This window comes from Periplaneta americana, chromosome 16, assembly GCF_040183065.1.
Source record: "Periplaneta americana isolate PAMFEO1 chromosome 16, P.americana_PAMFEO1_priV1, whole genome shotgun sequence".
Lineage (NCBI taxonomy): Eukaryota > Metazoa > Arthropoda > Insecta > Blattodea > Blattidae > Periplaneta > Periplaneta americana.
In genome coordinates, this window is record NC_091132.1 from 39,699,065 (window position 1) to 39,771,153 (window position 72,089).

At 35.1% G+C, this 72,089-nt stretch overlaps 2 protein-coding genes across 2 annotated transcripts in view; one reads left to right on the forward strand and one right to left on the reverse strand.

Annotated features, from left to right (window-relative positions):
• The first annotated feature begins 4,584 nt into the window (after positions 1 to 4,584).
• LOC138692099 (endothelin-converting enzyme homolog) lies at positions 4,585 to 51,560 on the forward strand. The gene is made up of 18 exons (XM_069815043.1): positions 4,585 to 4,729; positions 8,683 to 8,777; positions 12,298 to 12,459; positions 18,575 to 18,658; positions 20,214 to 20,410; positions 24,700 to 24,930; positions 27,974 to 28,072; positions 29,796 to 29,940; positions 30,603 to 30,720; positions 33,354 to 33,456; positions 34,333 to 34,509; positions 36,884 to 36,987; positions 38,724 to 38,782; positions 41,368 to 41,422; positions 42,934 to 43,001; positions 44,219 to 44,349; positions 46,156 to 46,332; positions 49,338 to 51,560. The coding sequence occupies exons 1-18, from the start codon at positions 4,707 to 4,709 to the stop codon at positions 49,512 to 49,514; spliced, it is 2,205 nt and encodes a 734-aa protein (XP_069671144.1). The 5' UTR covers positions 4,585 to 4,706; the 3' UTR covers positions 49,515 to 51,560.
• Positions 51,561 to 64,402: 12,842 nt separating this feature from the next.
• Positions 64,403 to 72,089, reverse strand: part of LOC138692100 (uncharacterized) — a 10,675-nt gene continuing 2,988 nt past the window's right edge. The window contains exons 3-5 of the mRNA XM_069815044.1: positions 71,850 to 72,073; positions 69,407 to 69,447; positions 64,403 to 65,973 (exon numbers count right to left, since the gene is read on the reverse strand). Of these exons, the coding sequence (XP_069671145.1) occupies positions 64,993 to 65,973; positions 69,407 to 69,447; positions 71,850 to 72,073 (1,246 nt within the window). The 3' untranslated portion in view covers positions 64,403 to 64,992. The remainder of the gene's footprint in view (positions 65,974 to 69,406; positions 69,448 to 71,849; positions 72,074 to 72,089) is intronic.

Consider the following 72,089-nt stretch of genomic DNA (forward strand, 5'->3'; position numbering starts at 1 on the left):
GTAAATGTGCAAAAATGCGACAACCACATTGGACTTCAGAAACGAAGATGACAATGGAGAAAATGAAATCAGAGATGTGTTTGAACTAATCTGAATTTAAATGAAATGCTAATGGCATGGCCAATGTTCAAAAAGGTATTGAACAATAGATGTTCAGAAATTGATTTCAAAGAGTTGGTGCAATTCATGTAAGTTAAGTGAACAATTCCTTCTAATTGATTTATATAATTCCATCCCATACAGTCTTCTCTCTTTCCAGTCCACAACTATTTTCTTCAGGATCCCAACAGTTTGTTTCAGTCCACTCTGTAAAACGCCTTTTCTAAATCCATAAATACTATATACACTTCTTTATTCTTCTCTAGGCATCTTTCGGCGATTGTTCGTAATAGTCCAATTGCATCCTTCGTTCCTTTTCCCATCCTAAAACGCTACTAAGATTCTCTAAATATACTTTTACTTGTAGGGTTAACTATAGCCAATAATAATAATAATAATAATAATAATAATAATAATAACAGTAATATGAAAACTACTGTGCAAAAGAGTTGTAATCGTCCCTGAAAACGAACTACAATGCGAAATATCAGCATGTTTTCAAAACTACTTTTACGCCTACTTTCTTAGACTGAAGTTGTGCACATTGAGCTGGGTGGAGATGCTGACAGATTTATCACACTTCGATAAAACTTTAAATAAAAGTATGTCATTATTCCATCGAGCAAAGCAGATAAATGTAAAATATGTATCGTCACAAGTGTTCGAAGTAATTGACCGATATTAATTTGATCGGAATTTTTCAAATACACTCCATAATCATCAAGACCAACGCTCACTCATTCTTTAACAACATTATGCCACACAATATATCTTATTACACTTTTAAACTGTGAAATTTCTATTCTTCTAGCTTCATAACTTAATTTTTAATGTAGCTGACAGTAGGTTGTCTTAAGAAAGTTATTAGCATACTATTTATTCTGGTAGCACAGGTAGTGCAGCGACAAATGTCCTTCTCTACAGTACCTAAACAACTTTCTTTAGGTGCAAGTCCTAACACTTATTTAGTAGATACCGGTACTGCATAAAATGCAATGTTAGATGTGCGCATTTAAATAACGCTATTTCTTCCTTGAATTGATCATATTTCATTTGTTATGTCCGACTAATTCACTCGTAAAGAAAGAATCAATATATTTATTTAGAAATACGATCAGAGCCGTCTAGTGTTAACTATTCTAACTACACATGAAAGACAGAAACAACTCAACAATGTAAATATTCATTTTTATTATAAACACTAGAACATTTTAAAAGACAGAAATTTATTTGAATGTACAGTACAATTAAGGAAATGACACTCCGTAAAATTAAATTTATTGGATGTACTGATGCCGAAGAAATTGACATTGATTATTTCTGACTTCATTGATAATAATTAGGTTACAGTGTTACAGTGAGGCCAAATTGCGAATTGCAAATGAGGCAGTAAACAAGTGGACAGCTTCAAATACTTGGGGTGTACTATGAAGCAACTTGAGCGGCTGCCAGGAAGTCAAAAGAAGGATGGCAATGGTCAAGAAAGCTTTTAATAGAAAAAGGAGTATCTTCTTCGGACCTCTGGAAAAAGAACTAAGGAAAAGAATAGTGAAATGCTCTGTGTGACGTGTGATATTTTATGGGGCAGAAATATGGACATTACGACGAAGTGTAGAGAAACGACTAGAAGCATTTGAAATGTGGATATGGAGAAGAGAAGAATGGAACGTGTGAAGTGGATGGACAATAAAAGAAATGAAGTTGTGTTGGAAAGAGTGGGTGAAGAAAGATTGATGCTGAAATTGATCAGGAAGAGAAAAAAGAATTGGCTGGGTCACTGGCTGAGAAGAAAGTAAGTACTGAAGGATGCATTGGAAGGAATGGTGAACGGAAGAATACTTCAGGGCAGAAGAAGATATAAGATGATAGACGACATTACGATAAATGGATCATATGCGGAGACAAAGAGGAAGTCAGAAAATAGAAAGCTGGGTTTCCAGTGAAAGACTTGCCCTTGGGCAAAACATTATGAATGAAAGAACCTTACCGATAGTGAAGATAAAATGGGAAGAAAATATTAAGATCTAATGATTTATTGATCTGATTTCGTTTTGTGTGTTTGTCCTTCTTTTCCTTGTTAGATAATATTGTGCGGTGTATGAGTATTGATATATAGAAGAGTGGTTTGTTTAGATATTATGTGGATGAATGTGTTATGTTTGGAAAGTTTGCTTAGTCGATTATTTTAAGTGGTCCTATTAAAGTGAGTCTTCTATAGTAGCTCGTAGGTGTATGTTCTAGAGAAACAGATATTTAGGTCTGATCATGATCAGGCGCAAAGGGAGTAACCGGGAGACGTACGACATGGCATAGGAAACTAAAATTGTAAAGTAGGGCAGACCTAGAGTAGTATAATTAAGATCTGTCTTACAGGAATAATATGGATGAATTAAATATTCTAGTCTAATATTAAAAATACATACATTTATAGACTACCACGTAGGAAACAACTTTGTGAACTATCAGCAACAAGGCAAAAGTGATAATATAAAATCGGCAATATTGCAGTTGTAGATGGCTCTGATTGGTTGAAATTCAACGAATTCTTAATTTATTCATTTACAAAAACTTACCACAGAGTGACCAGCCTAAAATGACTATGTATATCTAACAAAATATAATAATTTTAAATAATAAAAGAAGAACACAAACGTGAATTTAGAGTACACATAACAAAAATATGGACCACCTCTGTGGTGTAGGGGTTAGCATGCTGGTCTCTTACGCAGAGGGCCCGGGTTCGATTCCCGGTGAGGTTGAATTTCCTGGTTGAGGTTTTTCCTCAACCGTAAGGCAAATGCCAAGACATTCGGGCCACAACATCCCTGAATATCACCGGCCTCATTCATCACCGAAATCATATTCATAACAAATCAGTAACACATAAATACAGTCGCCATCTAGTTCGCAATAATAGAACCAGTCTCAACAATAGTACACAAGCCTTCGGATTTCAACCAAAGATTAACTCGCGATATGACCAAAGATGTTAAAGCGAGTATAAATAACAGCGAGAAAAAAAAAAACAAAAACAAAATTTGAATAATTTAAATTATGTGCTGTTGTTCTGTACATGATATTTCAAAATCTGAATAGATGATTTAAGGGCCATAAAGGCAATTTCTTCACAGATTGTGATCTGTAAATTAAATATTTCACAAAAATTAAAATATATATTATATATATATTTTGTTATTGTTCCTCTACTTCCAATGAATAGGCCCATAATTTCAATTGTCTTCAGATTATAACAATTTTTAAAGAAGCCAGATGTGGGTTTATAAATTTGCTTCTTCTCGTTGTCTACTTCCAAAGACTGGTCACTACAGGTCTTAAATCGTATGGTGGGATCCAAAATGTAGCGTGCGTTTTTATTGCAACCAATAGCAATAATGTCTGCTCCCCTATGACTCTCATTGGAAGTGACATAGTGGAATTTTCATAAACACTAAATTGCTGTTGTTGATCTTGATGGCAGGTGCTATTTTGTTCCTTATCAAATGATGCCTGTTGTTTCGGAGGAGCTCTCTACAGTGACAATAGCCAAGGACATGAGGTAGGGTTTATAAACCCTACTTCATGTCCTTGGCATGTTGTTGTTGTTGTTGTTGTTGTTGTTGTTGTTGTTGTTGTTGTTCAGTCAACTGTCCGAAGACAGGTCTGGACCTCACATGTTACACCAAGAAGGCACCACTTATGAGGCAATAGGCCAGGATATAATGGGGTAGGGTGGCCAGTTCCTTTCCCCCTCCTTTGCATACATCGCTGACTAGCTACATATTACACTAGTCAATCTTCAGACGCATACAAACAATTGTTCTTCCTCTGACACATATCGTCATGTGAGACATACTGCCTGGTAATAGATGTTATATCAGCCAGAACTTCAATCAGAGGCATATATGAAGGGTTCAGAGCCATAGTGGGCCAAGAGCCATTTATTAAAAACTGAGAAAGCAAGGGTTAAAGTTAAGTGAATACCATAGTTTAATGGAGATTGACATATCATTTAGTTTTAATGTGTATACTTTATATTACTTGCTATATGTTTCCATTGAATTATAGTAATAACTTCATTTTAGCACTTCTTTTATACGGTTTAGTAAATGGCACTTGGCCCACTATGGTTTTGAACCCTTCATATACAGTATATATATATATATATATATATATATATATATATATATATATATATGTTCACGATGTCCATTTGTATGTAATGGCTCATCTCTTGCTGTTCCCTTTCAATACAGGCTTTGTAGTAACAGAATTTACTTCCTCTTCCCTGTTTGATTATTATTTGTTAATTACTGTACATGAAATCATCGCGAACTTATCTCAGCACACTTTCATCATACACTGCAATCTCATTAATATTCGTTACCTATTTATTCATTTATTTTGGTCGATAATACTGACAACATCTACTTTTGAAAAATATGCGACGGAAGGGTGGGGATGTAGGTCTCAATAAAAAATACTGAGACTCTCCGACCAGTTGTCACAAGTTATGGCGCAGTGACTATAATCTCCCACTTGATATCTTCAGATTAGCAGTTAGATAATTGCCACAGTGGCCAGTCCAGTGTGAATATTGTGAATGCACGATGAAGCTGCACGTGGTAATCAGGTATGTGCGAGACGCTTTCTATCAAATATCCCGCATCCTACTTGTTTGACTAAACTACTGGGTATTGCATAATAAATTACAGTCAAACGCTTAATAATTAAAATGTCATCTCGATTCTGAGTCTAGCACAATAATGTATGCAAATTTTATAGCTGGTCATACTCAGTGAAAATCATTCTCAGCATTATCAAATACAAGCCGTTAGCTTGCCTTCTTCATAAATTCTTCTTTCGTTTAAATCTGTCGTTTTCAGAGTTTTCTCACACAAAATCAACATTCCGTTTTCGTCTCGGTTTATTATTACTATTATTATTATTATTATTATTATTATTATTATTATTATTATTATTATTATTATTATTATTATTATTATCGTCATCATTATAAACATTGTGTACTTTCAACTTACACTTTCTTCTTTCTCTTATTATTCATTCATTGTTTGGACATTGTCCAGCAAAAGCAATAGAAATATTAGATATATGGCTTTTGTTTATTTTTTCGAAAACAAAAATCCATCCAAACAAAAATCCAAAATGTATAATAAACAACTTTAAATCTGTACATGATCAAAATCCTATTTATTTGATAGATACTTATTTTTACTCGCTCTGTCCTCACCATTATTTCTTCCACCCCCTCCTTCTTCTTGAAAAATTGAATTCGTAAATCTGTTGCGGCTTAAAATGCTTCGGTCGTCCTACCTTTCTTTTTCTCTTTTGTCTATAATAAATTTGTTTCAGATATCAATTTGCATATTACTTGCAGATGGTCTGACCTTTCTTTCCTGCAATTGAATATTACATTCTGAATGAATGAGAAGAAAAAACAACCAATTTAATTTATAACAAGCTTTTACTTTATGTATTTAAGAACTATGCTTTTGGAATGATTTTTATGCCGATGTCAAATTACAATCATTTATTTATTTATTTATTTTTACATACTTAATTATTTATTTATTAGTCTATTTATTTGCTTATGTATTTACTTTTTGTTTTTTTATTCATTTCTTATATTTTTATATATTTATTCACTCAATCACTTATTTATTTACTTATTCATTTATTTATTTATGTATTTACTTATTTATTGATTCATTTATTTTTTCTTTATTTATTTATTCACTTATTTATTTATTTATTCATTCATTCATTCATTCATTCATTCATTCAATCACTTATTTATTTACTTATTCATGTATTTATTTATGTATTTATTTATTTAATTATTCACTTATTCACTTACTCACTTACTTATTTATTTATTTATTTATTTATTTATTTATTTATTTATTTATTTATTTATTTATTTATTTATTTATTTATTTATTTATTTATTTATTTATTTATTTATTTATTTTTTTTTTATTTATTCATTTATTTATTTATTCATTCATTCATTCATTCTGGTGTAGTTAAGACCATCAGGCCTTCTATTCCACACCACCAGAAATACAACTGCGAATACAATAATAAAAAAACAAACTATAAACAAAGTAAAACCACATGACAATATATACCGACTACAGTCACATAAACTTTATATCACTGAAATTAAAATGTTACATTTCTTCGTACTGACATATCTTCACTATTATCGGGCTATTCTTTTTAAGTTACATTACAGATCCTAGAAACATAATTACAACTGTCCATAATCTTCTTAAGTCCCGCGCCGTGGCGTCGTGGTCTAAGGCTTCCTGCCTAGGACTCGCGTTACGGAATGCGCGCTGGTTCGAGTCCTAATGGGGGAAGAAATTTTCTCATGAAATTTCGGCCAGTGTATGGGACCGGTGCCCACCCATCATCGTGATGCAGTTGGGGAGCTGCGATAGGTAGCTAAATCCGGTTGCGAATGCCAGCTATAACGGATGGGGGGGATCATCGTGCTAACCACACGATACCTTCATTCTGGTTGGATGATCGTCCACCTCTGCTTCGACATGTGGGCGTGAGGCCAGCAGCCGGCTGGTCGGTCTAGGCCCTGCACGGGCTGTAGCGCCACGGATTATTATTATTATTATTATTATTATTATTATTATTATTATTATTATTATTATTATTATTATCTTCTTAAAGTAACAAGGCAATGCAAATCTACTATAAAATACAGCAGCCCACATTTTTCTCTGTGTCCCATCAACTTTTAAAGTTATCACTTTCAAATTTTTAAAACAGATTAAGGAAACTCTGCTGAACACAACTTGTAAATTATATTACCATATTGTATTTATAATTTTAATCGATTATTTTTAAATCTTATGAAAAAAAGAACTGAAAGCACTGAGAAGTCCCAATTTTTCTCATAAACTAGGGAAAGGAATTGAATGATTTTTCACACAGCCTACAGACACCATTTAATTTTGGTATCGTAATTAGAATTATTTTCTTATGTTAGTCCGGGATTGAGATATGATTTTTAATTGAAAAATTACATTCATCGTGTTATTTTTTCAGATAAATAATAATAATAATAATAATAATAATAATAATAATAATAATAATAATAATAATAATAATAGTAATAGTAGTAATAATAATAATAATAATAATAATAATAATAATAATGGTTTTATTTAACCTGGCAGAGTTAAGGCCGTTTGGCCTTCTCTTACACTCAACCAGGATTAAAACTTGCTTACATAGTTGAACATCAATCGGATTTAAGAAATTACATACAGATGCGGTTTACATAATGAGATCAAAAGAAAAAGTTACCTCATAAAATGAAAATAAACACAGGAATACATATTGTTGTTAGAATCAAATACGAATCAGAAGTCGATAATTAAATAAAAAATGTACACAATAAAAATAAAAGTAAACAAATTGAAATACATATTACATCTGTAGGCTTTGTAAAAAAAATATGCAAATCCTTTCACTAGTTTATAATAAAAATTGGAACTTGCGTTTCAGTGTTTTTAGTTTATTTTCCGCAAGATAGTTTTTAAATACGTATTTTATTAAAATTATATGTTCACTAAAATATTAAAATTTAAAGGTTATGTTCATCCGAGTTTTCTTAACCTGTCTTAAAAATTTCAAATTGATATCTTTAAGAGTTCATAAGCTACAGAGAAAAATGTGGGCAGCTATATTTTAGAGTAAATTTACACTAACTCGTTACCTTAATTTCTCTATCATTGTTGAAGTTTCTTTTTGAAATAGTGTAAAGGATATCAAGTTTGTTTATAAATCTTGTTACTTTTATTTATTTAAAAATATTTGGGTTATTTTCTAGTATTAAATAGTTTACTATTTAATTTTACCATTTTCAAACAACAACTATTTTTAACAAAAATAATTGCCCTCAATGAGGGTGACCATAAAGATCCAGAATAAAAGCACTACAGAATAATTTAGAAAGACAAAAAGATCAAATACAGGAATTGTTCAGTAAAACATCCAGAGAAATGCAAACCCTATAGAATCGTCAATGGCCATAATATAAATGGTAGTGTAATATTTGGATTGAATCCTTAAGAATATCCAATAAAATTTTTTGAATTTCAAAAAATCGGAGACCGAGTGCTTTTAAAATATTCCATGTGAATTTAGGAAGTGTGCCAAGCGCACTAAACAAAAGACCAGAAACACTCCACTGCCTAGTGGGAAGGTTATATTTCTCACTTAGGTACGGGATGCAGGACTCTTAAATGGATTTCTTCTCCTCATCAACGTCTTGTTGATATCATATCATATCAAATTCTTCATTGTGTGTCAAACAAAATTCTTCCTTGTGTGTCAAACAGTAGCCTGACAATTTAAAATAACTAGCCTAATTGTTTAGTAAGTTTCTAATATTGTAATTTACAATAAATTAATTCACGTTACTGAAATAATTTCAATGTTCAATATTTCGATTATTTTTATATGCTTAAACCTATTAGGAATGAGGTAATGACTCCACGTTTATTTCTCTTCTCTCTCTCTCTTTTTTTTTCCTAGACTTGGTATATTGGTAATTTTGACTAAGGAGACGCTTCCCGCCGCCATTTCCAAAATTGATGCAAAATGCGTCACACCACAGTGCCAAGATGCAGGTAAGAACAGAACTTCTGCCTTCAACCCAGATATTCAAAGAACAATTCACTGTACAATTTCTCTTACTTGATCTCTCTGTGGGGGAACACGACTGAAGACTGCGCTACGACTGTTAACTAGAGAATTTCCGTAAATTTTTCCGAATTCATTTTTCGAAAAGGTTTTTAATCTTAGTTTCAAGTTTCCGGAAACCAAATTCCGGAAGTCATTCTTCCGAAACTAATTAATTGCGAATGGTGAATTAAAAAACAGGTATGGCATAGTTGCGCCCCGCGGTCAATTGAGAGGCCTAGGCATGGCATAATTGCGCCCCGAAGAAATCAGGTAGCAGAAGGGACATGGCATAGTTGCGCCCCGAAGAAATCATGTAGCAGAAGGGACATGGCATAGTTGCGCTCCGAAGAAATCAGGTAGCAGAATGGACATGGCATAGTTGCGCCCCGATGAGCATAGTACATACGAAAGTGATTGTCATAACATAAAGAAATTACTTAAAAATATTACAGTGATGGCTGCATTGAAATCAGGTAGAAGAAGGGACATGGCATAGTTGCGCCCCGAAGAAATCAGGTAGCAGAATGAACATGGCATAGTTGCGCCCCGATGGGTATAGTACACACGAAAATGATTGTCATAATATAAACAAATTACTTAAAAATATTACAGTGTTAACTGCATTGAAATCAGGTAGACCTAGCATGTGATCAATTTTGCTATTTAAAAATAACACTTGTTTATCGATCACACAATAAATGAACTGCATTTTTTGTTTGTACATCGATATCTTAACTTGCGGTACAGGGTTTCGAATATTGAAACTTAGAACCATTGTGAATTAGTAACTCTTTACCCTTTTCACTAAACTTAACATTCATTTTAAATTATTCTCACTATACGCCACACAAGGTTTGAAAATCACTAGTAAAATGCCAACGGCTCACTCATTTGAATGTGTCAGTTAATAAAATACTGCCAACTTTATGGTGTTCATTTTAACGGTAGGCTATTGATAATCACTGCATAAACAGTAGAAAAACAGTTAATAAAGTACTGCCAACTTCATGGTGTTCATTTTTACGGTATCGATAATAAATATTAAATCGAATAAGAAATCAATAAGGTTGGTTGATTACGAGGCTCGAGTTTCCGTAATGTCTTTTTCTCTACCTATTTCATCGGGGCGCAACTATGCCACGTCCCTTCTGCTACCTGATTTCTTCGGGGCGCAACTATGCCATGCACTTTTCTCTACCTGATGGGAACGGGGCGCAACTATGCCCACAAAACAGGAACCCTTTTTTATCTGCTGCATTTTATCTGACCGTGGGGCGCAAATATGCCCTGCCCTAAAAAAACATACCTACATATTATAGGCTACATTAGGGACAGTAATTTTTGGTGAAATTAAATAGATGATTTCGGTGATAAACCTGCCACTATTTCAGTGGGTATTTCGTGAAATAAGTTGTCAATTCGTTGGGTATTTCGTGAAATAATTTTTCAATTACTAGAGGAAGTATTACAAATATGAAATAGGGGTACAAATATGAAATAGTGTGATATGCGACCTGAGACGTGTTGTATTAACACCGTTTCACATTTTTATTCAATTTCATACAACATTACCCTAGAAATCCCCATCGTCCTGGACATATTTAAATTTCAAAATAAAATGCCCAATTTTTCTTAGAGATAACTAGGGCTTATGGGAAATAAAATCGGAACACGTGTTTTAGTATCTATTAGCAGCAAGTGGCTGAAATTTTAATTCAATGTGTGCCATAATAAATTAATATAGTGTATCTAATCACAGGCATGTAGTGAATTTATAAAAAAAAAAATATGTTTCAATTCAAAAACTATTTTAAGGGGAAAGATTTACTCTAGAGTAATCATTCTTTTTTTTTTTAAGCTTAATGTGTATACACACATCACTAAAAAACGAAAGAGTTCTGATAAATATCATTACATTTATGACTGCTTAAAGGTAGGCTATTTCATCATTATTTTGCATGCGATAACTATCACCTTCCCTTAAGCAGATTATCAGGGACTGACAAGCACACATTCTGATGGAGGCAGATAAAAAAAAGTTAATTTTTTTTTCTTCCACCATGTTAATAAAGTCAAAAGAAGTCCTTATACCAATTTTGGCCACTCGACCGCAATTACGAGGCCGTCCAGAAAGTGATTTTCCCTGGGGCTGTCTACAGAAAAGTTTTATTGAAACAGATCAGATACAGAAATTGTTGCGCTATTTGTCAACATATCCCTCACTGGAATCTGAGACATTTGTCATACCATAGGATCAATTTTTGTATCCTTGTGTCGTATAAGTCAGCCGCCTGGGATCGGAACCAGCGTTTAACTGCCGTCTGCACCTCTCTGTCGATCCCATTACCTCAACCAATTGGGGCAGAATTGTTGGGTAACTTTCCGCGTTGGATGTCGAATTCAATTCGTCTTCATTAAATTCGACTTCATCTATCATCTTTCAATAGTTTCAAGTCTACCGGAGATGCAGCAGCTTTAGTACCGCGATTTACTTTAATAGGCAATTGTTTGAAGAAGCTGCATAAGTCCCAGGGGGACGGAGAGGCTTTCATAGCGGACTGCTTCGGACCTGGGTGCTGTATATCTGAATCGACAGATGGCACCATAATGAATCACGATATGTACAGTAATGCGATCTTTGGGTCAATAATTATAAAGGCCCATTCACAATGAAAATTAAACATAACCGTAACATAAACACAGAAGTTTGCGCCCAGGCTACCAAATGGGATCATTCACAATGATTCACATAAGCATTGACATAAACATTACCGTAAGACGTTAACATGAAAGTCTGCAAACTCCAAACTTTCATGCTTATGCTTACGTGATTTGCAAACAGAACACAATCGTGGAGCGCTGAAGTATACGACAGAATATGAGGAAATGGCGTCGTTGTTATGTTCCCATAGTTACCAAGTATATTTGCTGCTAAGTTTATGTTCCCATCGTGAATGATGGTATGACTTCTTGATTTTACTGTAACGTTAAGTTAACGCTTACGTTATGTTTAATTTTTATTGTGAATGAGCCTTAATCCAGCAAGATGTAATAACGCGATGTGCTAACAGATGAAATCGATCTGAGGAGACTGCAGAATTTCCAAGGGTACAGAGGGGCGTTCTTGGTTGACCACGCAAATTCCATTGTTGTAGCTGAATCGATAGATGACACTAAACAGTGAATCACGATACTTACAGGAATGAAATCCTGAGAACCTCAACAATCATCCAATAATAAGGAGATCGGTACAATAACCGTCAGGCTGCGGTGCAAGTCTTCGGGTCTTCCTCAGTAGGAAAAAATGAAAAGACTTCCGAGTTTTTGCGAAAATGTATTTGTCTCCATGTTAGAACTGTGTGCTTATATTTAAAGGAATTAGTGAGACAGCTTATAAATCTAATAGCCCTATCTTCTAACGCCAACCAAATAATAACCTGTATTTACTGTTGGTTTTTGTTACAGCCAATGAAGTGCTGTCTATCATGGACAACACAACGGATCCCTGTGATGATTTCTATGCGTTCGCATGTGGTCACTTCGATGAAAGTCACAGAATACCAGAAAATAAGCAGCTGTGGGATTACTTCCAGATATTGCAAGAAACCTTTGACAACCTATCTAAAGGTAACAGATCACTAAACTGTTAAGTTTTACTTTAAACTAGCCGTACCCGTGCGCTCCGCTGCACCCGTTAGAAATAAATATAAAGTAATTACATAATTAAAATAGAACATTTGATCCAGGGAACATTCGTGTTTGATATAAGGATAAATCGTTTATTATGTTACTTAATTTAAATTGTATTTGCATAATTAAAATGCGATCATTTTGATCCAGTGACCACTCATTTGGTCATAAAAATTATTTTAGGAAATACAGGAAACGAATGCCTATCAAGTTTTCTGTGCATAAGAAGCTATTTTAATCTTACCTATCCTCGATTCACTCAGAAGTTACTGTAATAACATTATAGGCCTAGCATTATGTCCATCTAGAGAAACTACACTTTCCAATGGTGAAATAATAATTAATTATACAAATCGGTTAATTTAGCTTCCGATATTACTTCATACAAACACAGAAAAATTGTCTGTAGGCTATGTTTCATAGCTTTCGATTATTGTTGTCCAAGGCCCCTTATAGACGAAGCCATTTGTTTTTTATTTCATTACACCGCCTTAGATGGCGTTGTTATTGTAATTTTGAAACTCATTTATCTCATTAAATATCAGTCCTATCAACATTTTGCATGGAATAAAACTCATCGGAAATTATTTTTAAAGAAACTTTTGTTATGTAATATTTCTCACGAAAATTAATAATAAGGGAGATATTTCGATTTATTTAATTCAAGCCCCCTTATAACCAACCATTCAAATACAATTTTTGAATGCCATATAGCCTAAATTCTAAATTACAACGAACGTAATTTACTGTATATTCCAATTTTCATATAAATCGCTTCAGCCATTATCACGTGAAAAGGTAAAAAACATCCAGACAGACAGACATACAAACAAAAATTTCAAAAAAGCTATTTTCGGTTTCAGGGCGGTTAATTATATATGTTAGGACCAATTATTTTTGGAAAATCGAAAATTACCAGAAAAATTTTGGCTACAGATTTATTATTAGTATAGATTCAGTCAAAAGAGAAGATTGTTATAGTGTATAAAAAATGATAAAAACTTGCCTGAAAGCAGCCCGGCATAGATTTGGTTCTAATGAACATAGCTTTTTCAATTGTATGTGCAGAATGTTGGAGTTCTTGGCTATTGAATTAACCTAGAACAGTTTCCATACAGTTCTTTGTAAGACAGAAATAATTTTGTTTCCTTTCTCCCCTAAAGGTACATTTTTCGTGATGTCGGTACACTTTTCTCAGGAACTAATTAATTTAGGATTATAACATTTTCATGGTATAGTAATAGATACATGTTAGTCATATTCATGCAATTATTTTAAGGTAAATAAAAAATTGTCTCATTTATGCCAATTTTTCTAGTTGGAAAAAATTAATTTTTTCAACAACTAATTTCATTTAAGCCCTAATACCAAAATAATGGCCATATTAAAAAGATACACTTACTGCATTGTTTTACTTTAGTTTCCTCTGACAATAAGTGGTTAAAATTTCTTTACCATCAGAACTACAGAAAATTAATAAAGTGCACCAATGTTATGTTGTGTAATGACACTCAAAAAAACATTTAATATTAAAAATATATATCTCCGTCTTATAAAGAACTACACATAAACTATTCTAGATTAATTCAATAGCCAAAAGCTCCACCATTCAGCACATAAGATTTCAAGAAGCTACATTCGTTAGAACCAAATCTATGCCGGGCTGATTTCAGGCAATTTTTTCCCATTTTTCATACACCATATCAACCGTCTCTCCCAAGCTTTACTTTAAATTCAGTCAAGTTGCATCATCATAATAAAATTTCATGGATTAAGTTATTGAAACTCTTCTTACTTTAACACTACGTCTGTCTATGACTGCGTATAACCAGTCCATCTTTTGAAGCAATTTCCTACCAGCCTTTCCATTCACGTTTGGTAAATATTTTAGGTTTACTTTTCAATCCTACTTCGTTTTGTACAACTATTACTCGAACAAATTAATTCCTTTCCTTCTTCTTCTTCTTATTCTCCTCCCTCTTCTTCTTCCTCTGACTTCCCGGGTTAGACTCTAGTTGCCTGTTCCGTTTTCCACTGGTTCGTCCATTTTTTGAGTGGCCTTCCTAGGTCTCTTCTGCCTTCTTTTGACTTTTATGACATTTTCAATAATGATAATACACTGTTATTTCCGTATATATGACGTATCTATGTTGACCAGACGTCCTCTTTTGTCCGGATATGTCCTACTTTTTAGGCCTTTGTCCTTTTCGTAACTTGTATGTCTGATATTTTGAAATTACCTGATTTGACGCCTTTTTCAAGTAATTTGCCTGTAGATGGCAGCACCATCGACGGAATATACTCTTTGCCAACGATCATAACTCTCTTTGCTCCCACTTGTTTCATAGATAAGTGTAAAATAATTTTAAGTTTTATCATAAGTACGCTATAATAAAATAGATATTGACATCATTTTAAGTATAATATAGGCTTAAATCAACAAATTCTAAGAAGGATAACGAATCGGGATCACTTCACACATTCGAGAAATTTGCGAATTTTCTTTCGTAGAGCAAGAACCGCATCTCAGCCACCTTCTGCCCGGATTTCACGATCGAGACATCTGAAACATTCGTGTTCAAGAAGTAAAACTAAAAAAATCGCTAATAATTTAATGCACAATTTTCGGTTTAGGGCGGGCCACATAAAAAGGCATAGCGGGTAGGATGTAATCCGCGGGCCATAGATAAGGCGGCCCTGCTATAAATGCATGAAGTCTCCTTACACCTCCACGTGTTTTTCGAAGAAAATGCTTAACTGCTGTATTAATTTTGTTACCTGAAACAATTTAGACTCCAGGATTTATAAACAATTGTTACAATTTTATCAAGTATTACTCGACCTAGGCCAGCGGAGTCCTGCAACCCGGAGCGCCACTTGTACTGCTCCTGCTTTCGTATAGCGTCATCGCGATAGTTCACATTACGCCCGCGGCTCCACTCGCCTCGGTCGAGTAATACTAAAGAAATTCCATTTCTCGCACGTGTTTTGAGAAAGTCTGTCGTATGAATTGAGACACTCGAGTTTCCTTATCATGTCATATAGCGCTACAAGTTTCAATGAAAAAGGTTCTCTGAGTGATAGCGTAATCGTATGCATTGATAAGATTACATTACAACAGGTTCTTCAGACCTACGGTATGAACTGTAAAGAGTTCAAGGGCATCTTTTATTATATCTCTACATTCTTGCAAAAATTTACAACATAACTTAGGTATACTTTGTTTTTCATTCCATTTCCGTTTCTTGTTCTACCTCCAACTTATTCTAGTATATTCGCTTATACAGAGCGTTTAGTTAGGATATAATCTGAAGATGTTTCGAGTAACAGAAGTACAGTAGTGGCAAAAAAAACCGCACCGACCCTTGCAGCTGATTTCAGAGCCTTGTTCAGAGCGTCGGTGCATATTCCTTGGACATATAAATATAGATAGCTATGCTAATAACGATTTTTGATGTGCAACAGTATTGTTATTAAAACATCAGGGAGTTTTGATTATGCCAGAATCCTCACTAGTGAGATGACAAATGATTTTAATACAGTGTATTGGAAAGAGATAACATGCAGCCTTTAGTATAACAAACCAGCTGCATGGCTATTGTTCAACTGCACAGGTGGTTTCGGGTCCAAGGAATTTGCACCGACGCTCTGGAGTGAACAAGGCTCTGAAATCAGCTACAAGGGTCGGTTCGGTTTTTTTGCTACTACTGTACATACATAGTAAGGTCCGAGTCCAAACGGTGAAGGAACTATGTCCCTTTATTTGCTACAAATACAATGATTCTTGGAATATCATAGGTAGTGTTACAAAATGTTTTCATTTTGTCGATAAATTCAAGGATGCATTATATGTTACAAAGCAATTTGGATAATAGCATAATAACTAAATAATAAAATACACACAGTGCGTTTCAGAAGTCACGCATATTTTCTGCTACAGCTAAATGAAAATGTGTTTTTCGAAAAACGCTCGGACACGTCAAACAGTATGTCAAAAATAAGCCATTCTTGATATCATTGTTGTGCGAGTTGTGACATCATCGGAAACATTTTTAAACGACACCCTGTATTTTTCTGTATACCATTGAAAGATTTTATTATTCTCCATGGTTACACAAACTATCAACTGTTTTATACAACAAACGTTGCTATGTTTCAGACGGTAATTCGGAACAAGATTTGTTTATTAATGTTTCTTCGTTTATATTACTGAATTGTAATTTTCTGTCTACTATTTCAGCAATAACTTTCGATAAACAAATCACGCTACAAAAAATGGGTACGGTTCATTTGTTTTTTCACGAAGGCTGCACGAGAACAAACGATCACATCCGAAACAAGAGATTCTGTTCCAGCAGTGGAATAAATATTCTACCTCATGAATTCTATTCGACTCGATTCGGTTCGATTCGACGCGTCGCTTTCTGCTATCTTCCATTTAAATACATTGTAAAGGGAAATTCTGTTCGATTCAATTCCGCTAAGTGAGAACGGGCCTTTACACTGTATTGGTAAATACTGTAGGTGTATGAGAGAAAAAAAGTCGTCATTAAATTGTTAAACAAAATTGCAACTGTTATTGAAGCAAGTAATTGAATCATTCAAACCACTGTTATAACAACAATTTCGTTCCAGAAATAAAACCGATCCTTAATTAAACATCTTTCTTTCAGAGTATTACTTGATTTAATTTTAAGTTACAACTTTCATAATAATAATATAATTCCTTATTACCATAATATTGAATAAGTTTAATCAAAGGTGGTTAAATTCACTGCATTACTTATATATAACTTTAACAGAAAAGCTTAATATATCCTGTAAAATTCATTTAAACACCGAATCGCGTATTTCTGTCGGACGCCATATTTATTTATCGACTTTGACACTGAAATTGTCGACCTGGTTGGCAAGTTGGTATAGCGCTGGCCTTCTATGCCCAAGGTTGCGGGTTCGATCCCGGGCCAAGTCGATGGCATTTAAGTGTGCTTAAATGAGACAGGCTCATGTCAGTAGATTTACTGGCATGTAAAAGAACTCCTGTGGGACAAAATTCCGGCACATCCGGCGACGCTGATATAACCTCTGCAGTTGCGAGCGTCGTTAAATAAAACAAAACAAGACATTGAAATTCGCGGGTGCTCGTGTAAAGGGGGTTAAGTATGAATTGGCTAAACTGGAATAAGTACAGATTTTAACTATCCACAATTACTTTTTTCTTGTGTTAAAGGGGTTAAGTTATTCTTCCATCCATGATCCAGTTACAGTGCTCTATAGTTTGTGACAAAGGGGTTTTGTTCAGTACCAAAGGAGAGAAGTTTACATACCTTACAATTTGACTTAACCCCCTTTACACAAGCACCCGCGAATTAACAACTATCGTGCTCATAGAAGCTTACATTACAAGAACAGGGGAACCATAAAATACTACAACCACAAAAAGTTGAATTAAGTACTGTACTGAAAAATCAATCAACTTTCACCTCTATCTCTGTTACCTAGCATCATGAAGTCACTACAACATTAGCACTCTAATTAATTTGCCTAATGTTTAATAAATTTACCCATTTAGAAATTTTGAAGAGTGGGATAAAATAATTATTTCAAGTTTCATACAGACTACGGATACTATAGAGAGGCAAGAGATAAAGTAACAACGGAGAAATGGCGGAATAAAAATGGAAGTGGAAAACAAAATAGGTAGCCGGCAGAATTATGTAACCGACCGTTTTTCTCACCAGAAATGTCAGAGGTCAAACGGAGATCGAACCATACTCTCCTTAATGAGAAATCGTCAACTGGCGAACTACGGTTGTGTCCCTCGAAACTTATAAATAAACCACAGAAAATAGGCCTAATCAATGTTGGCATATCTTAAGTGAAGCTATTTATGTAATACACTGTAAAGCATTTGAACAAATTATTAAGACGTTTCCATAGTCTTTATAATCACAAGGCTCTTAAATTTCATACATTACAACAGCCTATATTTCTTGATTTTCACGATGAACAGTGATAATTTAAAAGTAACAATCTTTTTCTTAATTTTCAGAAGTCCTAGAGTCTCCTGTAAACGAAGGAGAGCCAGCAGCTGTGTCTAAAGCGAAGAACACGTACGCGGCTTGCATGGATACAGGTAAAAGGAAATTACACAGAGTGTTCTTCAGGAAACAGGTTTTGTTCAGGTAAATGTCGTCAGCCTTTTACTGTTACAGATAGTGTGTACACTTTCTGTGGTTCGAGGACGCAAAAATTGTGTGTTGCGTAATATGGACAGATAACACTGGCTGAAGGGACGTCAAGGTTAGAGCTTTAGTATACAGCTGATTTCCATTCATGTAGTTCAGTTCAGTTCGTGGCAATGCAATACATATAAAACAGCAAATCTGCATTTATGATACGTATTATATTATGAAGAAATCGCACAGAAACTGTCCTAATATATTTCTAAGGAAACATACTAGCGTTCAATAGCCATCTGTTTCAATAATCCAGAATTCAGTGAGAGAATTAAGAGAACCATCTCTTTTTTTCATAAATAAGGATCATAAATCGCGTTCTAACTGAACAAACTTGGTGAAATAGGCTATAGGCTAGAACGGGCGGCCATGAAATTGTTAAGAAAGTTAGATCAACATGTAGTTTTATCAAGACATCCGCTGGGAAAGCGAGGAAAGCTGTTAAAACTAAAGCCTTATAAAGTAACAGTTCATAAATTTAATAAAATGAACTACGTGCCTAAGGTTTCTATCGACAGAGACTAAATACAGTGTCTAGAAATCTTTTCAATTGATGTGAAGTCCACCCCATGAGCATATTCCGAATCTCACCGGTGAGCAATCCGATGGCATCACGGTGTTCCGAATTCCATCGATGACGTCATTGATGCTCCACCGGTGTCGCACCGGTGCCATCAGCTTGCAGAGGTGGTGGCAGTCTCCATCAGCCGCCATCAGTGAATCTGATTGGTTCTTGTATAGGACGGGAATTAGCAGACGAATAACATCGTGCACTGTTGTGTCATGTCGGTGTGTTCTGCTTTAGTTCTGCTGTATTGTTTGTAATGAGCACAACGTAAAAACAATATGTTAATGGCTTATGAGCGAACATGTCAACGGACCAGTTATTACTATTGGTTTAAGAAATAAATTGTTTATGCTCTCTTTTCTTTGAACGAGATGTAAGTACGAAAATTTCGCAAAATTTTGCTAGCGTAGCACAGACAACAACTTGTACAGTCGCCATGACAGCATCGATCCTTCCAGCAGTTTTGTTCCTTATTTCGCTGCAACGTGACGTCATTGATGTCATCGGACCGGTGAGATTCGGAATACTCTGCATGCCTCACCGTGAAATGAACAAGCCCGGGTCCAAATCCTGGTTGGGACAATTTACCTGGTTGAGGTTTTCCGGGGTTTTTCCCCAACCCATTAAAACCAAATGCTGGGTAACTTTCGGCGCTGGACCCTGGAGTCATTTCGCTTGCATTATCACCTTCATCTCATTCGACACTAGATAACCTAGCAGCTGATTAAAAAAATAGATGTGAAAAGTGCATAAGAGATAATGTCGACAGTTCCAGCACAAATTAAAAAGTAATTTAATGAACAATACCTGTAATGTAAGTTATTAAGCATTATACTTGGAAGCATTGTAGAAGTGTCATCAGAGGCGAAATTTATATTTTTCAGATTCCCTAGACAGTAGAGGTTTGGAACCCGTTGTGCAGTTACTGCAGAGCTGGGGTGGTTGGCCAGTTCTCAACTCCAGCTGGTCTCAACTCACTTGGAATAGGATGGGAGACATCGTGTCAGAGTTCGCTGTGCCATTCGTCTTCAGCATTTCGATCACTGCGAACCTGGACAACGCCAATACCACAGCAGTCTACGTAAGAACTTCAACTATTTATATAGATTTCTTAAAATGGGTTTCTTTTTCCAATGTATAGGGTGTATCAAAAAGTATGGCGCAAACTTACACGGTTGAAAGTACACGATAATAATAGAAGCAAAAAGTCCCAGTGAATATAGTCCACAAACGAGCCGTTTACAAGAAAATTACGAATGTATTGTTACAAGCCGCCACTGACTTCATTGTAAACATCGTCCTAGTTACTACAAATTAATTTGCTATTAATTTTTCATCTGATTTAGTTCACATTTCGCTTATGGAACAAAGTCCGCATCATTGAGTCATTGAACTCGTTGGCGGTAGTAAGGGTACAGTGAATTGCGATGTAAAATTCTCCATACACTACTGTGACTTAGTACAGGCACTTGTGGCAATTCTTCTCGTCGAAGTTTTGGAGAGAGTTGTACTGCTTCCAACACGATATCCTCAACCTCAGACATAATGCGAGCAGATCTACCTACTGCTCTGCCATGTACGAAGCTCCCTTTTTCTCTGACGCGCTGATGGATCCTTGTAAATGTAGTAGTAGTAGTAGTAGTAGTAGTAGTAGTAGTAGTAGTAGTAGTAGTAGTAGTAGTAGGTTTATTTTCCCTGGCAGAGTTAAGGCCATGAGGCCTTCTCTTCCACTCAACCAGGTTTCAATAATATACATGAAATACAAAATTAGATTACAAAACAACACAAAAGAAATACCTTAGAAATTACATAATAGTACATTATGCAACGAGCCTATAATGATAGTAATTAAGAATCGAGTATGGATATTTATGAAACGAGCGCAAGCGAGTTTCATAATTTTCATACGAGCTTCTTAATTACCATTATAGGCGAGTTTCATACGACTTTTTATGCTCGACCATATTTCTAACTTGAAATTACCGGTATTCAGATGTATACATTTTATTTGTAACTGACAAGATCGGAAGTGACCTTGTTCTAGGTCGTGAATTGTGAGATGTGAGCAGACGCGAAAGTATTGATTTTTTTCCGAGGAACAATAATGTCATTGACCTTGACGTAGTCCCGTTAAACTTGATAATATTATAACCTTGATTATTGAATTCGACATTGAAAAACGAGATGACAAATTGAATTTATTTGAATATTATTTACAATTAACGCTAATTATTATAGTAACAGAACATAACCTTCTGCGAAGTATTGGATTTCCAGCCTCCGTGACTTTTCGCTAATTCTCTTTCGATTGCATATCCGAGAATAATCGATACTTGCGGTTTTATAACGGTACAAAGCTGACTTGTCATTAGCTGAATACATGTAAGCTGAGTTATCATTGGCTGAAGACCTGTACTTTAATGAGTAGGTGTACTTTAATGGCATGCATTAAAGGACTGCTACCAGATGTAGCCTATAATTAGTACATTTCGGCATGGTCGAGCATGAAATATAATAGAAAATTACAAATATTCAAGATCAGTTACATAATATAAAATTATAAATAGTCAAGATCGATTACATAATATATAAAATAAAGTAGAAAATTATACATAATCAAAATCAATTACATAACATAAGGGGAATATACACACACTCACTCACACACACACACACACACACACACACAAACACACAATTTATAAGACCTAAAATGCTCGAGATAAATTCGACGATTAATTCACTTGAGATATATTATACAGTTAATATACTAATAGGAGAATACACGTGGGTTACAAGACATAAAATGTTGATTAGCAAAGTCGTACTAAATGGCATACAAATACAAATGATTAAGTAATATATCAAGATAATAAAAAAAAAGAAAAGAAAAAAATAAGAAGAGAGAGGAGAAAAAAATAACAACTTGTTCATTTAAGACTATTTAGAAACTTCCGCAAGAGTCTAGTTCTGTTCATTAAAAACATTTCTAAGTAGAGCGTACTTAACAGATTTTAGACTCCGACTGCTCCTGACTTTCGGGGGATTATCCCATACTTTTCCTAACAAATTTTTCCCAATATACTAGCTCCCAAAACCCATTTCCCAATACCAATTTCCTAAAGCATTTTATCCCACTATCCGTAATTCCCAGTATTTTAGGTCCCCAAAACCTACTTTTCCCAATACATTTTTTTTTTTTTTTTGTTTCCCAATACGGGATTTCAAGATTTACGAAATGAAGTAGTGATTAATGTGTGCTTTTATTTGCAATTTTCTGAAAAATTTATAACACAAAATTGTGCCCTAATGTCCGTAGATAATCATCCAGCCTTTCGTCTTCTCACTGAGATTATTTTGAATACGATTCCAATTATCATAAATATTTACGAAAAAATAAGTGGAGAAGCTTGGACAGTATATGTGATGATTAGACTTCGTGGAATTGCCACGAGAATCGCAAGGTTTACTGCGCACGCGGTATAGACTGTATAAGAAAGGGGGCGTGCAAAGGATAGATTATGCCTCTAATGTAAACACTGAGCATTATACTGCGGTTACAATAAAACCTGTATCCTGCATTCAAGAAATATAATGAATGATCATTGAAGTAGGAAATATCTAAACATGTAAAGACACAATTATTTTACAGTGAGATATATTAACTCTTAAAATTTAATGTAAGATGCTCACATCATCCTTGAATATGTGCATTGCGGTGAAGAGTTGCGTACATTTTGAGCGACTGCAAAGTAACCTCCTCCGATGGTCACTTAAACAGTTTTTATTTTGGGAAAATGTACGTTCGACATCACACGATGTAATACGTACATATTTGAAGAACGGAAAGTCACTACTTTTTAGTACACCAACTTCAGATGTCTTGTCGTGACCTGATAGTACATCATTTATAATACGAAGTTGTGAATAGCCAGAATTTTTAGCAATAATGTTTCTCAACTTACATTTCACTTTTTCTGAGATTAGTGAATTGTTATTTTGGATAACGGTTTATGATACTTTATCCACTATATTAAGGACTTCTGAGAGTTGTAGTTTAGACAATTCTAACAGGATGATGCTTTTGGACACGATTTTAAAATTAGAATCAATGAACAGAATATCTTCCAATAGCTGTTCAGAAGACAATGATTTTACAGCTGCAACAGCGGAACTGTCTGTGCTATCCAATGCATCAATGAGCTCCACTATTTTGACGTAATGGTATTATTACCAGCATCCAATCACGTTCCCCAATTGGTCAAGATTGGCTGCGGGGGTAAGGGTATTTCAGGGGCAATTGTTTGGAACAGCAACACTCTCATTGTGGTATGTTTGATTGAATTCTTGTCTGCACTGAACAAATGTTAAGCTTTGACTATTCCAAACACAGTAGTGCAAAAACAAGTGCTTACATAGGTATACATTAGCTGTAGCTGCTCTATCTATTTGGACCGGTCACAACTCTTAATATGAACTGCTTATACTACGAGACCGGGCGGTCGCTCACCTCTTCTATACTACATACATCGGCAACCTGATTGCATGCTGCGTGTGGCAATTCAACGAAGTCTAGTGATGATTGTTCAAGTCCGACGCGTGGCCTGTGTTGACATACGGGCCATCCTGCCTCAGCCCCTGATAGAGTCAAATCCCATTTCGCCCGATAAGTTCCAGGGTCCCATCCCCACAATAGTAGACAAATAAGCCCCAAGCGATTCCTATATCAGCATCGGAAACCCGTACAACCCCTCTCCCTCAAGACTTCACCCCACCCTATTTTTACTATTGCAGATGGCAGATAAAATGAGGAGGAGGTGGAGAGTATTGGTGGAATGATAGATGAGCACTCCGAGAAAAATACTTTTCAATGTCTGCTTTGTCCACAACAAATTTCATCATGACCTAGCCGGGGATCGAACCCGGTTCACCTGAATGGAAAACCAGCACCTTAGTACTTGAGGCATAGACTCGGTCCTCCAAGATTTCACCCGAGTCTATTTTTTACTACTGCTGATCATAGATGATAGATAAAACGATAGAGAGGTGGAGAAAATTGGTGGAATGATGTAAAGAGAAGTACCCCGAGAAAAACGTTCTGTAACGTCTGCTTTGTCCATCAGAAATTATATCATGACCAGACCGGGGATCGAACTCGGTCTGCTTGAATTGACGACCAGCGCGCTGGCTGTTCTCATAATTTAATTTTCCTATTAGCATTATATTATATGACAACTAATACATGCTATTTGACATTATTTACCTGTAAATATAAAGCACAATAGCATTTAATTTGCATTTTCAACGCATATAATTAACCCATGAGTGGAAAGAGGTTTGAATCAAACCAACGAAATTATTTGCCCACAGTTGGACTCCCCGTCGCTGAGTCTACCCACACCTCTGCTGTTCGACGAGGAGAAGCCAGACATCCTGCAGGCGCTGAGCAGGGCGGCGGGCGACGTGAAGGACTACCCGTTCACTAAGTATCTGATCAAGATGGCGGTGCTGCTGAGAGACCAGCTGGGAACAACAGTCAGCGAAGAAGACATCGAAAAAGACATGGTGGACGTGGTGCTCTTCATGCAGAACTTGCAAAGCGTAAGTCTTTCTTTGTTGTGAAATTAACTTATTAGGTCGATTCATAAGTTTAGTAATGACGGGTTTTAAGTTTGGTGTTTTTTTTATATGATTTTACTTAGTTGGGCAATGACATTTATAAGACGCTATGATTATTATTGCTTATTGTGAGAATGTGGCAGTCGTCAATAAAATTGTTAATAAAATTAATGTAAAATGTAGCTGATAAAGCTTGAGATCTGAATCCTTCTAAAACACTACTGGAAACAAAATTATAAAGTTGTTGCTCCGACTCGAAGAATATGTTAAATCGAGGGTGAAGTTGTCGTTAGTTAGCGTGTAGCACAACGATACTTCCAGCGTTTTAATAATGGAGAAAGAGATATTAAAGATTTACAGCGTCCTGGGACACCTAAGGTATCAAATGTTGGGAACACACGCAGAGTTGGAAGAAAATCCACAAAAAAATATCCGTAGGTTGTCAGAAGAACTTGGTGATTCAAAAGATATAATATCACATCGCCACATTAAGTCGCTTAGAAAATCATACAGACGTTGTACATCTGTACCTCATGAATTGACATCTGATCAACGCAGAGTGGATATCTGTCGTCAGCTTATCGCTAATCCCATGGACGATAGATTTGTCAGGAGAATTGTCACGTGTGATGAAAAATGGGTATATTATCGCAACCCTGACACCTCAAAACAGTGGCTCAATCCCTGTCAGCCTACGAAAGTTGCCGTTAAACAAAATCGGTTCGGTCCCAAAGTAATGTTATGTGTCTCGTGTAATTTTGAAGGTGTGACTCAATGGGAGGATATTCCAAACGGACGTACAGTCGATGTGGATTTTATTCCCAACAGCTAGAATGAGTTTATAGTTTTGAGAGAGAGGTACCATGAAGTATTTAATCTAAATATAATTATCTTGCAACAGGACAATGCGAGACTCATACAGCTCGAACAATCCTGGAATTGGAAGAAATCGAACTGCTACCACACTCAGTATATAGCTCTGATCTTGCGTCTTCAGATTACCATTTGCTTCGATCCATGGCTCACTCCTGCGTGAAAGAAAGTTCCAAAACTTGGAAGCTGTTGAAATGTGCATCACCGAATTCTTCCATCAAAACCCAAAAATTGGTATCTTCATGGGATAACAAATCTCGCTGAAAGTTGGCTCAAGACAATAGCAACTAATGGCCTTTAATTTGAAGATTAGATTAATTTATTGCCATAACACATTCCAACTAAAATTTTCCTCCAAAATCGACATTACTTATGAAACTGTATCTCAAAAATAGACACAAGAGAAATTATCTGTCCTTCGTTTTATCACCATCATCGTCATCGTCCTATCAAAATTAATATGCCGTAAGGCTACGATGTGATTGGGTGATCATATGTGCCACAAACACAGCTAGAGCACGTTGAGCACCCAGCAACAGAGAGTAGATATGAGGAAGGAGTATAGATTTGGCAGTTGCCATGGAAACATGGAATATTGCGTACAGTAAGTTTCAGCCCGAATGGACGAATCATGTCCTGTATATGGAACAAGGATAAGATATACACTGCGCTCATTATTATTTTAAAACGCGTTTAATGGAGAGGATCTTCTTAGCTTTTACAATTCCTTAAACCTTGAACAATAGGTTATCCGAAAACTTGTAAATCTGCAACACAAATTCTTAGGATTTTCAGCAGATAAATACGTGATTCTTTTTATTGACGAGTCTAACAAAACAAAGGTTAAGAACCAAGTCTTCCGATGAGTCGGCCTCGGTGGCGCAGTCGGTATAGTGCTGACCTTCTGTGTCCGCGGTTGCGGGTTCGATCCCGGCCCAGGTCTATGGCATTTAATTGTGCTTACATGCGACAGGTTCATACCAGCAGATTTACTGTCATGTAAAAGAACTCCTGCAGAACAAAATTCCGGCACACCGGGGACACTGATATAACCTCGGCAGTTGCAAGCGTTGTTAAATAAAACATACTTTAATTTAATTTAAGTTAATTAATCTTCCGAAGATAATACGCGTACCATGCTTCGACTTGCTTCTTGAAATAGTACTTTACCAACGTAAGAAGGCTTGTGTGAGGCAGAAATGGAAGAAATAAGTTTTGAAAAATTTCATCTTAAAAGACTTATTTTCATACTCCAGTATTGCTACTGTAATGAAAACTATGTAATACTCCAGTATTTTCTGAACTTGTATAACATGAATGTAGATGTTTTAAAGTAATATTATTCGATATTGTAATACATTTAACTTTTGGTTCGTTATCCAAAATCGTATACATAATTTCTTCTGTTGTAAAATAATTTTATATCGTATATTAAAAATGTCTAAATAAAAGTATAAAGAGTTATTACATACTCACTTTATCAATAATGTTCAGTTCGTCCCCCCTCTATCTTTTGATCGCTACTGAGTACACATAAATACCCTCCAACCAAAGGAATCGAATACGGTTCTGCTATAAGATCTGTTATGGGCTATGTAGGGAAATATAATTTCTTGCAGGACTTAAAAGCAACATAGTTTAACCTTTCAACTGGTTACTAGCAAGGACGGGGTGAGTTTGATGACTAGGGTACCATCTTACAGATGTTAGCCATCTTTTTAAATCAAATTTAACCATTTCATTTTCAGAAACGGTATTAATGAATTATTTATATTTATTTAACTACAAAATATATTTTTAAGGAAAGTGATCCCTCAATGTTTGACTTTAGGATACATTAGGGGAGAGTTGGGTAGTATCGGACATCGGGTAATATCGGGACAGTGCGTTTCTTTCATCTACTACTGTATTGTAGTACCTGAATGACATGGTTACGTTTCTGTATGCGACATCACAGAAACGTAACCATGTCATTCAGGTACTATCATCTGGTGGTAGATGAAAGAAACTCACTGTCCAATATTACCCGATGTCCGATACTACCCAGCTCTCTCCTACTTACACATCGATAACATACTAAAGATATAATCATATTACATGTATCAATATTATCGTAAGGTCCGTCATATTTGACTTTCTGCACCCATTTCAGGCAGGCTTAAGCCGCAAGTCCGGTGATACCAGAGGTCTCGCTTGGACGATTGGACAACTGAACCAGTGGACAAAGGACAACTTGGGGAACTCAACTACAGTAATTTTATCAGATATTTATTAATAGTTAAAACTAATGAAGAATGTGACGTGTTCACATAAAATTGTTCTGAATATGTATGTGTCTTGATAACCCAGTTTGTATGTCGCTTAAAACTAGATAGTTCCATCCATTAGATTCACTGACTCAACATATTGGCAACACAACTTCGCACAGCAGCTATTCCATGACTAAATTGACTCCTCAAACACAGTACGCCTGTTTTATTTCTTGCTTTTAAGCGGGAACTTCACTGCCAGTAGCTACACAACGGGGGTTTCAGTCATGTGGCCCGCAAGACAACTGGAAATTGACTGAGCATATTGGGAATTCAATCAATGAGTTTCCAAAACACGTTATGAAATGTTTCATATAAAATCATTTTTAACTCGAAAAGGAAGAGAAACGAGCAAAATTGTATTAAACTTCTTTGATTGAAATATCTCAAAGAATAACCCCTAAAATTAATGACATTATTTACAGTTCACTCTGTATACTCACAAGGGAAGGGTTTCGGCTCGAACAGGAATTTCGTATCCAAAATTTGTATACAGGCCCATCTTTACATCTCTGCAAAGCTCCCAAAAGCATTCGTTTGTGTAATGTGTCGTTCATCTGTCAGAGCACTGTACAAGTTGAGGGGTGGGGGGGGGCACTGCAAAAGTTAAGGGGATGGGACACCTTACCCGTAAGCCTAGCCTAGCCTAGAAGCTAGTGCGAGTGGTAAAATGCCTAAAGCCCATTTAAGGACATTTTTTTCCAACGTTCTGTCTGAAAATCTTGCAGTTAATCAAAAGTATATAGCCTACTGTTGTGTGATTCATAGAGTGCGCACAAGGACACAACCTTAAACATGAATCATTCCAAGGCTAGGACATAGAATGTATGGTCATTCCATCTAAAAAAAATAAATATATCCAGCCTCTGGATATCTATTTCCTTAGACAATACAAAATATATGCTCGGGGGATAACAGCTTACCTAAGGACCTCTTGCTGAGAATCCAGAACTTAACTTGGGAAAACGAGTGTTTATAATGAAAATGCACTCTGTTGTTCATAACCAGTTGTCTGCTCCAGTATATCGCCCTATGCTTCAGTATTCCTGACAGTCAGCTGGTTACGTTAATCCTGAACAAGTCTCGGACTTCAAAAATGTAATTCAGGTGGCAATTGATTTTTCAGCAATGGAGTGTGATTCAGAAGATTGTTCAGGTGTTGCTTCTGCGTGTTGTGATTATTGCTCTGCTCCATGCTGTTTCATACATTTTACAGAAAATCCTCATGTACATTTTTAAAGAAATATATTGGCCAAAACCAACCAAAGGGAGAGTTACACAAATGAATGCTTTTACGGTCTTCATCAACATTGTAAGGTAAGGCTCTGTACAAATTTAACCACAAATTCTTGTTCGAGCCGAAACCCTTCCCTTGTCAGATAAATGTGTGTTTCAACAAGTTCGCTCTCGCGTAAGCGCCGCTAGCGGGCAAAAGGTGCATCTTTCGAACTGTTTTTACATACGAAAACACATTCTCTTTACCTCCTTCAACATCCAAGAGCCGTTGTAAGTGAAATAATTAAACACCCTGTATGTACAAAAAAATTGACACATATCGAGAATAAAGGCATACGCCTCTTACATGTTGACATATTTTGTAAAGAGACGAAGAGGATAGTCATTAGCTCTTGAAGTTCAAGCCATTATGAATGTCTGCCCATTTAGATGGACTGGCTGGAGTTCCTTCAGGCAGCGTTCAGCAAGTCCGGCGTGGAGATACGACCGGAGCTCCCTACCATCTTTCTGAGTGGAGAGAACGCCTTGGGGAACATCATCCGATTCGTGGACAGCACAGATCCCCGTATTTTGGGTCTGTATCACAAAGTCTGTAATCACGGTGCGAGAAACTACGTCTGAGCATTTTCCAATGGCACTTCCCCTTCATGCCAACTACAAAATGAGATAAATTTAACTCTACAAAGGACGTTCTGGTCCGTTAATATATAAGCTAATAATAATTAACGCTTTCAAATTCAAAGTCCTCTTCAGTCTTGAATTATACAGAGCGAAGCTTCAATGCTAGTACCAAGGCATGCACTATACAGTTACATTAATTTCTCTCAAGGAAGTGAACGTGGCTAGATATTTATTCTTTATTTAAATATTATTATTATTATTATTATTATTATTATTATTATTATTATTATTATTTTCTCTCAACGAAGTGAACGTGGCCTGGTAATTATTCTTTATTATTATTATTATTATTATTATTATTATTATTATTATTATTATTATCACTACTACTATTATTATCCTATTTCAAACTTACAGAGTTATTCATTGCTGAAACCAAAAATATTGAAATTCATAAATTTTTCAGTTCTCAAAGCTGTATCTCCCTCCTTAACATAATGTAATACGAATTCTACACTTGTTCTAATAACTTTTGACAGAATATTGGAAAATCTGACAACATCGAAATGACAAAGTTTGCTTTTACCAATCAACTTTCTTTATAAATTGTTACAGCAAATTATGTGATGGGCCGCTTGCTAGTTTTTCTGGCGCCAGAGAGCAGCAAAGAAATGCGAGAAGCGTTTTTTGATTTCTACGTCGAGATGGGTACCTTCACGGAGGATTATCCAAGGTGAGTTCAGTGACATTCTTTCTTTCTGTTCTACATCGACGTCTACAGAACTGCATGAAGAGACTCGATAAATTATTTGGTTATGGAGAAATAATTCACAGCAACAGCTTCAAATGTCCTGCATCAGTGAACCGAAACCGCAAGTGGCTCTCATGCCACGCAGAACAGATGTTATATTTCAGAAACTAAGATTATAATGAAAGGGGAATTGAGAAGGATCTTTGTGGAGTAATGAGGGAAAAACGGGACAACGTCGAGAGAAAATCTCTAGCAACCTTGACTTTGTTTACCACACCTCGTTCATACTGCTACATGAAGTTACAGTTCCTCTCGAATTATCCAATTATTGATGGACATAAACATGTACATCTTTCAGGAATTATATTTCACTTCATAACGCACATGTTCAATGACAGTCCTTTTAATGGACGAATCGTGAGAAAATTATGAATGGGAAAGCCATCTAGCATATTATTCCTTTGCGCTTAGATTTGCCAGAAATAATTATTTTATACGATAGTGTTTTATTCCACTATCTTTCAAACACAAGCAAAAATACACATTTTTAAACGTCTTTCCATTAGAGTTCTCATTTCCAACAAATAATTTTGCATAATGTTTCTGACACGTTTACGGTTTCAGACCGGCATCATATTGCATCGAACATTCTGTCTTTGACAAGACGGTTTTGTCTCGAACCGTCCGATGTGACGGTGATTACTAGACATCGAAGTTCAGGTCCCGATGGAGGAGATACAGGTTGACTGATAGCGGAGTGTTGGACGGAGGTGGGGAAACAGACTATGGCTTTTTACTTTTTCCGATCTGGTTGAAGGTTTCGTACATACTAACATTGAAGCTGAGACAGTTGAGACTAGAGATGAACAAAACTAACTGCCGCTTTCGCTCGCTGTGTTCGCTGCATTTGTCTTTCGAGTCTCGGCTCGTCATTCTCGCTGCGCTTCGAGTCTCGCTCATCATTCTCGAAATAGCATTTGGTCGGAGTGGAAAGATTTCGTAACTCTGAATAACATACATCATTGAAATAAATAACATAAAATAAATGTTTAAATAAGACAAAAAAACAAGACAGAAAAGTATCTTAGTTATCAAAATCTTCTGGTTTTATTATGACCTATGGTTATATGAATAAAAAAAAAACAATTCTCAAATAAATTTGCATTTCTAAGAAACATAAAACATGACCTTAATATCTTTTATTTGAGATTGCACACTTGATCTTAAACATATGAAAAGAAAATTCCTAGCCTTTTAATAAGGGCCTAGTAATTAAATAAAGACTGAGGAACGGATTATTATACACTGAAAGGTAGATATGTTTCAAATAGGCTACTTGATTATTTATACATATATAAGTTAACAGTTGCCAAAGTAGATAAAAGTTCAGTCAGGTATAAACAACTGCGGATTTCGGGACTTGATCAGAATATCGAATCTCGGAAGACTCACAGCCAGTCTTTACATCAAGGACGCGACGAATACAACATTGTCGTGCGGGTTTTCGTCTTTGCGGGCGCTGTTAGTCTCGTTTTCTCGATCGTTATTCATCTCTAGTTGAGACAACATGAAATCATTGCGATGTCAAGAACGAAATTCAATTGGAACAAATTTTTAAATATACATTATTAAATTCCTTCCACAAAAAAAAAAAAAAAAAAAAAAAAAAAAAAACTTTACATTAGAAATAAGTAATTTTATTTGAAACTAGCTGAAAGCACCCGGCGTTGCAGTAGCCGTGATGTTGCCAAATGTTAAATAGAAACATAACGATTTCCTCTAAAACGTGAATGTTAAAGAAGAAATTCGTTCCGGCACCGGCAATCGAACCCAGGACCTCTCAGCTTTGCGCGCTGAGCGCTCTTTCCATCTGAGCTACGCCGAGACCCGATTCACGACCGAGGAGAGTTCGGCCGGCGCCGTGAATCGGATCTCGGCATAGCTCAGATGGAAAGAGCGCTCAAGCGCAAAGCTGAGAGATCCTGGGTTCGATTCCCGGTGCCGGAACGAATTTTTTCTTTAACAATAGATATCTACATATCGACTACTTGTAGAAAGTAGTCTTGCTTATTCAATGAGGTTGGCGAGACCTCATATATGAATATATATATATATATATATATATATATATATATATATATATATATATTAAAGAAAAAACTTATTCAGATTTTTCAAATCTCTCCTCATGATCTATTACCAGTTTAATTTTGGTACAATCCACCCTGTATACCTACATGCTAGTGTTGTTTCCAGATGGGATACTGCATGCACAAAGTGCGCCGTGAATCGGGTCTCGGCATAGCTCAGATGGAAAGAGCGCTCAAGCGCAAAGCTGAGAGATCCTGGGTTCGATTCCCGGTGCCGAAACGAATTTTTTCTTTAACAATAGATATCTACATGTCGACTACTTATAGAAAGTAGTCTTGCTTATTCAATGAGGTTGGAGAGACCTCATATATGAATATATATATATATATATATATATATATATATATATATATTAATTAAAGAAAAAACTTATTCAGATTTTTCAAATCTCTCCTCATGATCTATTACCAATTTAATTTTGGTACAATCCACCCTGTATACCTACATGCTAGCGTTGTTTCCAGATGGGAGTACTGCATGCACAAAGTAATTGACTACCCTGTCGTGGGCTTCAGCCATGCCATCGCTTATGCAATCAAATCGAATTATTCCGAATCCATTGCACAGGTAAGTAGAAAGTCGCAATTTGACGAAAATTTATTCTTTAATTTGAACTTGTAATAATGCTCTTCTATTCTATAGCCTGAATTATAAAAATGTTTTATCTCCATTTCATGAACTAAAGATTACAAATAAACCCAAATAAATTGAAACTAAAAAATTTAAGCATCATAACTATTATTTCAATTTAGTTTTTTATGTTTTAATTGCTTCGCCCTGTCCAGCTCTACAAAAACAAAATTATTGTTATCCTTATTTTCTACTGTATACAATGCCGTTTACAACACTGGATATGTTCATGCTTCCCAGTGATATCGTCATAATCATTATGATATGTATCGTAATGTCGCTCAAAAGTTGATTTATAAGTGCCTATTAGAATTTTAAAATACAAGAGACGTCTACATTGTCACCATGTGCACAACAAATACTGTTTTTCCCATTCTTCCTTAAACACACGTTTCCGAACAGACGTTGAAGGTTTTGAGAAAGAATCAATCTAAATCTAAGCAGGTAACCCGCCACTGATAGATGCTTGTTTATTGGAGTTGTAGGGGAGTTGGAAGAAAGGGAGGGGTTGAAGCAAAGACACTATTGCTAGTGATCACGATTACATTTTTGCTGTTCCCTGGACTAATGCATTTAAATTAATTTTCGCGTCCAAGTAAATTTGGTACAGGGGAAATGATGGGTTACTAGCCGATGACGGACATTATTTTATTGCGACTTTATCTCGAAAATTTGACACTTTGTTCAACAACAAAAAAAAACGAAATTTTAAAAATAATAGACGAAATTTTAAGATAATGGCCACCATAAAAACACGGTTCTGTTCACACACATTTGAGAAATGAAAAAAAATGGATGAGGAATTTGTTCCAGGCAAGTGACATGGTCGATGATCTTCAGGCCGCCTTCCAAGAACTCCTTCAAGAAAATGAATGGATGGACAACGCAACACGGCAGACAGCGGCTGAGAAGGCCGTCGAAATGTTGGTTTTGTTGGGAATCCCCACGTGGTGCAACAGTGGATCCGAAATCGACGAATTCTATAGTAAGGTAACGTAACTGTCATAAAAGTACACTTACGAAGAAAGATATATACTAATACTGATGACTAAACGTGTGGAATTAATCCGTTTTATTTCGTCATCATCTTCCTATGTGTTTGTGGGCTAATGACTACTGCAGATACTACAAAATTGTGTCATTATACAGAAAGAATAGTAACAAATGTCATTACCTTCAGAGGGTTATTCTTTGAGATATTTCGAACAAAAAAGTAAGATACAATTTTGCACATATTTGCTTCCTTTCAGAGATAAAATTTGTTTTATATCAAACTTTTCATAGCGTGTTTCGCGAAAGTCGTTGATTTAGTTCCCAATATGCTCAGTCATTTTAAGGGAGCAGTGTATTATGATAATAAATCATTGAAATACTTTTATATTTGTCCATTAAATATGCAGAAATTTGATCTGAACATGTGTAGCATTTTAAAATTCCTTTTCAGAACGAAAAGTTACATTTTTTCAGATCAAATTTCTGCACATTTGAAGGACAAAACTGAAATTCTTTCAATTATTTTTTATTTATTTATCTATCCATTTATTTATTTATTTATTTACTTACTTACTTACTTACTTACTTCCTTGTTTGTTTGTTTGTTTGTTTGTTTGTTTGTTTGTTTGTTTGTTTACTTATTTATTTATTTATTTATTTATTTATTTATTTATTTATTTATTTATTTATTTATTTATTTATTTATTTATTTATTTATTTATTTATTTATTTATTTATTTATTTATTTATTTACGCTGCTGGAGTTAAGGCCATCAGGCCTTCTCTTTCACACCACCAGCAATGCAATACAACTACAAGAAAAAAATATACAACAATGTAATTAATCTACTGTAATAACGTGAGACAATGAATATGACATAAAAAACAACTGAACGAACAAACAGAAATTAAAAATAATAAAAATTAGTCTAACATATTAAATGATGCAAAAAAGAAAAAATATATATAACAAATACATACACAAAATAACAGTGACACTCAGCATCATTGTTATTAACTAAGGGACAATAAGCTTTTCTAGTAACCTGGCAAAGACAAGAGAAAGGGTTAATCCAACAAAACGAAATTATTGTCAAAACACTAAAGATAAAAACTTCGGCATAAATTTTGCAAATTCTCAGAAACGGATTTCATGAGGTGAAATATGCTTTTCTAGTTTATTTTTAAACTGTGACATAATACACTAATCCCTTAAAATGACTGAGCATATTGGAAATTAAATCAATGGCTTTCGCAAAACACGCTATGAAAAGTTTATATAAAACAATTTTTATCTCGAAAAGGAAGCAAAATTGTATTAACTTTTTTGTTTGAAATATCTCAAAGAATAACCCCCTGATATTAATGGCACTACTTACGGTTCATTCTGTGTAATATTCCGTTTGAGACCCCTAGATAACGTTTTGAGCTGGTGTTCTAATGTTTAACATACAAAATACTTCTTGATAACATCATTCCTTCTTCACCCACTCTTTCCAACACAGCTTCATTTCTTATTCTGTCTGTCCACTTCACACGCTCCATCCTTCTCCAATATCCACATTTCAAATGCTTCTAGTCGCTTCTCTTCAGTTCGTCGTAATGTCCATGTTTCTGCCTCATATAATGCTACACTTTACATTAAGCACTTCACTAGTATTTTCCGTAATTTTTTCTCCAGAGGTCCGCAGAAGATGCTCCTTTTTCTATTAAAAGTTTCCTTTGCCATTGCTATCCTTTTGACTTTCTGGCAGCAGCTCATGTTACCGCTTATAGTACATCCCAAGTACTCCTATTTGAAGCTGTACACTTGTTCTATTGCCTCATTTAGTAATAATAATAATAATAATAATAATAATAATAATAATAATCGTCGTCAAGATAGTAACAATTTCGATTAACTACAATTGCCGCGTCGGAGAAAATGGGTTTCTGATATTAAAAAATGGTTCTCCATGTGAGACCAATCATCTCTCCGAGCTTGGTGCAGAAAATCACTCTGTAAAGGCTGGAGGTCGCTGGATACGTTGGTAAATAGTCCTTCAAAGTGCTACATAATACTTCATATTTGCTACAAAAATGCTTAATTTCTCTACATTAGAGAGATTTTCCACACCTACCCTTCCCCGTATATGCACACACCTTAGGCGATTTTGTGAATTTCTGTGAAAGCTAAAAGAAACTTATAAAATTTAAAATCCTCAGTAATTTCTTGGTTAACTGAACATAATTCTGGATATAAATTGTGCGAATTTAAACAAAATAATTTTCGTAAATCACTCATCAATTTCGTGAAATTAACAGCTAGTGAAAGCTCTCAAGACTCATTTCATCTTATTGTTTAAGCCTGTTAGTCTACTTCTTGTTTCAGATGGAGGTGAATCGTAGTGATCATTTCGGCAACATGGTGCGGCTGCGTTCATTTTTGCAGAATATTAATTTCGAGACACTGGGTAAAGAACGGAACCGAAACGAGTGAGTGCTTCTCCTTACTTTACACTTATGTTGTACAAAGCGTTCAGCCCGGCTCCCGATCAAGAACATGTGCATCATATATGCTTGCATATGGGAACAGGAAGAATATACAAAAGTTAACAACAGGGAACAAAGGATGGGTCTAGCGTGGTGGAGATTGGAAATTTGGAGGTTAAAAAATAAAAGAGGAGACGTACGAAAAAATATATATCCTTTATGCAATCAAAAAGGGATCGCGTTGCACATTCTTCTATCTTGCCCAGAAAATGAAAGAACAAGACACATTTTTATTCAGGAGACATTACTAAAACTAAATGTAGATATGTCATATAGGGAATTGTATAGAACAGTAAACAGAAAAAAATTGATAGAACTCGGAAAATGTTTGTATATAGTAAAGAAAAAACGAGAATCGAAAACTAAGGTATAAGTAGGGGAGAGTCGGGTAGTATCGGACATCGGGTAATATCGGACAGTGAGTTTCTTTCATCTACCACACGATGATTGTACCTGATTGACATGGTTACGTTTCTGTGATGTCGCATAGAGAAACGTAACCATGTCATTCAGGTACTACCATATGGTGGTAGATGAAAGAAACGCACTGTCCGATATTACCCGATGTCCGATACTACCCGACTCTCCCCTATATGTATATAAGAAATATTATTTAAAGGGAAAGAGTTTTTGTTAAGAAATAACTAGAATGATTGTACGTAGTGGAATATACAGGGTGTAACAGGACCTCACCGACAAACTTTGAAGAATAATAGGTGTCACAGAGAGGATCATTTTTTGTTAAGGAACAATAAAAGTTAGAAAAAAAAGTTTCAGTATAAGTTGTTTCCTTTTAAAAGTAGTTTCCAACGGCACCTTCAATGATCCATGTTTTCATTTGAAATTTCGAAGTTGACCACAGGTACCCCTACTTCCGGTTTGTTACGAGAAATGGTATTGCCACCAATCGATTCTTTACATAGGTTTTGGTTATCAAATTTTTTTTGTGGACAACCATTATCATATAGTTTTCGAGAAAAAAAGGCTGATACGGGTGATCTGAAACACCCGGTATATATAATTATTTTTTCACCACAGTGGATTTAAACTTTATTTCATAATTAGTAGGAGTACTAACCTATGTTATAGGAGTTATTCAAAGTGGTGTCCATTTGCATTCTCATATTCCCGACATATTTTTATGAAATTGTTATTCAAATGCAAAAGTTCTACTTCCATAATCACAATGCTTGCAAATTCTGTTCTCATGTGTTCTTTAAATATGACTACAGAGTGGAGGATATTCCTGTGTGCTCTACAGTTTGTTTTTTTATGTGAATAAGAGTTCAACAAAATATGTCGGCAATGTGTGAATGCAGACGGAAGCCACTTCGAAAAAAGCCCATAGACTAACACAGATTAGTACTCATAAAGCTGTAAAAAAAACATGCCATTATTTATCGAAGTTATATAAGTAAAAATACGCGGGAGGTTACGGATCGATAATAACTCAATCTACGCAGGTCATGCAAGCATGTCTGATGCGCGTGTTCCCAGCGAGGAATCGAGCTGAACGTTCTGTACTGCCTATTAGACCTTTTACCTAAATTTATGTGAAATATTAATCAGACTTAATATTTTTTATAACTTCCTTTATTCGCTATTCTGCTATTTCACGGTCATATGGCTGTATTTAAAATTTAATATCAGAAATTGAGCAAGATTTTATCTGTCTACAGATGGACAAGATCACCTCTCGTTGTAAATGCATTCTACAACAGCCTCAATAATAGAATAAGTAAGTATCACTGTCATATCTATTAAAAGTAAGTAAAACTAAAGCAATATAGTCTATTTCTAATAAATTAATTACAGGTAAGTTTCTTACAGTGTGACTCCAAATAATAATAATAATAATAATAATAATAATAATAATAATAATAATAATAATAATAATAATAATAATAATAATAATAATAATAATAATAATATGAATCCAGTTTATGATGTTGAACTTTAGTGCATGATTCAATGTTTAGGAAACGAACAAAGTGAATTTCCTAACTTTGATGAATGCAATAACTGGATAACATTATAAAAGTGTTACAGACACTATTTTTTTGTATTACCATCATTATAAAACAATTAATAAATGAATAACATATCAAATTTATAATAATTATTATGGTTAGTTTGATGGCATAAACTATGGCGAACGAGTTGTCATGACGTATTAAAACATTATTGTATGGAAAATTTAGCTTCAGAACACTAGCTAATTAAAGAAATGACACTTCTAAATAGTTCATGCTCTATTTGTAATATTTTTTTTACCCTTAAATCTAAAGAACAAAGGTATTTTACTTACAACTTCAAATTAGTGTAACTCTGAAAACATTGAGATTAGGACAAATGTTTATATGACATTTTTTTGCTCAGAATGTCTTCGGAAATAAGCTCCGTAAGTGACGGTAAATCCCCGTGAATCACCCTGTATAGGACTAACAATGAGCCAAAGCGTACCTAAGTGTATGGACCCGTCTCGGGTTCAGCCCTCGTAAAGCCAAGCCCAGCCAAATATGAAATGGATACCTTTACTCTTGACGCCATCAAGGCGCATGTAGGCATGGAAGCAGACTCTCCATGCTTTTATGGCCTCGACATTAGAATGAGATGGTATGTTCAGTGCCATGCTTCGACCGCGAATAAAATACTGACATCAATAAATAACAATTTAACCCTGATTTAGATCAACATTCTCTTACTGGGTATTTAATTCAATATTTTCTGTAACTGTTATGACTAGAGAGCGGATGTTGATGAAAAGTCATCTTATTTTTCACATTAGGACGATGCCTATTAATGTAGAAATCCTTTCTATGTTAATATAAACGTAAAAAATCAATTTGTTATATTGCATTTTTTGAACTAATAGGTCATTTTTACATTTTTTTCGGCATTTTTTGGTCATTTTTACTATTTCGAAGAAATTTTAGATCAGATTTGAATAATTTCAAGGAAAAATTGTTCCGGGCCGGGTATCGATACCGGGACCCTTCGCTTAGCGCGCGAACGCTCTTCCGACTGAGCTAACCCAAGAACTATACACGACACCGTCATTCTTCCTTTGTATCCACACGACTCAAATGAGCTGACAAGACGCCAGAACTCAACTATGAGTGCACACAAATACTTGTGTGACGGTGTCGTGTATAGTTCCTGGGGTAGCTCAGACGGAAGAGCGTTCGCGCGCTAAGCGAAGGGTCCCGGGATCGATACCCGGCCCCGGAACAATTTTTCCTTGAAATTATTCAAACTTGCTTTACAGGGAGCTACTACCTGAAAGCCAGATTTGTATAATTTTAGATCATTTTGAATGCATTTTACTTCCTTCTTTACACAGAGGCCTGCTATTTTTTTTTCTAAGCAAACAGATCAGTAGTAGGCCCTACTAGTAATTACCTACTGAATAAGTGAATAGCAGTGAAGTTTTAGTTTTATAGACTGGAACAAACTCTAAAGTCTATCCCTCATTTCACTGAAAGCTTCACCTCACACAATAGAAGTAATATGAAATGCTTTACAACAGCTTAGTTTAAGTGAGGGCTACTATTCTTTTGTTGGTACGAAGATGTCTTTAAAATTTATGTTTGGAAAGGAGGAAATTTTCACCGTTTCCTGGACAATAGAATGTTATGCCCTCAATATGGTTAGGAAGGAATGTACTACAGTAGACAGTATTTTTAACACAAAGATTGCAAGAATGCACGCTGCGCCCACAATTTGTTTTGCCATTTACACTCCCCATCTGGAAGATCTGCTAACAAAAGTGAAGAGCGGAAGGAGAAGGAGACGTAGAATGAAGGCACTGACATGGACCACTTCTGATTGAAAAACATTGTAAACCCTCATTAAAATCTATAGTTTTCCCTTAAAACTTTAATTTTGTTGCATGCTCTTTTCTTTTATCTTAGCCAAATTCCAGGAAGCTGCCTCCTCTCTCCGACATTTGCAGGGCAGTCATTTAAACAAGGTGACTAATTTTTAAGAAGTTGTGGTGCGAGTACGGTGAATAATATTTAAATGTCATTTTCTTTCAATTTTATGTCATTTTTCCATTAGTTTAAGGGCATTTTAATGGTCATTTTAAGTAGATTTTTAGGTCACCAACATCCGCCCCCTAGTTATGACATTTCGTACGTTCAATTTCATAACTGCTAGCCTATATTAGTTTTAAGGTTTTCACGGTGACTGTGATTAGAATTAGAATTAAGCAGCATTTAGTAATCCATTCTGTATGCATGTGCTCACGCCTATATACATGCATAAACGCATTCATACAATTAATTGTAGTTTACATTTTAAGTTCTTTATTTGTTTCAGCTTTTCCTATTGGCATGATGGATATACCCTTCTTTAGTGGAGATGATTACGAAAAGTAAGTATATAGAATTGAATTTCGGGAGAGGGGTACTAGAATCCAACACTGCGACTTTTCAAGATCTATTGCTCTAACCCTCAACCTAGGCGCATTTTCAAATCCAACCGGCTGACTACACTAAGATTCGCGGCGTTCGGGGAATGCTACGGAATCATGACAAAATGGAGAAATGTTGACGGAATTGTGTACATGCCTAATATGAGGAAACTGCAACCTTGTACGCCACAAGTTTCTCTATGAATTTTTTTTAATATTCCAGGCTCTAACGCTACTACAAGCAAGGTGCAATCAATATATTTCCGAACTACGCTTGAGTTAATTATACCGTTAAACATACAGAGTGTTAAAAAAAAAAGTATTCAATATTTTAGGAGGTGATAGTATGCATCAAAACAAGAAAATAATGTCTAATAAACATGGGTCCTACAACACATACTTTCTGAGATCCGAACACTTGTTCATAGGAGGTGCTCAATGTGACGTCCATTCATGGCAATGCACTTCTCTGCCCTACAATACAGCAGACTACCAAATAATCATACCGTAGTTGACACCCCCTGGCATGGAATAATGATACGTCACAAGGAATACTGAAAACAAAAGTCTGTTTGCGGATATGAGCGGGGTTCAGCAGAGATGGTGTTGTGAATTTTCGTAATCAGCATGTGTAGGCTGATGAAAATCCCCCTGCATTTGAAGAAACAAGGCATCAGCACCGATTCTCGATCAACTTATGGACAGGCGTTCTTGGTGATAGATTAATAGGGCCATATGTACTACCACAGAGATTAATTTGGGATCGTTATCAGGACTTTCTTATTAACGTATTAAAACAAATTTCAAAGAGTGCGTGAATCCTTACGCCGAAGGGCAGAGGGATACATACGTCTCAATTCCAGTGAGGGTTATACAGACAAATAGCGAAACAATTGATGTATCTGTTTCAATAAATCTTTCTACGCAATTGTGCTTTTTTTCTGTAAACGGCCCCAGGGAAAATCACTTTCTGGACGACCTCGTAATGCGGTCGAGTGACCAAAATTTATACAAGCACTTCTTTTGACATTATTAACACGGTAGAAAAAAATTTAACTCTTTTATCTGCCCCCATCAGAATGTTTGCTTGTAAGCGACCGCAAAGCTCAATTTTACAATTTTTTAGCAAAAAGTTGCGTAGTAATTCTCGCTAGGTTAGTGAAAATTTTACATTGCCAAATGTTTTTCGCATTTGCAGCGTGATGACGTCACAGACGTTCTTCCCGGAACTAGTTTCACACCCCCTGTGAAAACTTAGTTGATAATAATAATAATAATTATTATTATTATTATCATTATTATTATTATTATACACTACATTTAAAATACCGATAATGTAAATTGTAAACAATTTTAATAATGACTCCCTGTACAAAATTCTGCGTACATCACTGCTTCTGAATGATGAACTAAAATTTATGGAACCACCTACATACCGTAGAGTATATTTAACAAGACTGTTTCTCTTGTAGAGCCCTGGATTACGGCAGAATCGGAGCTATTGTTGGACATGAGATCACTCACGGATTCGACAGTGTTGGTAAGTAACATTAGCTTCAACTGCTACCTTTACAACAATCCTAAATCCTCAAAAAATATGTTTTGTAGAAATTACTTTTAAAATTTTGTGTATCAAATACTACGGTATTAAACAAGCAATCTTGATATTGTTGTTGTTTAGTCAACTGTCCGAAGACAGGTTTAAACCTTTATAAGTGACACCGACAAGGCATCTCTCATGAGGCAAATTAGTCAGGAGTTAATGGAGTAAAGTGACCAGTTCCTTTCCTCTCTCCATTGCATACATCACTGACTAGCAGCATATTAAACTAATCAGATACTCTTCATATTAATGTTAAAAAATGTTATGTTTTATTTAACGATCCTCGCAACTACCGAGTTTATATCAGCGTCGCCGGTGTGCCGGAATTTTGTCTCGCAGGAGTACTTTTACATGCCAGTAAATCTACTGGCATGAGTCTGTCGCACTTAAGCACACTTAAATACCATCGACCTGGCCAGGGATCGAACCAGCAACCTCGGGCATAGAAGGCCAACACTGTACGATTCTTCATATTAATCTTGATTATTTTCACTTGCAGTTAGTATTTATACATATTATGCACCCAGATTTCCTTTACTGACCGATGGTCTTCGAAGTACTTTGCTATATTTTCCGAATAATATTAATCTTTGTTTTTATAATTATCTCACGCTAACACCAATAGTATAAAATAATCGTAAGAGGGGAGGAATACACTAGGGCTAGATATATTAATTTAATAAAATTGTATTCACCTTCTGGTATGTTTATAATAAACAATTCGGAACTATAAGTTAAAGTAGCCTAAAAAATATTTATCACTGATTAACTTTATATCTTCTTTTCTGTGTTAATATGTGGAATTTGCTGGCTGACTAATTTCGAAGTGATATTCTTCATTGTCCAAAGCCTAGGGAAGATCTCGCGCTATCTTCTGGTTTCCTGTTGCGGTGGGATGTGTTCATGATTTTGTCGAGAAAGGTGTGTGTTTTGAAATTGAGTTGAATGTTCGGGATGTGTTGGAGGTGTGTTTTTGTATGTTTGTAAATTTCATATTGCTGTAGTGTCAAGTTTCTACACATTCAGCCAAAAAACCATAAACTATGCATTTTAGAAATTTCAGTACCGCATCGCTTTAAACTAAGAATGGACAAATTTCAAGTGCTGCATTTGCTTAGTATAAAAGAATTCTCAGTAAGTGTAAATCTTTCTAGGACGGCTATACGACAAGTTCGGGACAGAATTTGACTGGTGGACCAATGAAACTAGCGCCAAGTTCGACGAGAGAGCGCAATGCATCGTGGACCAATACAACAGCTACTTCGTGCCGGAGATAAATAAGACGGTCAGTTTCGCAGCCACTTCTTGGATCTGGGCGCGTGTTTTATGTCCAGCATTGTACTAAGACCAGATTAATTATTATTTTTGGATTTCAACCCATGTCAAGATTCAGTATCGCCAGCATTTCTTAACTACTTGCAGGTCTCCTATCTAGTCCAAACAATTGATCTTGACTGATCTAACAGAGTGGACAAATCTTAAAGTTTTGGATAATATTGCACTTTTGACGGAATCTACAAGCCGTTCCTAAACGTCGTCCTCAGTGGTCTAGCGCAGTGGTTGTCAATACTCGCTAAAATGGGTATCCGGTAAGGAGTGTATCGGAAAATGCACTCTGGTGCAAGGGAGAGGGAGAAAACAGCTGTAGCTGGTGCGGGCGATAAGTTCTGCAGCTATAGACGAGGACGCTATTTTCCATACCATTAAACATTATCATGTCGTAGATCCTATGACAATCAATCAATCGTGCTGTAATTTTTAGGATTCATAGATAAATGTCTAAGGAAAGCATAGAAAAAAAATTTTCGAAATCAAAATCTTTTTTAGAAAGTGAGAAAAAATATACTAACTTCGAAGTGACCTATTCAAAATAGACATCCACACACTCAAAAGTTGGTAAGCGGCAAACTTTTTTATTTTTCACTTTAGATGGGGGTCAAAGCGAGAGAAATTTTTAGAATTAATGAAAATTAGTTTTAAAAATGGTTGCTATTCAAAATCTTTACTAGTTTCCGTGTTACGGCTAGTTAAACAAAGGAGTATTTTCGTCTGACGGACTTACGTATGCAGAGTGACTAACCTTTTGATTCTTAGAATTGCGGATTCTCATAGAAATCATCGCGGTGATTTCGAATTTATTTTCGAAATGTTTCCATTGCTTAAAATTTTCAAGTTAATCGTGAGTTTTGAAATTTAATAAAAATAGTTATATTAAGTACATAAATAAATTATGCTGATTTGACATACAGTACTTTGAAATTTAGAAAAATGGCAAGAATATCATATTAGTTTTTATATTATTGGTATTACTGTCACTCTTATTATTATTATTATTATTATTATTATTATTATTATTATTATTATTATTATTATTATTATTATTATTATATGAAGTGAAGCTGTCTTGTTTCATTTTCCTGCCCTAGCACAAGAGCCATTCCACTTCAAACCTATCAAGATTTCATATTGGTATCTTAATTTTCTTTTTCTTATTTTTCGGGCAATTTTACTCTAAAATAAATTTTATCCGTGTATATTTTTTTTTCTAGAAATCTAATTTCGGCAGATATTAAATTACGAAATTTTCGAAAAACCATTTGTACCAATTCCTCGAATCTATCTATCTCCGGTTCTAATCATTCATATTATTTATTCTTAGGCTCAAATTAAAGGTAAAAATCCCAGTGAAATGAGATATTCTACATACCAGAATTTGTGGCTTGTTCACTTTTTCACTAGACCCCTCAATAATTTCAGAAGAGACCTATATTTTTAGGTTATTGACATTATAAGCGAACATGCTGAGTGTTTATTAATTATATAATATATGCTTACTTCAATGCATATGTGAACATTGTGTGCATCATTAAACTATTATTGCTGACGTAATTTCTGGCACGAACAAAACCCCGCGACTGAAATACTGCATACCCGCCAGCAGCCATGGTTACACTAACGTGCATCTCTTACTCGCGGGTAAAAGACGCTAGCCCGAGGGTGCTCTGTGCTGATGACCGCTGGTCTAGCGGATACCGTACCATCCGTTGGATCCAAGATTCGCCGGTTCAAGGGAACTTTTGTTGTATTTCAGGTGGACGGCATGAAGACGCTGCGCGAGAACATCGCAGATAATGGCGGCGTCAGAGAAGCGTACCGGGCCTTCCAGAAACTTAAGCTACGAAGAAGGCTCGAGGCTGCCACGACACCAAGACTCCCCGGACTGGAGCAGTACTCCGCAGAGCAGCTCTTCTTCATCGGCTATGCATCGGTATCTTCATGACACACTATTTTACATTTCTAGCCAACGTTAATCCAGGTTTTATCTCTGGAAGTTGGCATTGATTTGGTACAGGATTTTGCCTAATTTGTACGAAAATACCACTCATATTAATCTGAGTCACACGCGGTTCGGTTCACATTCTACTCCCGTTTCGTTGATTTCTTAACCGAAAATCTTCAGGTACGGGACAAAGAGATTTCTTGCACTTTATTTCCTTCTTTCGTGAGACAAGTCGAAATTGTTATATAATTCCTCTTCTATAGCCTACTGACTCATTTCATCTAGTAGACATATCCTTCATTTTACATTCTCCCTCCATTGCATACACTCTGACTAATAACATATTACACTTATCAGGCTTCAGATGTATACAAACAACTGTTCTTTCGCACTGCCTTGTAAAAGATGTACGGTACATACATATCAGCCAGAACCTCAATCAGAGGTAACGGTCCCTAGTAATTACTTATAATCACTGGCTATCATCCAACATAAAAACATGAAATTTTATTATGACTATTACACGTCTTTTACTACGTCATACTACTTTTGACCAACAAAACGGTACATAACGACGTCTTTCAACCAATCATGGCTGCTTATCCCACAATTTTTATCACCTTTCTAGCATTTGTTTCTTTGTTTGCCAACCAGCGTACTTTCAATAATTGTACCTTTTAAAATGATTCATGTTTATTTCATCATCCTTAATTAAAACTTTTCTATAATTCATCTTGTTTATACTATTTAGGTTATGTTATAGCTTCTGCTGTATGAGATTATGGATAGATTATTTAATATAGGCTACATTGATAATTGAAGTGGAATACTACTTACTTACTTACAAATGGCTTTTAAGGAACCCGAAGGTTCATTGCCGCCCTCACATAAGCCCGCCAGCGGTCCCTATCCTGTGCAAGATTAATCCAGTCTCTATCATCATATCCCACTTCCCTCAAATCCATTTTAATATTATCCTCCCATCTACGTCTCGGCCTCCCCAAAGGCCTTTTTCCCTCCGGTCTCCCGACCAACAATCTATATGCATTCCTGGATTCGTCCATACGTGCTACATGCCCTGCCCATCGCAAACGTCTGGATTTAATGTTCCTAATTATGTCAGGTGAAGAATACAATGCGTGCAGTTCTGCGTTGTGTAACTTTCTCCATTCTCCTGTAACTTCATCCCGCTTAGCCCCAAATATTTTCCTAAGCGCCTTATTCTCAAACACCCTTAACCTATGTTCCTCTCTCAGAGTGAGAGTCCAAGTTTCACAACCATACAGAACAACCGGTAATATAACTGTTTTATAAATTCTAACTTTCAGATTTTTTGACAGCAGACTAGATGATAAAAGCTTCTCAAGCGAATAATAACACGCATTTCCCATATTTATTCTGTGTTTAATTTCCTCCCGAGTGTCATTCATATTTGTTACTGTTGCTCCAGGATATTTGAATTTTTCCACCCCTTCGAAGGATAAATCTCCAATTTTTATATTTCCATTTCGTACAATATTCTGGTCATGAGACATAATCATATACTTCGTCTTTTCGGGATTTACTTCCAAACCGATCGCTTTACTTGCTTCCAGTAAAATTTCCGTGTTTTCCCTAATCGTTTGTGGATTTTCTCCTAACATATTCACGTCATCCGCATAGACAAGAAGCTGATGTAACCCATGCATTTCCAAACCCTGCCTGTTATCCTGAACTTTCCTAATGGCATATTCTAAGGCGAAGTTAAAAAGTAAAGGTGATAGTGCATCTCCCTGCTTTAGCCCGCAGTGAATTGGAAAAACATCAGATAGAAACTGACCTATACGGACTCTGCTGTATGTTTCACTGAGACACATTACTACTACTATTTTAATAAAAAATGAAACTGAATTAACAAAGCCTTCTTCACTAATAATCGTCCATAGAGTTCAATGAAGATTGTATAGTTGGTACAACTGGCAACAAGAGAACAGCCGATCATAACACACTCCTGCCATCTAGCGGAATATTTGTAATGATGAGATGGTACAATAATACATTTTCAAGATAGTTTAGTATTTTAATAAGTCAATTAATATTAAATTTTATAGTATTAGAGTACTTTTTCGAAGAGGTGGAAAAATTCAAATATCTTGGAGCAACAGTAACAAATATAAATGACACTCAGGAGGAAATTAAACTCAGAATAAATATGGGAAATGCCTGTTATTATTCGGTTGAGAAGCTTCTATCATCTAGTCTGCTGTCAAAAAAATCTTAAAGTTAGAATTTATAAAACAGTTATATTACCGGTTGTTCTGTTTGATTGTGAAACTTGGACTCTCACTTTGAGAGAGGAACAGAGATTAAGGGTGATTGAGAATAAGGTTCTTAGAAAAACATTTGGGGCTAAGAGGGATGAAGTTACAGGAGAATGGAGGAAGTTACACAACGCAGAATTGCGCCCATTGTATTCTTCACCTGACATAATTAGGAACATTAAAGCCAGACGTTTGAAATGGGCAGGTCTTGTAGCACGTATGAGCGAACCAAGAAATGCATATAGAGGGTTAGTTGGGAGGCCGGAGGGAAAAAGACCTTTGGGGAGGCCGAGACGTGGATGAGAGGATAATATTAAAATGGATTTGAGGGAGGTGGGATATGATGATAGAGACTGGATTAATCTTGCACAGGATAGGGATCGATGGCGGGTTTATGTAAGGGCGGCAATGAACCTGCGGGTTCCTTAAAAGCCATTTGTAAGTTGTAAGTAAGAGTACTTTATTTCTTCTATTCTTTATATACTTTCTACTAATCGTGTAATAGTCAATTAAATCTCACTCGAGTTTTGATTCTCTCTAGATAAATCAAAATCTCTAGTGAGATTACTATAGATAAAATTTGAAGTGTATGATAGTTAAGTGGAAATATATGAGTTTATCAGTTAGCGATCGACGTAGAACTAGAACAGTGTATGAATCGCTCTAGTCATTGTTATTGTCCGAATGTTTCAGATGTGGTGCAGGGCAGAAACTCCTGCTGGACTAGACCTGATGCAGAACAAAGATACACACAGTCCGAATCGATTCCGGGTCATCGGCTCCTTATCCAACATGGCGGAATTCAGCGAGGTGTTCGAGTGTCCACTGGGCTCTAAGATGAACCCCGAACACAAGTGTCTGCTTTGGTGAAACACCAGAATGTGCATCATCAAAGGCTTCGATGAAGCAACTACAGACATCACGGAATTGTTACTGAAATGTAGGCTATGTGGAAAATAAAAGCAAGAATCCAGCTGCCTTAAGAATTCAATGTAAATAATTGTCGTTGAGTGCCCCAGACAGCCGAGGGTAATTGATAAAAAGACGGAAAAGAAATTCGAATTACGACTTTCATTGGATGATGGAGACAAACCGTTGTAATATACTGTATCTACTGATTTTTTTGTTAATAAGTAACGTAATAGAGATGAATAAATGTACTCCGTCCTCAAATCTTGACAGCAGGTGCTATCATGGTAATAATTTTGGAGATCTCTGATACGTTAAGATCAGAGGCCCTATGTTGCCAATGTTAAATTAATCATCCTTAACCCTTCTGCTACAAAGTCTTTTCATAACTTAATACTATCAAGAGGAGTTATACAATTAACTCCATCAAAATCACATACCAATGTTTGTTAAATATTTGTAATATTTAACAATTAATTTATTAATATTGACTATGGACCTACAGAAAGTGCTAAAATGTAAAATAACCTTCATAGTTTTAAAAATACAGAGTGATTAAAAGTCCCGAACCATTTTCTTGAGAACGTGTACCAAAATTAATTAATTTTATAGCCTATACGTTATTGGTTACACTATGAGATAACATATACAGTAAAGTTAAACTTTCCTCCTCTCCATTACAAGGAAAACTACTCAACGTTATGTAGCTTTTACAAGGTGGAAAACACTTGAATGTCACAAAACTATAGAGCCTAAATTGAAAATCATTTCAGTTTACTGTTGAAAAATTAAATAGTCGAATATTATCTATACAACCATGAACATCTGCAAAACATTTGTTTGCAATAAAATACCTAAAGAAAATAAATAAATAAATAAATCTAAAAAGTAAATTAAAAAATGAATCTAATAAAACAAATTTTAGCTTATTGTCTAAATTAAAATATTCGAACACCATTTCTGTAACAATGAACATCTCTAAAATGGCTTCACTAATAAATTATTTCTAACAAAATAATCACTTTTAGAATAACTTTACTTACTTACTGGTTTTTAAGGAACCTGGAGGTTCATTGCCGCCCTCACATAAGCCCGCCATTGGTCCCTATCCTGAGCAAGATTAATCCAGTCTCTATCATCATATCTCACCTCCCTCAAATCCATTTTAATATTATCTTCCCATCTACGTCTCGGCCTCCCTAAAGGTCTTTTTCCCTCCGGCCTCCCAACCTTTGCTGTAGTCTCGCCAGAGAATCAGTCCCATTCCGAGGCTTATTTGAAGGATTCGAAACAAGCTGTTTTTTACGGTGATGGGTTGTTAGCCCTTCGCCCAACCCCCAAGCTGGAGGACCACCCGTCATTGGCTGTCCGCGACTGCTTATTCAATATATTCGCAGCTACCCTCCATATCTGGAGGCCGTCTCCTCGATTTTAACACACAAAAATAGAAAAATAAAAAATTGGAAGACTAAGGTCATGATATTGTAAATAACAATATGAATACTGATATAAATAACACAAAATCAAATAATCTGAAACCAGACCAATTGAAAAAAATAAATTAAGCCACAAATTGGATTTGACATCCCAGAACTTTCATAACGCAGATTATCAATGGGGGTAACAGAATCACCCTACTTGAATAATGCGAAATGCTTTCTAATGCGGATTAATATTATTCAGTCATTCATTCATAGTGTTCTACCCAAGAGCAGGTCTTTCACTCCAAACCCAGTATTCTTCAATCTTCCCTATTTTCCATCTTTCTCTTAGTCCCGCATATGATCCATATGTCTTAATGTTGTCTACCATCTGATATCTTCTTCTGCCTCAAACAATTTTAATAAAAAATTAATCTTCGATCTCGCTATGTACTACACACGGAATTTATCTCTGATTTGTGGTGTGTTTATCATTATGAAATGAAATTGAGAGATGGTATAACTTTACAAATATATATAATACGAGTGTATCTGTAAAAATAAATAAACGAGTTTCCGTAAGGTCGAGATCAGTACTTTTTGGTAGAAAGGTACACAAATAGATTTACCCTGGACCGAAGAAAGAAGTGCTTTCCCGCGTAGTGCAACATAATGGATTATGTGATGATTTCGTGTGCAAATATCTGATATCGGTCAGGGATATAAGAAACGTAAGGAATCGTGTAGAACTATTTTCAAAAAACTACAAATAATTCCTATGGCCTGTCAGTAGGCCTATATTTTTTTTTTCATTAATAATCTTCCTCGTATGTAATCGTGAAAACTTTGTAACTAATTCAACAGTTCATAGCATAAATACGCGTCAAAAAATGACTTTCATACTCCATCGGCAAGTCTATCGTGCTATCAGAAAGGAATAATAAATTATTATTATTATTATTATTATTATTATTATTATTATTATTATTATTATTATTTATTTTATCTGGCAGAGCTAAGGCCAGTAGGCCTTCTCTTCCGCCCAGCCATTATATGGCAGTAAATATTTTTAATAACTCCCCCTATGGATATAAAAAAATGGAACTCAAAACATAAGATTATTAAGGGCCAAATTAAAGAAGTACCTAATTTCTCAAGCCTTCTATTCTGTAGGTGAATTCATGACATTCAACAACTCTTCATGAATATTTATTTCTGTGTTGTATTAAGGGGTTAAGTACAGCTTACAGCAGTAAAATTTTGTAAATATTCAACATTTTTTCCTCCATTACTATATCTTTTCCACATACTAATTTTCATTATTGTACAACACCGTCCTTCTACTATGTGAAAAAAATATTTTTACGACTTAAAAAAATTATTTACATTTTTTTTTTCTTTTCAAAATTCAGTTCACTGTGCACTGATGAAGCGTTTCCCACATAACTAAAAAACTATACAACATTGTAGCCACCGGCGTGGCTCAGTCGGTTAAGGCGCTTGCCTGCCAGTCTGAAGTTGCGTTCGGGCACGAGTTCGATCCCCGCTTGGGCTGATTACCTGGTTGGGTTTTTTCCGAGGTTTTCCCCAACCGTAATGTGAATGCAAGGTAATCTATGGCGAATCCTCGGCCTCATCTCGCCAAATATCATCTCGCTATCACCAATCTCATCGACGCTAAATAACCTAGTAGTTGATACAGCGTCGTTAAATAACCAACCAAAATAAAAAAAAAATACAACATTGTGTGACGAAATTTTTTGTGTGTATTTATGCATGTCATATCTACAATATGATGCAAGATCACATCTCTACCTTTGGTAGATTGTCTGATAAAAAATAAATTAATTTTAAAAATGGTTAAATATCAGTATTTTTTCCTAACACAAAATAAAAAAATATTTACTATGGAATGTAGTTGAAACAGCATGATATTGTAAACATGAGTTTCAGCAAGAAAATAAAAGAGAGAGAACATGAAAAAGTTAATAAGTTTATGAGTTATGAGAAAAACGCTTCATCACTACACAGTAAACTGCCACCATATTGAATTTTGAAAAAATATATACATAATTTTTTTTAATCGTAAAAATATATTTTTCATATAGCAGAAGGGCAGTGTTTTACACGTACCAATTTTCATTACTGTACAAGGTCAATTCCACGATAGGTTGGACATTGAAGTTAAAAATTAAATTTCGTGTTCACTATATGCTCTTTATATCATTTTCTTCAAGAAAGTTCAAATTTTTAGAAATTAGCAGAAAAAAATTTAATTTATTAATTCATTTTTGTTTTACATACACCCGAAGTGAATATTTTTAATGTGTACTTTTCATCTGTCAAATTTACTTTGGCAGTTTGTTGCCAAACCCTAACATAAAATTAATAAACAAGGCTGTTCTCTGTTGTAATTCTATTAACAGAAAGAGAAGACTTTAAAATCAGTGTCAATTTACTTTTATGAATTTTAGTGAGTTTAAAAATTTGCTATTTTAAAAATAAGTATTTTTATGTAACACTCGTTGCAGAATATGCTTAAAGTTACTCTCTTGCTCTCAGTTTTTGTCCTGAAGGCACCAATTTTTGATAGCTAAGTCGAAATATGATGCTAAAAGTACTGTATGTTTTTAATTTTTTTTAAACTAAAAATAACAAGTGTTTTAATGTGATGGGTGTTACAAAATTAGAGCACGGAGAACACAGGAATTCTGTATTTTGATTTATTGCAGGTAGTTCCCACAACACATTATTAAATAGGTTTAAAATGTTGGTAAAACTGAAGTTTAGGTTATCAACAGTCGTCAATACCTGTTTCCTCCAAAAGCTTACTTGCCTGAAAGATTTCCCACCAAATTTACATTAAGCTGAATGTTTGGTCGAAAATTCTCATTTACTTAAAAATTATAGGCTACAAAGGTAAATGTATTTTAGTTAATCATATTACTTTTCTATTCTGTAACATTATTTCTTGCTTAGTTAACAAGGAATGAATTATTGAAGATATTAACCACTAGCAGAATCTAAAATAACAAATGTAGATTGAGCTGCTGCATTTTTTTTAAGGATACACGAAGTTGCATGTTAACCATGCAGTTAATTATTTTAACGTTTTGAGATAGCTGGATACCGTATATATTTAATTGCAGAATGGGGAAATCAGCAGCTGAGAGGCAAGCTGAATGCCGTAGGGAAGAAAATTAAACAAAGATAAAATTATGTAGTGTTCGAGTAAAGGAGGATAAGTAATTTTTTGTGCAGATGGAATTTTGTTCCCCAGGTGAACACACAAGTTAAATTATACAAGTGAGTGTGCAAAAAATGAAAAGAATACTAGCAGTTGATGTGTTTTGTGTAGAAGAGTATTTTCAGTAAGAGTTCCAAGTTTAATTTTAATTTATCTCCAAGCTCATTTTATGACTTATCCAGGGGCGTATTTTGCGGGCTACCGGGGCTACCGCCCAAGGAAATTACAAAAGAAAAAGTTTATAATATAACATAATGTAATAATTTTGTATTATTAGTTTTACCATAGTAATTAAAATTAAAGTAATTGTTAGATATATTTTGTGTAATAATAGGGTCAGCGGTAGCCCAAACCCTTTAACCAGTATACGCCACTGGACTTATCTTCCTTTACCCAAATAACACAGATATGAAGACTATTTGCAGAAGGAGAGAGAGAGGGACAAGGTTAGGAGAACAAAGAAGCTATCAAGAAAAGAACTTACTGCTCACAGTAGGAAAACAAAACTGAAAGTTCGAAACTACAGGGCAAGAAAAGCTGCATTTATAAACACTTAAGTGTCAATATTACAGATAAATTCTGTAGGACAAATTAATAATATCTATAAAATGCATTTATAAACACTAGTATTTTCAGTGATTCACCTGTATACGAAATTCCACGTCACTAGGAAAAGCTGTCCAAAGAGTAAAAATTGAGGCAGCTCTGAGTATGATTCCGCTTAAGTTGTTGCATTTTGTTTTGTTTTTTACAGTTTCAGTAAAATTTATTAAATTCTATTATGAGAATTATAAATTTATACTTAGCATTTGTTTAAGTGAGCATATATACAAAAAAGTAAATTTATGTTAGGAACAACAGTAAAAAAAAAAGGTATCCCCGTCACATGCCATGAAGGCACTTGGGGGACATGGAGGTAGAGCCCCATGTTTTCCATGACCTCGGCACCAAGCTCTGACCGCCTTTTACCCCCGGGAAAAATCCGGTACTCAATTTCATAGGAGGCTGAGTGAACCACGGGGCCGTTCTGAAAGTTTGGTAATGAGAAAAATCCTGTCACCACTCGGGATCGAACCCCAGACCTTCCAGTCCGTAGTCAGCTGCTCTACCAACTGAGCTACCTGGCCGCCAGGAACAACAGTTTAATATCAAAAGCGGATCTATTTTTCTAGCCACACTCTTTTGATTTTATGGATGTATTTTTATTGTTTCTATTAGGCTAAATGTTTGTATTAATTTACTTTAAAGTGTCAGAAGTACAATTTTGAACCTGTCAACATCATATCTGTAATGTACTAAGTGAAAGTTAACTTAAAAAAATTGCACACTTTTAAAACATATGTCTACCCTTGATATTAGGCTACCAGTACTCTTAAGTCTCTGTAATGAACTACAGAAAATGTATGTTCAGAGTAAGTGTTCTGTGATTTGAACAAAAAAAAAAAAAAAAAAAAAAAAAAAAAAGTGAAATTTCTTCAGACAAGTAACACCCGTCACATTATTAAGTAACACCCGTCACATAAAATGAATTGAATTTTAAGTGCAAGGCTTAATATTTTAATTACATCCATTATATCACTCGATTCCTTTAACTTTCCTCTCACTGAAAATAGGTAACACAATTAATTCAAACTGTGAACTTCACAGAGTTATCAGTTAAAATGTATCGTTAATGTATGCATGTCTTTTTCATGTTACACCCGTCGCCTTGTTTATTTCTCTTATATCACCTGAGAAATAATGGTAGGAAAAAAATAATTAGTTGTGTCTGACAAGCAAGAAGTGGAGATTCATTGAAGTACAAAAGAACTAGTATAAATATTTTATTAATTATTGTATTCTAGTTAAATTTCGATGAATCTCTTTCTGAACGTAACACCCGTTACAGTGGAATTGACCACAAGATACAATAATGAAGGAAAAAATGTTGAATATTTCCAAAAATTTTACTGCTGTAAGCTGTACCTAACCCCTTAAGTACTGATACCAAAACTTTGTGTTGTACTAATATACTATATTGTAAAACTCTTCTGTATATTTTCATCTAGACTGTGACTATAATTACGACTTTATATTACTGTACTACTAAGATTTTCTTTTCGTTTGACATGTTCCATATTCTAGCTGTGAAGCAATGTACGAATACCATGGAATGTAAATACAATACAAAACGAAGGTACAGTAGAACCCCGATTATCCGTCACCCTATTAACCGATTGTTGGATTATCCGTCTGTCATTCTCTCCTTTTTTTTTTTTTGTTGCAGAAAAAATATTGAGTATTACACAATACATTAGTACGTATTTTTTTTTTATACAGCGTGATATTACAAGCCTTTGTCCTTACACATTATGATCTAATGTTCGAGTGACCTGTTTAATTTCTCTGCAAAACGTCTTCCAGAAGTGCCAAAAGAATACAATGTTTTGCCAAGTATCGAAGAGAAGTGCATATAATTGAGTGGTTTTGGAAAAGAGGAACTGTGGTTCATCTCACATCGGAATACGACATTGGAGTTACAATTGTGCGAGATTTAATAAAAAAAAAACAAGGATAAAGTGTATAAATTACTTAAATCTATAACATGAGACCTATACTTTTCCTATCTTTCCACAGAAATCCATGATAGGAAGTTTCCTTGACTCTTGGAAACCCGTCATTCATTCATTCATAATTTTCTGTCAGTGCAAACCCAGCATTCTCCAGTCTTTCCTATTTTCTGTCTTCCTCTTAGTCTCCGCATATGATCCATTTATCTTAATGCCGTCTATTATTTGATATCTTGTTCTGCCTCGAAATCTACTCTCTTTCACCATTTCTTCCAGTGAATCCTTCAGTAGGCAGTTTCTTCTCAGTCAGTGACCCAGCCAATTCCTTTTTCTCTTCCTGATTAGCTCCAGCATTCTTCTTTCTTCACCCTCTCTTTCCAACAGAGCTATTATACTTAAAACTTCTGGTCCACTACCTAATGTGTTAAAACACATGACTACGGAGAAAATTACGAAACTGCATTATGCAACACTTAATTTATGAAAGTTTTCTGTAGTACGGATTATCCGATTTTTTCGATTAACCGTTCAGCCCACCCCCTTCATTACCACGGATAAGAGGTTCTACTGTATTTAGGAGGGGGAGGGGGGGATTGGGGGTTATAGCTTTAGCATGATTGCTTTAGATCCGATTATTTCGATTAACCGTTCAGCCCACCCCCTTCATTACCGCGGATAAGAGGTTCTACTGTATTTAGGAGGGGGAGGGGGGATTGGGGGTTATAGCTTTAGCATGATAGCTTTAGAATGATGTGCTACAATTTTGAGGTTATTTTCAATGATTTAAATAACTTACTTTTTTTCTCCCGTGTGTTGTGTGTAGCGGGATCGAAGATTGAATTTAATAAGCATAGACCTACCTTTATTCACACTACTACAGCTGTTTTACACTCCTAGAGAACTTTCTTCTTCATCCCCTTCCACGTCACTGGAACTGCTACAATAATGGCTCTTGACTACGTTATTGTTCAGACCCCGAAGTACTGTTTATATTAGTGTATTCATATTCATAATACGCTAAACAGAATTACCGTACTTTAAACCACATTTTTATATTTAACGTCGTGTTTTACCCGACGACGTTACGGCACCGCACTGTACACAGTTCATTCTAATAACTTGGTTTACACAATACTGGAAGTCACTCCTAAACAGCTGTTTCTTTACTCGTAGTTAATAGGCAGTTCTATCATTTGATATCTAAAAACTATAAAGTAACACACACTTCCATCCAAATTTTGTACATTTGTCTCTGCTGTGTTTGGCTTCATTAGACATTCCAACCGCATGCGTGTTTGGTAGTCACAAAGAACACTGAACAGTGTAGCCACAGTCTAGTATATAGTCACGAAGCTCAATACGTAGTAAATATGCATCCGTAGATAGTTGCTAACCACTAGGATCGCTAATATCGCCTCATTACAGACAATGCGAAATAGTACCGAAACAGTCGATCGTTCCTAGCACCCTCACAACTCAAGTTTCGTAACTGGTGGTGTAGCTCACTAAGAAAAGTTGGTTATGTTGATGCACGGAAAAGAACACATCATACGTAATACTTCTTTTCCGTTTCCCTTCCATTCCAAACCTGTACGTTATAGTTTCTGCTAAAAATGAGAAAATATAATATTTATGTAAATGTGTGTGGATTTTACTCGTACAAGGAAAGTAAAACGAAAAAGTCGTAGATTAAATATGTATCTTTATCATATGAAAGAAAGTACTACAATTATATATATATATATATATATATATATATTGTCATGAATACTGTGGTTATTCATTCAGTGTTCTACCCAAGGGCAAACCCAGCTTTCTCCAATCTTTCTTACTTTCTGTCTTCCTCTTTGTCTCATCATATGATCCATATATCTTAATGTCGTCTATCATCTGATATCTTCTTCTGCCCCGAACTCTTGTCCTGTTCACCATTCCTTTCAGTGCATCCTTCAGTAGGCAGTTTCTTCTCAGTCAGTGACCCATCCAATTCCTTTTTCTCTTCCTGATCAGTTACAGCATCATTCTTTCTTCACCTACTCTTTCCAACACAGCTTTTCTTATTCTCTCTGTCCACTTCACATATCCATTCTTCTCCATATCCACATTTCAAATGCTTCTAGTCACTTCTCTTCACTTCATCATAATGTCCATATTTCTGTCCCATACAATGCCACATGCCATACAAAGCACTTCACTAGTTTCTTCCTTAGTTCTTTTTCCAGAGGTCCGCAGAAGATGCTCCTTTTTCTATTAAAAGCTTCCTTGGTCATTGCTTCCCCCTTTTGACTTCCTGGCAGCAGCTCATGTTACTGCTTATAGTACACCCCAAGTATTTGAAGCTGTCCACTTGCTCTACTGCCTCATTTAGAATTCGCAAGTTTACCTTCTTTATTTTTCTTCCTACGACCATGGTCTTCGTCTTATTTGCATTTATCTTCATCCCATACTGCTCACAGCCGTCATTTAACATATCCCTTAGTATCATCTCCTCTTCTGCTAATAATGCCATATCAGCAGCAAATCTTATACACTTTATTCTTCTTCCTCCTACTATCACTCCTCCCATGTTCTGAAAACAGTTCTTCACTAAAAATTCCAAGTAAGATGTTGAACAATGTAGGTGCTAACGAGCATCCTCGACATACTCCTCTATCAATTTCCCTTCCTTCCGACATTTCTTCTCCTATCCAACTTTGGTTCATTGTTTCATATAAAGATTACTGAACAGCCTTCTCTCTTTCCAATCCACACCTATTTTCTTTAGGATCCCCATCAGTTTATTTCAAAAGCCTTTCTAGGTCCACAAATACTACATACAATTCTTTATTCTTTTCTAGGTATCTTTCGCCAATTGTTCGCAGCAGTTCAATTACATTTCTCATACCGTTTCCCTTCCTGAAACCAAACTGCTCTTCTTCCAACCGTTCTTCCATCTTAGAATGTAAACATTGATTCAGTATTAGCAAGAGAATCTTTGCTGAGTACGATATCAGACTGATAGTCCTGAACTCGTTACATTTCTTGGCATTATTTTTCTTCAATATTGAAAGCAACACAGTCATTATTATTATTATATTATTGTTATACAAGTTTAATACTGTGTAATATACAAACAAGTAATTCTCATCTTCTTGAGACTTTGTAGTTAGTAAAAAATTAATAAATCACGTTGTTGCTATGGGAAAAATAAACACGTCTAGTACATGTTGAAGAAAGAAACTAACTACATCTTGGAGATATTACACACGCTAAAAAATGAGACTAATATAGCTCCACCATTAGGTATAACTTTCCATGGCCACCAATTAATATCTATGTATTAAAATAACATCTAACATCTAAATTACAAAAATAGGTTGCCCTGAGAAGAGTTAAAACAGTTTTTCCCCCCAATTCCTACTCGTGCAACACCAAACTTACAATAGATCTTTTTATACGAGAGTTGGATAAAAAGTAATGGCAACAGTGCTATAATTTTGAAATGACTTTATTACATGGCCCCTCATGCTTACCACCTTCTGTCACACTTGTGGAAGGCGTTGCATACCATCAGCACATCCATCTCTGTTGATGTCCTGAAGTGATCACCCTATGGCATGAATAATGGCGTCTCTTGTGTTATAATGCATCTAAGTAGCTCTTTCATTTTGCAGAAGAGTTCAAAATAGCAGGGACTCATATCAGGTGAGTATGGCAGATGTTCTAGTACTTCACAGCGCCAACAGTGCAGAAGATCTGTCACGGCACCCTACATTCATGAAACACTTTCACCTATCACACCACTTTACAATATCACAACATTGCATCACCACATACTTCACGTAGTCCCTGATAAATAGTTTGTGCACTCCAATTTGATCCACAAACGTTGTTCCAGCATTGTAAACATGTTGTTAGGGTGCTTGCACTATCCTCCTGTACTTTAAAACATCACTGTATTTGATTGACTATCGTACAACTGATACCAGTTGCTGTACTACCTTGTCTGACCTTCCGTTCCAGCTCCACAACACCCTAAGACTGGCTGACATAGCAGCAGTGCTGCAATTATTTTTTATCCAACACTCTTAATTAATTCACTTGGAACATATTCACCAGACAATTTTCTCTCGATTCGATCTCTATTTAGCAAAACTATTCACTAATAACCTAATAACACACATTGGAACATTCAAGTTGCAGAAATCTGCAAAAAAGTATTCTCATTAATCCACTCGTTTAGGCGATTGAAGAATTTTCTACCCTTTTCCATGAAAAAAATGTTAGTGCAAACACTCGTGATGCCCCACTTCGATTACTGTGATATTCTGCTTACTGATCTAAGCATTACTTCGGCGCAGAGACTACAACGTGTTCATAATATGTGCGTCCGTTTCGTCTGCAATATTCGCCGGGCTGATCACGTAACACCATCCCTCGAAATGTTGTCCTGGCTCCGTCTAGAAGATCATAGGAAAATCCACTGTCTTTCCCTTCTCTTTCACATATTGCATTTCTCCACTCCTGTCTATCTTGCGTCTCGCTTTCAAAATTTATCCAACCATCATAGCCTAGACACACGATCACAACACTCCTCAATATTATCCATTCCCTCCCACCGAACATCCTCATATTCATCTTCTTTCACTGTGGCTGTTCCTCGACTTTGGAATTCCCTACCGAGTAATGTCAGGGACTGTCAGACATCAAACCAATTTAAGAATAGGCTAACGAAATATTTTTCTAACAATTCTTGTTAACAATAATAGCTGTTTCAGGTTTCTCAATGTTTAATGGTTATATATATCACAGATAAATATCTAAATTATCTCATTATTATTATTATTATTATTATTATTATTATTATTATTATAACTATTTCTTACCAATGTTTATTATTGTCACACTAACATTAGTTATCCAATTTTAATTATTTACTTTCATGTTGTTTTATGATCTAGATATTAACGTAATAACTATGTAAGCAATTGTATTCAATTAGAATTAGAGTCTGGCTGGACGGAAGGGAAGGCCTACTGGCCTTAGCTCTGCCAGATTAAATAAATAAATAATTATTATTATTAAAAATTGTGCGACACAGTACTTCTGTTTTAAACCTCGATCGTGATAATACAGCTTATCACTCGAGTTCTGACAATAGTTCAATAAGTACAGCATCATTCCAATTGCCCATTTACAGGAAATCACACATGGAATTCCACATATCGAGTTTTCAAGAGAGTAGGGTCCTCAAAATTGGAAACTCTGTATACCTTTACATACCACTACATGATAATGTTCTCTTATATATAAGTTGTTCAATAAAACTGAGCATTTGATAAAATTATGCTAAACTAAGTTTTGATTATCTGTATCCAATGAACTCTTCTAACAAGTTGTTGAAGAGCTAGATTTTTGGTTTTACTTCTTATACATACGTCTCACTTACTGGTTATGAATGAGAAAACTTTAAATTACAAAAAAAAAAGTTATAATAAAAAATTAAAATTTCATCTAAAAACAATTGTAACTACTTTCACTGTTTTGGCACTTTTCAAAATCAGGAAGCTCAGGATGAAATGTGATATTCAAAATTGCCGCAAAACAACTCAGAACACCAGAAGTGATGTATGCATTTACAATTTTCAGATATCTGCTACACTGTAATAAAAACCCCATTCCCACATTCCTGTAATAACAGCATAACACTATGTGACAGCCAACATTTATGACGCATTGCAAACCAAAAAAAAAAAATGGTGTCAACTGCCAACAAAACAAAACTTAGCATATATATATGTACAAGATGCATTATAAATATGGTGAGACATTTTTGGGTTTTTGCAGCCATAAATGCACGACTATCCTATGCTTCAGAGTCACGTATCAGCTTCATCACAAGGCAAAACAGAACATATCCAGGACTGGAAAATAGCTTTTGACAGATGTGTTTCTTTTCCCAGATGAAAGAGCAATATTTAGCTAAGAAAGTTACATGTATCTAGCCTACGTCTATACTGTTTTCGCTGTAAGAAAAATCCTAATGTAAACACAAGCACGTTGCTGTCATACCCGTGATTGGCTCACAGTCGAAACATTCACGTGACGCAAGAGAATATAGTTCATATTTGGAAACCATAATCTTGTATTATTTGAAAATAAAAAATTGAATTCTAGTTGTTAAATACGATGAAACATATAACTTCACTCATATGTAAAATGCTATGTAAAAGAAAAGCTACTTTTATATTTTGTTATGTACTATGAACGCGGATGAATACCAACAGTACTACTGAGGTAGTCTGTTCTTGTAACAAGCTGGCGTTACTTGAGCTCGTAGTTGTTCACATAAGCACATGGTACTGAAGTATGGCTTCTGCATCCTCGGTGTGTGTGGTTATTAAACATAAGAGTGGAAACCCTCTCAAAAGCGGAGAAAAACAAATAGTCTTAAATGTATATAATAAGTTAAATGAGTTTTAATTACAGTAATTATAAAGTAAAAGTTTCCTAAGCAAACGGATGCACAGTAGTGAGGTTAGGTCTACTTGATGAGTAACGGGAAATGTTAACATGAAACAGAATGTACAACAGTAGGCGGGAACACGTACTGAGAATCTATGGCGCCAAACAGCGGCCAATGAAGCCTCACTTCAGTCACGTGCTATTGTTTACATTAGGATTTTTCTTACAGCGAAAAGATTATATATGTTTTAGAGAGTTGTTTAATTTGCTTGACTACTTTAATATCGAGTTTTTACCTTCAGTATTGTACTTTGTTCCTATTAATTGAATCGCCCTTTTTAGAAAGGAACTAAGTCAAAATGTTATATTTTTAGGAGAGCTAAAGAACTTACTTTCATGAATAAATAACAGTGTACCAATGCCGTAATATAAACATCAAATCAATGTTAGAGATACAGGGAAAGGTTTGTTTAAGTTCCTTCCTTTGTTTATCTTTGCGTCTTGGAAGTATTAATCATTTCATCAGAAGAAATAAAAATGACAAATTTTGACTTAGTTCCTTTCTAAAAAGTGCGATTCAATTTATTTGTACATTATTGTATTCTTTTACTTTTAGCTGAATGGGAGAGAAGGCGTGATGACCTTAACTCCACCAGGATAAATAAATAAATAAAAAAAAATCTATGATATGATACAAAAACCATAAAAAAATCTCACAAAATATTAATTACCATGAATGTCTCAAATCATACAGGCATTATCAATTTTTGTGATAAAACATAATAAATAGGTCTACCAGACACACCTAACACATTCCCAAAGAGTGTCGTCGTTTTTTTAATTAGGAGAAAAGAATCCTTGCAGGTACATAGTAAATAATAATAGCATTTCTTCTTAATGCTATATAAAATGTAGACTAAAAGAACATGTAAACAGAAGTTGCTCTACTCGCTTAATAGAAGAAATATTGCACAATATGTGCAATTCTTCATTGTCTTTTAACATGTGTCAAGTCAGACTGTATATCAGCATGTTGAACAATCTTGAAGAATAATGTACAAACAAAAATAATTTTAAATGCGTTAAACAGCAACAAGCACTGCAAGTCATATTTTATCCTAATTCATTGTTTTTTTAAGAATGATCAATCATTAATATGTATTTCTTTGAAAAAAAATAAATTTCAAATTCAACTTCAGATGGTCTTGTGTTATTGCTTCAATAACTTTACAGCTGAAAATGTACAGTTTTACAATTAAGATATAATTAACTAATTAAAATCATAAAACAATTTTACATAATTTAATAGGTTTGTTACAAACCAACTCCAATATTACAAATTTGCAAATGAAAAAGACTGCTTTACGAATGCAAAGAAAATAACTGGAATGAACAATAAGTAAATACCGTAACTTACAGTACATTAACAAATTACTGATATCTAACAGAACCAACAGTTTAAAACAATATGCTAATACAGCAGAAAATTATTATTTTTTAATTGTTAATATTACAAAATACTGACTTTAGTTTGTGATTGCTATTTTTATCTCAGACAAGGCCACTTTCCAAAGATCAATTCATTTTTCATTATGACACACAAACAAATGTAGAGCAATCATAGACCTTAATTTGGAACTAAATAAATTAAACAACAACACTCATTCTGAAGTAAGAGAAAACAATATAAAACTAAACAATTATAAATAAGAAATTTTTCTAACTTCATTCTAAGAAAGTTACTGATTTATACAGTAAACCAGTACAGTTCTTACCTATCACCCAAAACTAATATCCTGTTCGGTTCCGACATCATGTGACACCATTTCATCCCACATGACCTCCACCATCTCAACAGTTCCATCTTCAGATACAGTTAACACTTGTTTTGTTATATTACCAGAATTCTCTATCTCCTCTCCCTTGCCTACCTCCACAACCTGAACATACACAGCATTACCTTCACCTTCCATTTTTTGTACAGTTAATAAAGTGGGCTGTTCAGCTGAGCTGTCCTCTGACATCTCCATAACACAAATTGCAGTTGGTGTTGAGCCATCAACGTCATTTAACTGCACTTCCACATTTCCTTCTTGATGTTGGGGAATATCAGAGACCTCTATAGTCACATCGTCTGCTTTAGATAGCTCCATATGGCTTCCATCTTGTTGTGACTGATCAATAATAATCGCTGTTGTGCCTGATTCCACAGCCTCATGAATTGTTGGCAACATAGCCACATCAGTGGTGCAATTTTTGCTAGGTCCTCCCTCATTGGTCTGTACAGCTGAAATAACCACATCTGGACTCTCTGTACTTCTTCCTGTTTGCCTGAACTCATTTATTTCTGCAGCTATCATCTCTACTGTTTCGGATTCCGCTGTGTCCGAGCCTTCACAACGTATGACTGTACTACCGTTTTCAGTCATGTACTTCTTAAAATGTGTAGGCTGTTTGACTTGATTAACTACCTTCCCATGGTCTCCCACACTAGTCTTCTTCATACCACACTGCTTTGCACAGGTACCTCCTGATGCTACCTCATCTCCACAATAATCACAGGTGGGATTTTTTTTCTTCACATGTTGGCGTATATGATGTATCATGAAAGCATTGTAATGTGTGGTGTACTTGCATTTATCACACTGCATCCAGACATTTGACTTGGGATCAGTCTTTTGAGATTTGCTGTTCTGACCAGGTAAACTATTTTCTTGCTCACTTTCAATCTCAGACAATGCAGCTTTCCTCTTCCGAGACTAGAGTGAAAAAAAAAAAGTATGAATCATTGACACATTATACTTGAAAAGTCAGTGCTTATTTTCTAATTTTAACTTCTTTATTTTTAAACAACATAATAAATTCTGAAATACTGTAAAACAGGCTAAACTTGACCACTTTTCAAACAGCATTGGAAAGACGATTAATGGGTTGCTGTTTACATGTAACATTCCATAAAATATAACAATAATTGAAGAGTGGAGATACGAAAGGTGATAAGTACAAAAGTGTAAGTTTTGAGAAAATCAAGAAAAATGTTATATTATGTGTAAATATGATCTGAAAAAAAAAAAAAAAACAAACATAGTACTAAATATCGAGAACAGATATTACTGAACTGTACTGTCATAATTAGAAACAAAATATTGTGTTATAATACATGTTAAACAAACAAAAGTGAGATACAATCAAGAAAATGTTGTTGTTTTCTAATGCCAGGCGTTTGACAATAAAGTCATTTGACCTCTTGCACTCCAATATTTTTCAAAGATATTATCATGGCCAGCCACTGAAGCACAGATTTTTAGGTGTTCCGAATCCATTTCTTGGTTTGAGTTTCACAATGGGCAGTTAGGGGACTGATATATTCCAATTCTATGCAGGTGTTTGGCCAAACAATCATGGCCTGTTGCCAATCTAAATGCAGCTACAGACGATTTTCGTGGTAAATCGGGAATTAACTGTGGATTTTGATGCAGAGAGTTCCATTTTTTCCCTTGGGATTGTGTTATCAAATTTTGTTTGTTGAAGTCTAAGTATGTAGATTTAATAAATCTTTTCACAGAGTAATACGTAGATTTAGTAACAGGTCTGTAAGTAGCAGTGCTGCCCTTCTTTGCTAAAGCATCCGCATTCTCGTTTCCCAGGATTCCACAATGGGATGGTATCCATTGGAATACAATTCTTTTATTGAGTGATATTAATTGAGAGAGCATTTTAGTTATTTCTGCTGTTTGAGAGACTATTGATAGAATAGCTGCTTTGGAGTCTGACAATATAACTGCATTCCTAAATTTATTGATGTGGCATAGAAGATTCCTGAGACTTTCACTTATTGCAATGATTTCTCCATCAAAACTTGTTGTTCCATACCCAAGAGATCTATAAAGTGAGAAGAGACAGCACGTAACACCTACACCAGCACCTTGTTCTCTGGAGATCAAGGATCTATCAGTGTATAAATGAAGCCAGTTTTGTGGAGGGTACCTGATATTAATTGTCTCTAAAGACAATTGTTTTAGTATTTCAGTGTTTACTTCTGATTTCAGTATTTCTTATGTTAAATTTAGATTATATTCTATATTTAATAAAGTTAAAGGGTTTGGTTTAAATTGTAAGTTTTCTTTTAAATTCGGGATATTGATTTTCTGTTTTAATTCTTGAACAATGGATATAAAACTTTTTTGAGTTTTCAATCTACAGAGAGGACTGTATAAATGCAAATTGTTTTCTGGTAATCTGATAAGTTTTTCATACTGAATCAGTGCTTTTTTCTTCTATTGTCATTTTGATGCTGTTAATATTAGTGAGGAATCTCATAGAATCTATTGGAGTTGTTTTGATTCCACCAGTAATGAGTCTGAGAGTTTGGTTTTGAACATATTCTATTTCGTTTATGAAAGGTGAAGTAATTAAAATTTCTCCGCAGTATGTCAGCACTGGCTGTATAAACATTTTGTATGTAGTGTTCAAAGTATTCCTAGAGCATCCCCATTTCTTTCCTGTTAGTCTTTTTAGAAGGGAGAATCTTTTACGAGCTTTTTCAGAAATGTATTTCAAATGGTTGCTCCATGTTAACTTACTATCGAAAATAACTCCAAGATATTTGGATTCATAAGTCCTAGGAAGGTGTTGGCCACTGTATTGGATATTGAATTCTCTTTCTTTTTTTACCAAGTGAAAATATTTGGTAGTTACTTTTGCTTAAATTGAGTGTCGTCAAATTTGATGTATTCCATTCATGTAGTTGAATAATATACAACTTACTTAAAATGTGCAAATTCAAAACCTATTATAAAAATGATTTCTTTTTATCTTGCCTCGCCCATACTTTGAAAATGAAAATGCTGAATTATAATGTGAATTGCACTGATGCATATGTCTCAATTTTAATGTGCACAATTTTTTTAACAAACAGAAAATTGTATGCTCATTTACACAGTCTGTTACACAGTCTAATGAAAAGTATCACTTCAATATATAATATTTCGCAAGTTTGTATTAAAAGAAAAATCATTTTTACATTCGACAGTTCAGAGCAACACTATCGTAACTACCATTAATGGTGCTACTAGTTACGATAGTATTGCTCAGACCAATCGTTATAGTATGGGGAAAGATGTGCAATTGTTAGAAGTAAATACGTTAATAATACACAACAATTTTTGACAAGATAATATCTTTATTGTAGTTTTTTGGTTTATTTTACGATGGTTTATCAACTGTGAAGGTTATCTAGCATCTTCAAGTGAAATGAAAATGATTTTCTTTCTTTGCTTGGTTATTTAACGATGCTATCTCAACTACTAGGTCATTTAGCATCGATGGGGTTGTGATAGCGAGATGGTATTTGGCGAGATGAGGTCGTGGATTCGCCATAGATTACCTGACATTCGCCTTGCAGTTGGGGAAAACCTCGGAAAAAACCCAACCAGGTAATCAGCCCAAGCGGGAATCGAACCCACGCCCAAGCACAACTCCAGATCAGCAGGCAAGTGCCTCAGCCGACTGAGCAACACTGGTGGCTCAAATGAAAATGCCAGCGAAATGAGTCCAAGGTCAAGTGTCAAAAGTTACCCAGCATTTGCTCTTAATAGGTTGAAGGAAAAGACCAGAAGTAATTTGTCCCAACCAGGATTTGAATCTAGATCTGCTTGTTTCATAGCCAGACATGCTAACCATTACTCCACAGCAGTGGACCTTATTGGTAGTACAAACGAGAAAAATACCACATTTTGTGTGTAACAGGACACGATGACGTCATGTAGTGATAAGATAAAAGAGCATTCACAATAGTACTGCTATTGGGCTATGTACGAGGACGCGATGACGTCATGTATTCAACAAATATACTTATAGGACAAGTCCATATCTTATCAGGGAGTATCATCAAAACCAAATGAAAGCATAGGAGAAGTCCACTTCTTACGAGGGAAGAAGGCTCTAGTTGCTCAGTAACTTAAGTATAAATTAATCAAACATAGTTCACGCACAGGTTTTATATTAGCACTATTTAATCCTCATAATACTCTCATTAGAATATTGTATAATAAAAAATTAATAAAATAACAGCTCAAAAATAAATAACAAGTCATGCAAACAATGGAATTTAAAAATCCCCTCTCACTTTTTATCTGGACAAAAAATAAAATTATTTTATTTCATCTGTGCAATTAAAAATAAAACACTCACCATAAAACTTTCCCCATTTGTATTATACCTGGTCCTGGAACCTGTAATACAAACAACTATAAAAACAAGAAAGTAATTGTAATAGCATCAGTAATCCGACACCAACATCAGACAGAACACTATACAATAGTGTATATAACAGACTACCTTATCTGAATTCACATTTTTTGTCTCTCATATATCATCAAATAGTTATAAAACTAATTTCATTTTTTAATGTAATCATACAATGTCAATAAATATATATGTAAAGTGTTTTAACGAATTGTGATGATTGTAACTAACACAGTTTCATGATTCAAAAAGACAATGTGTACTATCTTTTTTAAATTCTGAACACATTGGCATGTAGCCATTTAGGTCTCTGTCAACTTAATTCACATAATACAGTTCGTGGCATTAACTACACAACAACTGAAATCTAAGTTACCAACAGTCTTATCATGCTACGAACTTGTTTCTTGACGGAAGATGCATTGGGTTTTTCCAGTAGTTTGCTTTAAGCCTAGCAAAAAACACACTGTTTGGGATTTCCTTAACAGTTGTTGAACTAATAATAAAATTTTGCTGGCACTTTACACTGTCAATCTCAGTTTTCTAAATTATATTGAGAAATATGTATTTTTAACCATGGTCAGATACAAAGTACAGCAACTCATATTCATTGTTAAAACATAGAGCCTATCTAGGTACTGAAGAAGTTGTACGAGTTGTGTATATGCAACTTTCAGCGACGTATTCCAGAGGCTACACCATCATCACCACCACCACCATCACAATCACCATTATTATCAATATTATTAGGAGGGCAAAGACTAATTGAAATTTTCTGGTCTATGATTGAATCAAAAAGCTTGATAGAAATTACATTAAAATTTAACCCTTGCAGTGAATTTTGGTGAAATCCAGCCTCAACATATTAAAATATGTGTCTTTTCAAAAAAACTAAGTAGAAGCGAAAGATATTAAGCACAAATGTTTGTAAATAACTTGAATTTTATTCTTTACTTTGTAACCTTTCGAACAATTGGTAACTGGAAACAAGGTTTAACAAGGACAAGTTTTCAAACTTATTCATTTACACTAAGGCCTGTAACACACTTGCAGAGTTTTTGCAGCGAGAAATGTGTTGCGAGAAAGAGGTGAAGAGCCTCCTCCACACACTTGGCGAGTTCTCGCTATCACAGATCACATCTCGCTATAATCATCTATGCACTGCCTTCATGCAGAAAGCAGTTTTCTGATTATAGTAATGACTCGTTGGGGGAAATATTATAGGTTATGTATTTACGTATATTGTCGTACTTAAATATATAACCTGTAAGTATATTGTCCTACTTTACAAATTACGTACGAACGCTATGTTGAATCTGAGTATTCAGGTGATGAGGAAATGGAGTTACATGAACATATTTTGTTAATGATAAGAAAAAGTAGGCCTAAAATTAAAGCCAGAAATATCTGAAAATCACATTGTATCTTACGAAAATAAGGGCGAGTTTTGGACACTGGTTTCGATTTGAATGATGATACGTTTAGGCGTTATTTCAGGTTGAATGGACCACAGTTTTTTGCCATTCATGATATGATAAAGGATTTTTTGCTATATTGTGATTAAAATTATGTAAACTGTTAAGACATATAGATACATTATTTCAAATGTTTAATTAATACTATTAAATCTCATCAAAATAAAATATAGCCCTATTTATTTTCAGATAATCTCCAGATTTCTTCTTTAAGTTTCGTGTTTTTATAGTTTTCATCCTGTGTATCATATAAATAGGCCTACGGGTGACATCGTACAAGTTTGATAAGTTTCTGACTGCAATTATCAGCCATCTTTCCTCATTTTCAAATAAAAGCAATAAAATTCATCGCCACCTGTGATGTCTTTTCATACATTCAATCGTCATAAAGAGTATAAATGTCAAACATCTTTGATAAATGTGTCAAGAAAATTCGCTGAGCTAGCGATTCCAGCGAGAAACTCGCGCGAGGTTTTTGCCTTGAGCGAGAATCTCTTCCAGTGTGTGGACGTCCATTCGAATCCATGTTATCAATTTTTTTAATTTTCTCGCAACACATTTCTCGCTGGCGAAAACTCTGCAAGTGTGTTAGGGGCCTAAAGATCTGTATTGTTAAACATCTCAAGTCCATTGAAGTAAATTGCTCAGGAGAGCAAGAAAACTACATAGGATTGCAATACACAAATACTGAAATAAACATTTGCATGATTAAACAACACAGGCTTAAAATCAGACTTGGGATATATATATTTTTTTTGCAGGATGGTAGCCTATGTAAAACATGACATAATGTCAGACAGAAAGTCAAATTTGGTAAATCTTGGACTTGGGATATTTGTCAATGCAAATTAAAAGTGAATAATACGATATTAAAGAGTATGCTTAGCACACCAGTAAATAAAAGGATTACAAACCTGGAACAACCGAAGTATTGCGTGATGTTATTTGAGGAGGTGGACAAAAATTTGTTGCCTTGTTGTTCAACAACTCTCCTTCTTCCAAAGCATACTTCTTTTCTAAGAAACGTAATACAACATTACGAACAGAACCCATCTCTGTCTCTAAACGGTCTAATGTATTCATAAGATTGGCACATCCTCGACAGATTATGTCATCCTCCGATATGACAACCATATACCTATGGATAAAGTACA

Excerpts from the sequence above, each read along its gene's own strand:
- LOC138692099 (XM_069815043.1), top strand. The coding sequence starts at position 4,707 with ATGAAGCTGCACGTGGTAATCAG. Across the intron at positions 33,457-34,332 it reads ATTCCGAATCCATTGCACAG|GCAAGTGACATGGTCGATGA; the intron begins GTAAGTAGAAAG and ends AATTTGTTCCAG. Across the intron at positions 43,002-44,218 it reads TCACGGATTCGACAGTGTTG|GACGGCTATACGACAAGTTC; the intron begins GTAAGTAACATT and ends AAATCTTTCTAG.